The sequence below is a fragment of the Eschscholzia californica genome, unplaced genomic scaffold (assembly GCF_041429995.1).
Source record: "Eschscholzia californica isolate CP2 unplaced genomic scaffold, dmEscCali1.0.p SCAF_1, whole genome shotgun sequence".
Classification (NCBI taxonomy): domain Eukaryota; kingdom Viridiplantae; phylum Streptophyta; class Magnoliopsida; order Ranunculales; family Papaveraceae; genus Eschscholzia; species Eschscholzia californica.
In genome coordinates, this window is record NW_028238198.1 from 75,315,804 (window position 1) to 75,373,937 (window position 58,134).

A 58,134-nucleotide genomic window follows, 5' to 3' on the forward strand; every position below is an offset into this window, starting at 1 on the left:
TGCTTAAATGTGAGATTAGGTACACTTTGTCTCGGTGAAACTATTTTAATTAGCTTCCTTTTACGTGGTGTTCTTTTTAGTATAATTCACTGTAACATATATGTATCATATTGTAGCTAACATTGAACAAACCCAATCATTAATAGCATCACGTTTAAGGTTGTGTTCATCTAACTTGAAGCCAACTGGTATTACGTGAAGAAACCCGAAGTGTTATATTTTTAGAAAAGAAATTTTCTTTAATATGAGAACACTATTCCCACATTTTTCTTCGTTTGCTTTTGATCTTTCAGAGTTTGAAGCCTATAATATGTGGACCTGCATTGAACTCGTCTTTTTTTTTTTTAATTTCAATTTTGATGCCAAATTCAAAATTAACATTTTAGATTATTAATAATGCCTATACAAATAATGTCTTAGATTAGATAGAGTTGATTTTTGCTAAAAACTTGGCTTTTGTCCTTAATCTACTGTAGAGCTTGAAGGAGTGTTAAACATGACAACCATTTGTCATGTCAAAGAGATGGGATGATATCATGCTAGCTTGGTTGTCCATCTTGCTATCTCCTTCCTTCATCCCCCCTTCTCCCATGACTTTTGTTTTCCAAGAACTCCTATCTTCAACTTTGAATATGAAGTATTCTAACAATACGAGATTATACTCTTGCGTGATCCATACTTTTCATGTGAAAGGATTCGGTGCAGGTGCTTCTTGTTGTTAAGTGTTAATGTGTGTTAGTGTTTACATTTGTATTTTCTCTTATTGTCCAAGGACACTCTTGTAATTGCCTTTGGCATTCTCCTCTATATATACTATAGCTGCCCTAACTTTGAGGGCATCTTGACTCAACATTCTACATGGTATCAAGAGCCACAAAACTTTAAAGTTTTTTTTAGTGCCATCCTTCTTCTTCTTCTTCTTCTTGCTTTCAGTGCCATTCTTCTTCTTCTCTGTTATCATGGAGACTCCAGTCCAACAACAACCCACAGAGGCCACCATTTTCTCTTCTCCTCCTACTCCCAATACCTCCATTTCTACCCTCCCTACTCTCACAAACATTGCTAACCTCATATCCATTCGACTTGATAACTCTAACTACCTTCTTTGGAAAAGCCAACTTTTACCCATTCTTCACTCACAAGATCTCTTTAAGTTTGTTGATGGTTCTCTTCCTCCACCATCTCCAACTCTTCCTTCCTCATCTACTGACCCTTCTTCTTCAATCCCAAATCCAGATTATGTTTATTGGTACAGGGTGGATCAAATGTTGCTATCATGGCTTAATGCCACCTTAACTGAGCCTATTCTAGCTCAAGTTCTTGGCCTAACTTCATCAAGAGCTGTATGGGAATCTCTTGAAAGAACCTTTTCTTCTCTTAACTCAGCTAGACTAATGAATTTAAAACTACAGCTTCAAACCTCCAAGAAAGGCACACTCTCTGTCTCTGAGTATCTTCTTAGACTCAAAACACTATCTGATTCCTTGGCTGCTATTGGACATCCAGTTGCAGATGATGAACTGGTCCTCATTATTCTTGCTGGTCTTGGTCCTGAATATGAGAGTTTTGTTACCTCCATAACCACCAGAACCCTTCCTCCTACCTCTTCTGAACTTCATTCACTTCTCCTCACTCATGAGTTCAGGCTTCAATTTATTTCAACTTCCTCTTCCACTCCCACTGCTCTTCTTACTCAAACACCACCTCCTACCTCACCTCCATCAAACACCTTCACTCGTTCTTATAACCCAAATCAAAACTTTAATAGAGGTTCAAGAGGTAGATCCTACTACAGAGGTGGTGGTCGTGGTCGAAATTCCAATAGAGGTGGTTATCAAAGACAATCTGTTCTTGGACCACCTCCATCTCGACAACCAATCATCTGTCAATATTGTGGAAAATATGGGCACTCTGCTCGTCAATGCTACTCTCTTACTAGGAACTCTGACCTAACTCAGTCATTTGCTGCTCTAGGCATTGATTCAATTGCTGCTGATCCCAGTTGGTATATGGACTCTGGTGCAACATCTCACATTGCTTCTGATACAGCCTCTCTCATTTCTCGTTCAGATGCTCCTGTTGCTGAAAGTGTCATGGTTGGTAATGGCAATACTGCATCTGTTTCAGGAGTTGGTAATTTTCTTCTTCCTTTCTCTAATATCATTCTCAAAAATACATTAGTTGTTCCCTCTTTCAAGAAAAATTTAATCTCTCTTTCTCGACTTCTTCATGATCTTAACTGCATTGCTATCTTTTATCGAAATGGTTTTATGGTTCAGGATCTTCCCACAGGGAAGACACTTCTCGTAGGAACGATGTCTGATGGCTTATTTCGATTATCATCTTCTCCAATCAGCTCCACTCCTCTCAGCCTTTTTGCTCAGTCTCTGCCTCCTGGTTCTCGAACTTCTTCAGAAGTCTGGCATCGTCGCCTAGCTCATGTCAACAGTTCTAATTTCAAAGTTCTAGTTAACAAAAAGTTATTACCATTATCTAATGATGTAATGACAAAGTTTAAATGTATTAGTTGTGTTTTGGGTAAACATCATCAATTCCCTTTTCATTCTGTTAATCATCAATCAAAGAATCCTAATGAATTAATCCATTCTGATCTATGGGGTCCTTCCCCTGAATTATCCAATTTAGGATATCGATTTGTGCTTTTGTTTGTTGATGATTACACCCGATTTTCATGGATTTACTTTCTCAAAAACAAGTCTGAAGTCTTTAATCATTTCAAAATTTTCAAACTAATGGTTGAAAATCAATTCTCAAACCCAATAAAATTTCTTCAAACAGATGGCGGTGGTGAGTACATAAGTACTGAATTCTCTGAATTTCTTACCCAAAATGGAATTCACCATCGCATAACCTGTCCCCATACCCCTCAACAGAACGGCGTGGCTGAGCGTAAAATTCGCCACTTAGTAGAAACTGCACTCTGTCTCCTTCATCAATCCTCTGCACCACTAAAATTTTGGCCTGATGCTTTTCAGATTGCTATCTTCACAATTAATCGACTTCCTTCCTCTGTTCATAAAGGAATCTCACCATTTGAAAAGCTGTACCACAAAACCCCAAATTACAATTTCCTTCGCACTTTTGGGTGTCTCTGTTTCCCATTACTTACTCCCTATCGATCATCGAAGCTTGATTTCAAATCAAAACCTTGTATCTTTCTTGGATATAGTATCAATCACAAAGGCTATCGGTGTTTAGACATGAATTCATCTCGGATTTACATCTCTCGAACTGTAATTTTTGATGAATTGATATTCCCCTTTTCTTGTTCCTCTTCTTCTCAAAATTCCCAAATTCAAAACCCTAATTCTTCTATTCTCTCCCTAAAATGGACAGTCCCAGTCAGCGAACCAAGCTTAGTTGTCACTCCCACTCCACTTGTCCCATTTCAAATGAGCACCAGAAGTCCAGCAGTTCCTTCACGTCACCCTAACATAAGTGCACCTCACCCACCGATTCAGCCAACGGTCTCTAACAAGTGTAATCCTCACTCACCCGTACATGAATCCTCTTTTATACCCGACATAAACTCTAATTCTCCTGCTGCACACCTGGACCCTCTTTCTCCTACTGTGGTCCCTCCATCTGTCCACCCTACATCCACTAACGTGTCTTGTCTCCCACCCCCTTCTTCATCAAACCAACCAGTACAACAGTCATCAATTTCAGAACAGAGCATAAACCCTAATCCCTCTTCTCTACCACAACTCTCGTCCTCATCCATTTCCACTCATCCAATGATCACAAGAAGCAAAGATGGTACTCGCAAACCTAAAATTTTCCTCTCCTGTGACTCTTCTTCTATCTCTACTAATGCCATAAATTCGAAGCTTGTTGAACCAACTTCATTTCATCAAGCTTCGAAATATGAACATTGGCTAAAGGCAATGGAAGCAGAAATTAATGCTCTCCACAAAAATCAAACTTGGACTCTTGTCCCTAAAGATTCATCAATGAATGTGGTTGATTGTAAATGGATTTTTCGAATTAAACAACGAGCTGATGGTCAAATTGAGAGGTACAAAGCACGATTAGTTGCAAGAGGCTACTCACAACAACAAGGAATCGACTATGGCGAGACATTCAGTCCTGTGGTGCGTCCAGCAACAATTCGAGCTGTCCTATCACTTGCTATATCTGGTAACTGGAAAATTCGTCAACTAGATGTTAAGAATGCTTTTTTGAATGGTGACCTATCTGAGACAGTGTTTATGTCTCAACCCAAAGGATTCATTGATCCTAAGTTCCCTAATCATGTCTGTAAATTAAATAAGGCTTTGTATGGCCTAAAGCAGGCTCCAAGAGCCTGGCATTCTAAGTTCAGCTCCTTTCTCCTTGCCTTAGGATTTAAACAATCTATTTCGGATCCCTCCATGTTCTATCACAGCTCCTCTTTAGGTTTAACTATCCTATTGTTATATGTTGATGACATTTTAGTCACTGGCTCCTCTACCTCTGAATTACAAAGGTTGATTCATAATTTGAAACTCAAATTTGACATGTCTGATATGGGAAATCTTAGCTACTTTCTTGGCATGGAAGCCACTCGAGATTCAAATTCAATAGTATTAACCCAACAAAAATACATTAAAGATCTTTTACACAAATTTGGAATGTCAACCTCAAAGCCAGTTCCCACTCCAGTTCTCTCAGGCAAGAAATTATCAAAGGATGATGGGATTCCCTTGTCTGATTCACATATTTTTCGAAGTCTAGTAGGTGCCTTGCAATATTTAACCATGACACGTCCTGATATTTGCTATGCTGTGAACCAAGTCTCAAAATTCATGAATTCACCCTCTTCAATTCATCTCATAGCTGCTAAAAGAATCCTAAGATACCTCAAAGGCTCCATCACTGAAGGAATTTGTATTAGGAAAGCTCTCTCCTTACCAATCTTAGGTTTTTCTGATGCTGATTGGGCTGGATCACCAGATGACAAAAGATCAACATCAGGTTCATGTGTGTTCCTTGGTCCTAACTTAATCTTATGGTCTTCTAAAACTCAGCCAACTGTGGCTAGATCTTCAGCTGAGGCTGAATACAGGGCTGTTGCTCACACAAGTGCTGATGTGATTTGGTTAAAGAACTTGTTACAAGAATTGGGCATTCCTCTGTCAGCAACTCCCATTGTTCATTGTGACAATATCAGTGCAACCTATCTTGCCATCAATCCTATACTTCACTCCAAGACAAGGCATGCCTCCATTGACTTTCACTTTGTAAGAGAACAAGTAGCTGCAAGTAAATTACAAGTCAAGTTTCTTCCTGGCAGTGATCAAGTAGCTGATATATTCACTAAAGGGCTTTCAACATCAAGATTCAATGAGTTAAAGTACAAGCTCTCACTGGTTCACCATGCTCGGCTTGAGGGGGGATGTTAAGTGTTAATGTGTGTTAGTGTTTACATTTGTATTTTCTCTTATTGTCCAAGGACACTCTTGTAATTGCCTTTGGCATTCTCCTCTATATATACTATAGCTGCCCTAACTTTGAGGGCATCTTGACTCAACATTCTACACTTGTATTCTACTCCCTCGTACATATTTAAAGAAGAAATTGTTTCTCAACAAAATATAACTGTCTGAATATTAAGAGTCATGGGTTTCTAAAAGAATTCCTTGGTCCAAAAAATATGAGGCAAAATATGATAGCATAATAGTCGAGTTGATCGCCAATGGGGCAAATGGGAAACGATTTTTTTCTTATTAATCAATTTCTTTGTTAGGAGGTTGAGTGACAAAATCATTCTTAGATTTGTCAAATGACCACCAAATACAAAATCACATCTTTTCAAACTTCAACTCATTGCATTGTTGGACAAGTGAAGGACGCTTTTATCAAGATTATTTATCCAAATAAACAAATTTAGTTTTACTCATATAGTTTTGGTTATTATAGTCGGTAACTAGACATAGGTCTAGCTAAGAGTAATACTTGTATAGTTGTATGATTTATTTTGTGTAAAGAAACACTTATAGAAACTAAACATAGACCCAAAAGGTTTTTGATTATAAAGTTATTTGATTTATTCAATATGTATTTATATTGTGTAATTATAACGACTTTTGGAGCTAACATAAAAAAAAAAAAAAAAACTTTCTGTCACATACACACGAATATATTAGAACACCTACGAAAAATCATATAATATATTTTTTTTTACCTCGACTGGTATGACTTCATGTCCGGGGGCATTTTCACAGCCCTAACCATTATGATAGTAAAAGTGAATTAGATAGTGCTTCCAAATAATGTATTATGTAGCTGCTTAAAATATGACAAAGTATTCTTGTTAACGCCCCTCAATTTCTTGTAACAGTGGTTAAGTACTCTGTGTATAGTTTCTTGCGTCTTAATTATGTAAAGATGATGGTCTACCGGTTGTTGGTGGCCATGTCACGAGGAAAAAAGAGAAACCCTAATAACAGTTGGCTGAGTAGACATGATTTTCATGTCTATTTCACTTGGCTGATGGACCCACGTCAGATTTGACAGGTGTCTTCAATCTGACTCAGTATGACTTTGATTGTGACTGACACCTTGTTTAACTGACTATGGGCCACTTCGGAATTGACGTGTGTCGTCCATCCATCATACGTCATCACTCTCACTTTTCTTTTTTTTTTTTTTTTTTGAGTCCATGGATATATAGACCAAAATCATTTTCATAATAGGTATATAGACCAATCTTCCCAAAATATGGACATTTAGTCCTTTTACAATAAGGCCATAAATAACTCATACTTTATTGATAAATACCCTCCATGTCCCTCGTCTAAAAAATCCGGGGTTTTTAAATTTCTGAATGAATCCGGAAAGTTTCCCAAACCAGGAGGCGTGATTTGGGGAAGATATTTAGGTTACAAACTGAAAAGATTTACAGGAAATTGGGCCGGAGGCCCAATTTCTTGTATTTTTTTGTTAAAAAGACAACCCATCTTTTTAACTAGCTAGGCCCCAAGTAAGTTATAAAAATAAGCTTGAAGGACATTTTTAAAGGCACCAACTTTTTAAGAGTCAAAAATACCCTTCATTCAATTAGAAATACCTAGTAATTTTCTAACTAATAAATCAGGAACTTGAGTTTTCCCATGAACGAACCAAGTTGGATTGTCGACGCCGATTAAAATTTCTGGGGTTTGAATCGATTTTGGCTATAAGATAGGTTGATGTTTTTAGGTTTTGGTGATTTAATCTATTTGCTTGTTGTTTGAATAGGCTTTTAAGGGGTTTGATTTAGTTTTTGGTTCTAAATTCTAGAGAGAGAAAGTTTTATATACTTTCAATGGAAGGAGAATTTGATAGTGTTTCAAGGTATAATCCAACTTCTTCATTGCTTTAACATTGAGTTATGAATGATGGATGACAATTTGTTAGTTTTGATGTTTATGTTCAAACTTATTTGTTGGATTTATATGGAAGTTGTGAAACTATAGTTGATGCAAGCAATGTGTTTGATAAAATGCTTGAAAGAGATGTTGTTGCTTGGAATGCAACGTTAGTTGGTTATACAAGACGTAGGTTGGTTGAAATACCTATAAAGTTGTTAGTGAAATGCCTGTGAGAAATATTTTTTTCTTGGACAATCATGATTGGTATTTGTGTTCAAATTGAGAATTTCATGAAAGCTTTGGAAGTTTTTCGAAGAAAAGTAAAATGATGGTGCTAGAGCTTATAAAATGACTATTATGACTTTGTAGAGGTTTTAGCTAGTTTTTCGATACAACATTCTATCAGACAAAATATAATACTTTGTAACAAATTACATGTTAAATCAATTCAAAAACTAATTTGAAAACCATTTGCATGGCATTGCAAGGTGTTTGCAAGGCTCTGCAAGGTGTTTGCAAGGCTCTGCAAGGTATTTGCAAAGCTTTGCAAGGCTCTGCAAGGTGTTCGCAAGGTTGTGCAAGGTATTTGCAAAAGTCATGCAAGGTGTTGCAAAGTTTTTGCAAGGCTCTTAAGGTGTTCGCAAGGCTCTGCAATTTGTTTGCAAGGCTATCCAAGGTGTTTGCGAAAACCATGCAAGGTGTTTGCAAGGCTCTGCAAAGTGTTTGCAAGGCTTTGCAAGGCAGTGCAAAGTGTTTGCAAGGCAGTGGAAGGTGTTTGCAAGGTATTTTCTTAGACTAGGGTTAGGTTGGTCTTTTTACTGAAATTGAAAATTACATAATTGCCATCAGGGAGGTGAAGCCTAAAAAACTTTGATGAATCCTTTTTAACCAAAAACATAATTTCTTAGGGAGTTTTGGCCAAATTCCCCAAAGATTTAATAGGAAGTAACGGATCAAGGATATTTTCCAAAAAAGATTTTTCGAAACAGATTTGGAAAACGGATATTTTCCAAAATAGATTTTCTCTCTCATCCTTTCAGATTTGGAAACCAAATCTATATATCACTTTCTCTCACTTAATTTTCAGATTTGGAAAGAGTATATTTTCTGAGATCAATTAGCGTGATTTGGGGGTTAATATTCAAAACATATATATCAACTTTCTCTCACTTAACTTTCATTTTTTACTCATACATAAACACACATCGAATACAAATTATGAAACAAGTTCGTAAATTATGTGTTATTTATGACGAGGAAACCATCATTTGTCATGTATACAACGTAATTTATCATATGCGTGTGTGTCATCCATTATGTACCATTGAATACTTAGATTATTTTCTGACATAAATTACTTGTTTTTTATGTCATGTTAGGAAATGTACCATTGAATCCATTATGTACCATTGAATACTTAGATTATCCATTATGTACCATAAATTATAGTAACTTGTTAGGAAATGTAAATCTGAAATCGTGTTTTTTGTTATAAAGCATGTGATTTATCATAAATTATGTATACTGTATAGTAAATAACACAACCTTTGTACGACTGAAAGGAAATTTTATTGAACAATAATCTGTGTTTTATTGTAAATGAAAAGAACATAGTAGACTAGGTAACTTAAAAACAAACTCCGTCAAAATGTTGCCCGAGCTCTCGATCCTTACTGTCTTTGGTCTTCCAGGTTTACGGCGAATCAAACATGGTAGTGTTTTTGACTCTTCATTAAACGTACATGGTTCATCGAAGTTAGGGGCAGGGTTTATATGTTCCTTGTAAGTCTTCACGTAAGACTCCGTTGTCCAAACAGGATCATAGAAACAATCTTCTTCATCGTAATTTATACTTCTATAGTTTATGTGATGATTCTGTAAGAAATTCCATCAGTGCTGGTTTACTACATATGTATTAGTTAAAAAAAATTATAATCAAATTTACATACATTAATAATGAAACATCTATATAACAAAACACAAAAGTTGTGACTAGGACAAGCTGACTAGGATCAAAAAAAGAGAAAAATTGCCAACTAGATTGAAAGATGACACCTTGTACTTTCCCTTCAAACTTCACATTGTATTTAACCATCCATAGGTGCTTAGAACTAATGGTGCTCAGTAACCATCCCAACTAATGCCATTCCATAGCCCATTTAAGATAATGGAATTCCAACCACTTCTCTGTAAACCCCCATAAGTGAATTCTAATGGTTTTTAAACCTCCTCTACTCCTCCAATAGTTCAATTCATCTAATTCAATGAATCAAAAAGTTCATGCAACAACTATCCCCGATAACCTCCCTCTCCTACCTTTTTTTTTTCTCCATCCTCCTTAATGTTCATATATCAATGGATTGTTTTAGACTTTTGGCTGCTATACTTCTCTATAAAATCTTTATTCGATCTCAACTACAACACATGCAGTGTTTGATACATTGTATAAAAGAGTTGTTGAACAATAGCTAGGTGAGATTTTTTTTGCAGCAACCTCATTCAAAATAGGTGATCCGTGTTATTTAAATTTCCATATCTATAGTAGCTGTGTTTTTTTGCGAATAATAGAAAGTACTGGTATAGTTTCTATAATAGTTGTCAATATCAGGTTGATACACAACATGATCCTGGTACGAAGCAGAAGCTCAATTTGCCAGGAAGAAAAGTGAAGAAGGTATAAAATTGTTTCTAATTTGTTTTTCAGTTTCGAATTCATTTTCTTATGGGTTATGGAGATTGAGTTCTTGGTATAGTCTCATTTTTCTATTTGGATTTAGCATTTTATGAAAAAAGTTTTTTCAGATTGATGATGAATTAAGAAATACTGAACTTCTTAAAAAGTTGGAGCGAAACACAACTAATAGTTTAATTGTAACAAAGAGGAGCAAGGACTTCGATGAAATTTTTTTCTTTCATGCCTAGGATGCTTGCAGGATCGTGATGGTAATTTAAAAGTACTAACTTAATCTTCATGGTTATGATGAATAGAATTTTGAAATCAACTCTATTAATATGTCAATACATATGTAATTTAGAAGCTTATAATTGTGAATTATGTCGTTCTTTGCGTGGAAATGGTTTTCGTGTAAAATACTTTTAAAAAAATTGAGTGGCATTCCGATGTGTTTCTTGTAAAAGTTCCTTTAAAAATCGACTGGTGCATGAATTAGCAATCTCAACAACCACCGGATCAAAATAAAGACAACATCACTCTTTGAATCTTCATTATGATTTGCCAACATATGTAATTGATATTTCATTTCCTATGTTGTAAAATTATCTCAAATGTGTGGCCCCAAATGCTAAAGTTTCTCCAATGTTTATCATTTTGTCTTGCAGGTTAAAACATAATATGGCACCAGTATAAAACAACAAGTAGACATGATAGCACTCCGCCAAAAGAAATAAAACCAGTCAAACATTTTATTAAACACTACAAATTTAGAAATTCAGTTTTCAAGCACTATAATCGTTGTATCTCACAGAAATCAAACTACGACGGAAAATCAAATTGGTTCGTGCATAAAATGTTGATTTGCATGAATGTTTATATATCAATGAAAAAATGTAAAGTTTATACGATATTTTTTCCTTATAATTTGGTTAGTGGTGATACAAAAATCTGGAAGAATTGTAAAATTTTAGTTAGATTATAGTTGACATATATAATATTGAAAAAATAATGATAATACTTTGAAATAATCGAAAGTAGTTTAGAAAGAATTCAAATTCCTTTGTTACAAAAATATAATCGGATGCATTTTTTGATTTTTGATTAATTCTTTCTATTTTCTAAAAAATAAGAACCTGAATACGTTTGGCATAAACTATTAAGGTGGTTCAACATCCACCATGCAAACAGAGAATTACCAAGGTTAGGAATCTCCTTAGAATTAAAAATAGACTTAACAAATACCAAATCACTTTAAGAAATCTTAAATTATTATCTTCTTCTGCAATCATCCTATGCATAAAGTGTTTTACAAAATAGTTCGTGCCGGAGGCACGGGTCATGCCTAGTTTAATAAAAAACAAATGAGATGGATCATAAATAACAGGTACAGATCAATAAATTATGTATAATGTATGGAAAAGTACAATTGTTTATTAGGTTAAGAGAAGTTTTATATGCTTGTCATGGCCACTGTTCTGGTAAAAAAAGGACGTGCAATGTTGGATAAATTTTTCATACTTTACGAACCTTTGATCATTAATACTATCATCTTACGTGAAATGTATGCAAAATCAGAAAGTATGGTAATTTATCGTAACGTAACTGTAATTTTTATTCTGTTACAAGAATAAAAAAGGATAAACATCAAGATATTATTAGCAAATTTTATCAGAAAACATGGAAAGTTATCGTAAAGTACCTGTACTTTATATTCTGTTATAGGAATTAGTGTGGATAATCACAAAGATCAAGAACTGTACGGACAGATGATTCTAATCTGCAAAAAAAACAAAAAAAGAAGAGGATTTAACGTAGATCTGAAGAAATATACAATGAACATTGGAAGGAGAAATAACATACTAACATTGAACAAATCATTAAATAAGAAATAAACATCAAAGATCTTAAAGAATTATGAAAGTTTTAGAGAGAGAAAATATAAATCTTCCATTCGAAGGTAGTTAAGATTACAGCAAAACAGATTCAAAGTTATTGAAATGGAAAACAAGAAAAGAAAGACCTAAATCAAGATTTGATGTTTTCAACGATTCTATATGAATCTTTAACCTATAAAGCAATAAAGATAAGATTTTAAACCTGAATAACAATGGCTAGAATAAAGAGATAAACAGTATAAAACCTAAATAACAATGGAGGTTTTGATGAAAGCTCTTGATTGAATATTAAACAATGAAATTTTTAACAGCTGGTGGTGAGTTTAATTTATGTTTAATGAAGATTTCGGTTTTAGAGAGAGAGAGATGGAAAGTTACCGGATTTCAGTTACGGAATATTATCAACATAGTAGTTAGTTACAATTCAAACGTGATTGGAGAGAGAAAGTTGAGATAAAAATGGAAAAAATATCTTTAATAGTTTAGAATGTAAATCACGTTTTGATATTAAAGAAGGTTAATATAGACATTAAATATTTAATATGTATTATATGGATTTGTGTTTTCTCTCTAGATGAGACCAAAAGGACTAGATATCCATTTAAATTATTATTTAGGTTTTGAAATCCTTTTTAGGATTATAGAGGATTATATCTCCTATTAGGACCCTATTTTTGGTCTATAAACTCAAAAATTATTTTTTTTTCTTCATTTTTTTGTTGAGCAGTCATCACTCTTACTTGTACTAAATGGTTATCATACCGCCAAAAAAAATCTAATCTAGTAAATGTTAAACTCCCTTAGTAGGTTTATATTAGACTTTTTATTTTGGGAGTCTCTTTTTTTGAACAAAAACAGAATCATGGTGCAAATCAAGATTGTTAACCAACCAAGACCCCAACACAACTACAAGTTAAGGAAAATTACATTAGGCCTAAAGTTTGTTCAAGACATCCCAACTCTTAATATCAAGGCTAAATGGAGTTGTACTACTCCATTCTTAATCACAAACCCAATAATGTATAAAGCTTTTCACTCTGTGTGATTATATTCTCCATGGAAACTTCTTTATCATAATCTTTCTCCATTAATTGGTTGTTTCGCTCTAACTAAGTGGCCCATACAATGACAGGAGGTATCCACATACGGATGAAAGATTTCATATCCATTACTTTCTTCGAGTTTCACTCTGTCAAAACCTGAGAGACAGATTGATTGCTAGTAATTAGATGTTTAGAGGGATTAATCGACTCCCAAATTTTAGAAGGATTAGTCGGTTATTTAGGGATTCAAATGATAGACGGTTGTGTTGTTCAGTTTTTCACTAATGATCATCTGGCTATTTAGTCTTAATCAAAAGAGAACAAAAATTACGATTACAACTTCTTTTTTTGGGAATTAATGTCGATTAAAACTAAATGCATTTGTATTACTAGTAATTTTCTTTCTAGTATATACAATATAATTTTCTCCCTAGTTTATTAAGGGATCGAGAGGTTGTTACTTTTTTTTTTTTTTGATGAACACGAGAGGTTGTTACTTGGTGAAGCTTTCAACTACCAAGTAGCGAGACAAATATTAGTTTATCGTGTTTGTTTTTGCTTGACTTACCAATCAAATTTATTTATTTTTGTTGAAAATCTACCAACCACACTAACATATTGACTGATTTCACAATGAGAAATGTGATTGTTTTATCGATATAAAATGTTCAAATGAAGTTTTTTGTTGATAGTCTTGTGGATATCATATAAACAAAAAATCACATGTGTCATAAGAGATAAGCTAGTTTTAGTACGAAAATTTTAAAATCACAAAAGATTTTGACAAAATAAGTTACCCAGCTGATATGGCAGTCGTGGTTTGAAAGTTTGACTAAATCTGGACCGTTGAGAGATGAATATCACAACCACCACATCAGTTAGGTAACTTCTTTTGTCAAAATCTTTTGTGATTCTAGCACTTCTTTTTTTAATAATCACATTATACAGTCGTATGTAGATCAAAAGATGTATCCGACATGTAACTGCGGTGAAAAAATGTCTTCAGACCCATTAGTTTTAGAGTATAGCCCTAAACAAACAAGTATGCACATACAATATTATTTGGCACATATGTTTCATGTGGTGAGTTTGAAGGTTAATTATAGTTAATAACATTAAGAATATGTTTGTCAAGGAAGAAAAGTAATTTCTAGAAATTGTACACTGCTATCTCTGGTATATATAGCAATATCTTACCATATACTAATATTGTTTTGTCATGAATATAATTCGTACGTGAATATTAGTTTTCTATGCAAATTACTTTTTTTTTTCTTTTGAAGAATATATGCAAACTATTAATTACCAACAATAGTAGAAACACGTAGAATAAGAAATACATTACCCCATGAATTTTGATGTAATTTTGTACACCAAAAGCCATTATAGAATACAATATCCATACATGTTATCATGTACACAAGGGCCAAGGCTATGAACACAGAAATTATATTTAGTCAAAGATGGGTTAGAAGACCAACGCATGCGCCCCGCTCCAGTTTTAGGGTATTTTTGGGACAGTCAAGTATGTTAATTTACTATTTTAAGGTCTGATTGAAATCTTTCTGATTAGGGTTTTTATAATTTGTTGTTTGCTTGTTGGGGATTGTAATTTGTAGTAACTTGATTTTAAATGCATATGTTAATTGTGCAATACCTGCATCCATTTGGGTGCTTACACGTTGTCAACATAAGTATTTTTCACTTTAGAGTTTTCAGAGGACCCAAATGGATGGAGGACTAGTTTATTAAGGCAGATCCTTTCTCGAAGTCCTCCTTGGATAAATAACTTTAACTACTCACAATAATCTGGATTAGTTAGAGTCCTCCATTGTAAATAAGTTTAACTATTCATAATAATTTGGACTAGTTTAGATATACATAGACTGATTAGTATAAGGGATATTTAGTCAAGACTCTAAATAAATTTTTTATTTTGGTGGAAAAAAAATCAGTCAATTTTTTTAGTCTTCCGTTCACTGTCCTTTTTAAATTTGCAGCAACTTTCGACAGATTTACAAGATTTGTGAAAGCTTTGCAACACCTTGCGACAACTTTAAGATACCTTATAATAGTTTTGTAACATCTTACAGCAGCTTTGGAAAAAATACTAGATCTTTAATCGAACAAATTGTATTTATAAACTAGGGTTTTAACCAAAAGAGAATATAACTTCTCTTTTAAACTTACAAAGTTTAATTCTTCAAAAAAAAAACTTACGAAGTTTAAAATTAGGTATGTGGTCCAATTGCTTGTTAACATAATCTAAGACATTCATACAAAATTTCAATGATCACCCCTTAAAGGAAAGGTTTATCTGTGAAATGTGTTGATGGAACATAATTAAAATTAAATTATTTTCCATTTTAAAATTTGAAAATATATGATAAAGGAAGAGAGTTATAACTCTTTTTTTGTTGTTGACGAAAGGAAAATAAGAACAAAAAAAACACTACACACAGTACAATCACTGAAGGAAAGCAGGGTAGGTAGTCCACTTCCTGAATTTATTCTGCCGTTGTGTCCAGTTTGATATCTTGTCCGCTTTGGAATTGCCCTTACGTGGTATATGTGTGTAACGAATATCTTTAAATCTTGTTTCTTGTTGTCGGATCTTTGTTATGAGCATCATCAATTGCCATTGAACGTCCTTTTGATTATTTTGAAGATGATCGATAATATTTTTATTGTCATTTTCGATATTCAGATATTCTACTTTATTTGTCGTTGCCCATGTAATACTGCGAAGAATTGCTCTGGCCTCGCATTTTTCCGCATTCCTTCCTTGATTTGTTTCTGCTATTGCGATGAAAAATTGGCTTTCTGAGTTATATACGATAGTTCCAATGCCTGCGGTTTCCTCTACCTTTGTAAATGATGCGTCAGTGTTAATTTTGATGTAAGTATCTTGGGGCGCCCATTCTGTTGTACTTTTGTTTTGTCTGTCTTTGCTGCATTATTAAGGGCCCATTTGCATATTGTGTATGTTCGTATTGTTTGTTGTGGAGTCTGTATGGGGGATGAAAGTAGAGGTCGCACCTGGCTTTTCATATAAACCAAAGAATTTTAGCAAGGAGAGTTACCTGAGTTGATTCCAGTTCTTGCCAAGGTAACATCCATTCTTTCACTGTGTTAATTTGGTCTGTGCATACTGAAAAATAAAACCATACAAGTTTCACATAGGAGCAGTGAAATAAAGCATGTTATCATAGTTTCTATTTGATTGCAATAATCACAGTTATAATTTTGTCCGACATGTTTCTCAATTTTCATTTTTGACTGGTACGTTATTAGTGCAACATTTCCACAGAAATAGTTTTATTCGCGGTATAGTATGGATGCTCCATATATAGTGCCAGTATGTTTCAGGTCTAGAAGAATGTATATGATTTTCTCTGATATGTTCGTACATAGAGCTAATTGTGAATTTTCTCGATTTCGTTAACGACCATCTGATGGTGACATTTTTCTGTTCCTGCAATTCTAAAGCATGAATGATATTACATATATTAGGGTTGAAAATAGTAGTGATAGTTGTTTCCTCCCAACGGTTGTTATGAATGAATTGCTCGACCCAGGTGAGGTTAGAGTTGGTGTGGTTGTAGAGGGGTGGAGGATGCCCTGAGATCCAATATTCAGTCCAAATATGGATATGGGTTTCTTTATGTACCTCCCAGAAGATCAAATTATTAATGTTGTCTACGTTTTTGTGGATACTTTTGTAGATGTAGGAGTGGTTTTGTTTAGGAGGCGGGCATGGGCAAGTTCGGGAAGTATTTTGCTTTAAGAATTTTGACCCACATAACGTCACATTCAGTTAAGCAGGCGCCACGCTAGTTTAATTAAGAAAGCCTGGTTGTCAATCTCCGGAGGCGAAACCCAAGTCCCCCTAACTTCTTTGGGAAACAGATCGAAGAGCATTTAATGGTTTTGAATTTTCCCACAAAAAAAGACCGTTGAATTGTCTCAATGTGATTACTTACGTTTTTGGGGAGAGTGAAGCATTGCATTTGGTATCGGGGAACGACCGCAGCTATCGTAGCAAGAACAATAGGGCGGCAACTTGAGAGAGGAGGTTGGAATGCCATTTGACAAACTTGTTTTGGATTTGGTGACTACGGAAGAGAAGGATTGGATTTTACGAGCTCCATTAAAGAGTTATAACAACTCTCCACAAAAATAGAGAGTTATAACTCTAGTTTGTTGAAATCGAAAAGGGTTGAAAACTTATCATGTACTTTTAGGGCATATAGTAATAAGACCCTTAAACAATATGTCATTGTAATCCAACTGTGTCATCCTAACGCCGGGCGTACACTTAAGATGATAATACTTGAGTTCATTGCGAACTATTTTCAATAATTCATTAATTACATCATGAATGGAATGACAATGAAATGAAGTATTATTAAATATTGATAATGGCATAAATAAAAGAAAGAACTCTAAGACATGCGGTAGCGGTAACATATAACTCTAAATAGACAGTGGAGCTACAACTACATCTACCTTAGTCGTTTATAAATTTAGTCATATTAATCTTTTTTTTATGAACTATTAGTCATATTAATCTTGATGTTATTTTTAATTTAAAAGACAAAAAAGTCAAAAAAATGACAGGAATGAAGATAAGGGAGGGAGAAAAAGTATTGCATATTCCTCAGTATAGTTTTTTTTTTTTTTGTTGTTGAACTAGTATAATTTCTTATTTGGTATCAAACAAATCTCAGTTAACCTTTCAACAAAAAAAAAATCTCAGTTAATATTACGAAAATAAAGAGCCTCATATGATGAAACATAACTAAACCAATAGACCAATTGATCGTGGTTGTCTCCACGCCTTGAAAAATTTAGTTATTTTGTTTACCACAGATGCTCCACAGATTACAAAGCCCACCACCCTTTGGTGTAACGGTTGGACACCCCTATTAAGCCAATGAGGTCGTGGGATAGAGTTTCGATCGAAGCAGTTGTCATCAAGATTTATCCTATGTAATTTAGGGTATAAATAATGTAATAATTTGTCGGGTTTTAAGTTTCTTTGTTGTCGGACTTTGGGCCTCTTTCATTCTTAGTTTAAATTACGCGGTTATCGTGCTTATAACATCTTCATGATGCATCAATACCTTGTAACGACTAACGTAAATCTTAGTCGAATTCTCAAAAAAAAACAAAAACAAAAACAAAGAACAAAGTTTGAGACTGAAATACACGCATTTATCATGGCTCATCTATCTTCTTTGGTCATATAAACTAACAAAGTAGTAATTGATGATGAAAAAGATCTGAAGAACAACTATTTACATAGTGCCTTAAAAACTTTAGGTAAATTTGTGTTTTCAATTTCTTACCGGAAAATCTCATAACCTTTAAAACATACAAGGATTGGGGTATAGGCACATTAGATCATTGAACTCATTATACTTGTATAGTTGTATTATAATGAATAAGTAGAATATTTATGAACAAAAAGGTAATTAAGGAAATGTGTTTGAAATCAAGATTTTTTTAGTTTTCAAAATATGAAAGTCAATAGCAAAATTATACTAGTATCTCACAATTAGCTATCTCTCACTTCCTCTCTCAATCAATCTTTCTCTTGTCTCAAAATTCACTTGGGACACTGCACTACCGCCAAATATCTCAACTTCCCAAACATCCAATCTATCAAAAACCAATTAATACTACCCTCCTCTTACTAAATTCATTAAACACTGTTCTCTCTCTCTGTCTAGAAATGAATTCATCTATCTAGATCTTGTTCTCGACGTCCCGTATCCCCTACGCACCTCTCAAATTTATGTCTTCGTCAAACTCAAAATGAATTTATTCTCAAAATTATTATTAATTAATGTTAGTTTGAATGATTTGAGAATTATACGTGTTTTAGACCAACGCGATTCTTGAGATTTGCGCTAACATCCAACGATCTAAGTCACGGGTCAATGTTTAGGTAGTTAGTCCACGAGTGGTGAAGAATTATATGTTACCATTTTAATTTCCAGGGAAAGATGCTACTGGAGAATCATGAAGCGATTCAAGAGTCTCGAAAGTCATGAAACAATTCAACCCTAGCATTCATGGGCGGAGCTATTGGTGGGCTAACCCGGGTAAACCCACCGTTATTTAGAAGGAAGTCTACAACATAATCACCAAAGCCCGGGTTAGTCCACCATTATTTAGAAGGGAGCCTATAGCATAATCACTGAAATCTTCTAGCCCGAATGGTTAAGTGCTCTCCAACCACATGTTGTGGTCATGTGTTCGAACTTTGTTAAAAGCTTTCTCTTTTTTTTTCTCGTTTTCTAGCCAAAATACTCAAAACAAGGGTGTGTTTGGTTTTGAAATCCCATTTCTATAAAATCATCTTCTTAGCTAATTCTTCTTTTCATATAAATCAAACCTACAAAAGTGTTATTATACTAAAATTGAGTGTATTATATTAAAATAGAGATCGTTAAAAGCTTGATACATATTTGTTTTACTTCTTTTCTTGTATCAAAATTAAAAAAAGAAAATCTTTGTATTAAGGGGGTAAGCTCAAAAAAAATCTTTGGTTTACATAATGTGAAGGATTAGAAATGCTCACTTAGTACTGAGGGGGTAAACTAAAAAAAAAACTAAAATTTTTATTACAATTTTCAGCCCGGCCATACTACAATTCCTGGCTCCGCCTCTGCTAGCATTTCAATTTTTCCGTCGTGGGTCTTATAGTTATTCAAGAGTCTCCCACGTACGAATGATGTAAAATCAACCAACATTACTAAATTTTCTTAAAGGCATTTAAAATTAATTTTGATTAAGTTATAATGTATTACCAGTTCAACAAAAAAAAAGTTATAATGTATTACCCTTACTAAAATATGTATGGGCATTCTAAATTCGATCACCGGGGTATCTATTAGTATTAGTGTTATATGTATGTAATTACTAAATAGGTTGGTCCAAGGAGGAAAAATAATTTTGTCTTCTATTTGTAATCCGATAAAGATAAAGAGGGTCGGGGAGGGGAAAGAGAGCAACGATGCACACTTTAGACTAACTGATGGTAGGGGTGAGATTTTGGTCCATGACCTATGTTCGAAGGGTCTGTAGACGCCCGGTGACCGAGTCGGTCAAAATCCGCCGACCGATAGATGTTTAATGGACGAATGCTGGCAAGGGGGCCTAACCGGTGTACCTCCCGAGTCCGCTCGTTTAGGTTGTCCAATTTACCCGTTCGTAATACCCACCCATAATAAATATGAACCGTATAACCCTCGAAATCAAAAGAAGTCCAACACTTTTCTTTCATCTTCTCTCCGACTTTCTTCTACTCATGTCTCTTCTGGTTCTCAATGACGAAATTCTAACCCTTAATCATAATCGATGCTTCCCTCTCTTTTAATTTTTTCTTTGAGAAACTTCTTTCTAATTGACGATTCTTTATCTCGGTGTTAATTTTGTTGTTATTGTTCACTAAGTTAATGAATTTGGTGACTTTTATTTTTAACAAATTACGATGTAAACCCGGTGCCCGCCCAAACGATGTCTGGCTAAAAAAACAGACGCGGACGAACATTTTTACAGAGAAAAACCGAAATGCCCGTCCGTTTTGTTTAGTTGTCCGAATGGACAAGTTTGAGTTGCGTCCGTTCCGCCCGGACCGGATGAGTAGTTGTCCACGAACTGCCCGTCCAGACCCTTTCCCGTCTCTAATTGGTGGTCAATTCCACATTTCCATTCTCCCACAATTGTGGTGATCTCTCCCACTCTCAACGTTTTCATTCCACATTGCCATCTCTTTGAGGGGAAATCTCATTGGAATAAAAATTCATGGGCCGTGTTCATCTACGAGTTACTTTATAGAAAAGTATTTGTCTTATGCTGGAATTGTTCATTATGAGGATGAGAAGACATTCTTTAATAACCTAATTAGAAGCAAGAGCGAAAACTGTAAAGATTTTGGATACAACAAATAAGAAACCCTCCTACACGTACAAAAAAGATCACGGACAAAGGGAAAAGAAAAAGGGAAATGATAAAGTTACAAAAGATTTTGACAAAAAAAGGTTCCCAGCTGATGTGGCAGGTGTGATTTCAAACTTTGACCAAATCTAAGCCGTTGAGAGATGAAAATCACAACCGCCACATCAGCTGGGAACTTTTTTTTGTCAAAATTTTTTGTGATTCTAGCATCTCTCAAAGTAAAATGAGTGAAGAAGAAGATAAAGAAAGGAAAAGGGCGACTTGGCAGCATATCGTTGAGCAACCTCTGTCTGTCCACCAATCATTCTAAGATCAAATTTTGGAGAGGGAAAGGAAATGGGAGTCGAATTGTTGTGAAAGATAGGTAACGAACAGAGAAATTTAACAAAAACTCCCTGTAAATTTGGTCCAAAGTTGTTAATGGTCTTAGTTTAAGTGTTATTTGGGAAGCTAGTTATAATATTAGGGCTTTTCTTAAAACCAATCACAGTATGGAGGGGCCACAATCAAATTTTTTTTTTTTTTTGAACTAGGGCCACAATCAAACTAACCCGAAAAAGTATTTCCAATCCTCCAAATTTTGAGAGAAGCAACACAGGGGTTTCGATTCCCCAAACTCCTAAAACAAATAAAAAACCCCTAGTATCCCACACTTCCCAAAATCACATTGAGAAGAGGTTTCTAGATTCACATCAATAAAAACCCACCTTGAGAATTGAATTGACAAACTTGAAAGAAAGGGTAAGAGAGAGTGGAGTAAGCAAAGAACTTCCCATCCATCAATCCCAAGATTTAAATTCAAAACCCTAAATCATACACTAAAGAAAGAAAAACTAGTCCTCCTCACTTTCTCTCTCTCTCTAAAACACTTCCCATCATTCCCCACAACCCAATGCTCCTCCTACCATCATTTTCAGTTGGAAATGTTAATAAAAAGCAAGAAAGAAATACAAACAGACAAAACATTGTTATGAGTCTAACATAAGGGTAAAATAGTCTTCTTACAGTTAACACCGTTTGATTTCTCTTCATTAAAAAAATCAATTTTTACAGAACTGTTAAGGAAGATGTAATAATGGATCTAACTTCGAGGTAACAACAACACTTCCCAATTTAGAGTAAAAGAGAGAAACATGAGATGTTTGGTGCCTTACACACATTCCCATGCACATCTTTCTCTCTCTAGATATGGAGTCTTAACAGTCAAACTCCTATGATTTTACATCACTTCTCATAATCTGCAAGTTATTTATTATATTTCTAACTATATACCTCTGTACTTTTATTATATTTATTTATTAATTAACTAATGTTTTTTAAAGTTTGGGTATTTGAGATTTTTACCCTTTTAATAGGTTTCTTTTTTTTTTTGTTGAAGATTTTAATAGGTTTCTTTGAACCTTCACTTTTCACCCTCCAACAAACTCCACCATCTCTATCATCACCATTCTGTTTTCTTTGTTGGTTGACACAGTAATTTGAACCTGAAAGCACCCATCTTTTCCTGTCCATGGAAGACTTCTTATTTCTTTTCTAACTTAAAGCTTCTCTATCTCTCTAGCTTCTTTACAAAGGGAGGAGGGTTTTTGCATTGAAATTGATTTAAAGTTTGGGTAGTGGGAGAAAAGGAAAATGAGATTATTATGAAGTCATTGGGAGGTGAAGTTGTTATGATGAAGGCAATGTGGTTGTATCCAAAGGTTTTAGGGTTTAATCCTTCTGAAAGATGGGGTCATTCAGCTTGTTTCTCTAATGGAGTTGTTTATATTTTTGGGGTATGTATAAATGAAAACAAAACTCATCACTACTTTAAATTCATGCAGTTTTTGTTCTCATATTTGTTTATTATTTGCACAAGATTTTGTGTATAAAGGGTTAACTCACAATTTTTCTATTTCTTGACTTTATTTTTTCTTCCTTTTGCTACTTTCTTTAGTTTTAGCCTCTTTGAGATGTGTTATTATGTTTCCTGCAATTGATTTCTGTTTTTCATACATGATGAATAGTGATGAAATTAGTGGATTTGGTTTTAGGGTTACAAGTTATTGTCCTTTTAAATCTTCTCCCATCTTTTCTCTTTTATGGGCTGTTTTATGTTCCCTGCAATTATTTTCTGTTTTCAGTACTGTAGCTGTATTTTGTTTTCTCATAAACATGATGAAAAGTGATGGAATTAGTGAATTTGGTTTAGGGTTTACAACTTGGGTCCTGTTAACCATTTAATCTTCTCCCATTTTTCTCTTACATTGGCTGTTTTTTGTTTGGCCTTTGTAATAATACATCTTAAATCTAGTCAATACACAAAAATATGCAACTTCTTGTGATATAGCTCTGTTGAACTAGCTAGTTTATATCTCTCTTAAGCAGTTCATTAATGCTTCATTATTTCCTGTGTGTGTCTGTGAGAGAGAGACAAAGAGAGAGCATGTAGAAATCATATGTGACTTGCCGTGTTTCGTAGTTCCGTAAATCAAAATCATTGGAAACACGAATCACAACAAGCCACATAAGATTTCTGCTTGAAGTCTGCTAGTTTGTTACTGCTCAACCATAGTAAGCTTCACATTCTAATTATTGTATTTTACATCTTAGAGGTCTAGAGTCCCTTATGAATCATGCTTTCACAGTTGCAAAAACACTTAAAATATGTTCATTAAGATCTGAAGGTATATTTGAAGAAGAATAAATTTATTATGTGACCAAGTAAGGTATATATGACCTTCAACAAAAAAAAAAAAAGTAAGGTATATATGCATTTTCTAATTTTTTTTTGTTTGTTCTATTTTAGGGATGTTGCGGTGGGTTGCATTTCAGCGATGTCCTTACGCTGGATCTTGAAACAATGGTTTGGAACACACTTGCGACTACGGGTAAACGGCCGGGCACTAGAGACAGCCATAGTGCCGTTCTTGTAGGGCACAAGATGATAGTTTTTGGGGGTACAAATGGATCTAAAAAGGTAAACGATCTTCACATTTTGGATCTTAAAACAAAGGAATGGAGCATACCGAATTGTGAAGGGACTCCACCTTCACCGCGGGAAAGTCATACGGCCACTATTGTTGGCGAAGATAAACTAGTTATATTTGGGGGAAGTGGAGAAGGAGAGGCAAATTACTTGAATGACTTGCATATTTTAGACCTAAAAACCATGAGATGGAATTCATCGAAGGTGAAGGGCGAGCTTCCTGCCCCAAGGGATAGTCATATAGCTGTGGAAATCGATAACAAGGTTCTTGTTTACGGTGGCGATTGTGGTGATCGATATCATGGCGAGGTCGATGTTCTTGATATGAGTACCCTAACTTGGTCAAAGGTATGCAATATCCAGAACAAATTAAAGTTGTCAAATTCTAATTTAGGTTAATTTTTTTATGTTTGGTTTTGTTACAGTTAGCAATTCAAGGATCTTCTCCAGGCGTTAGAGCGGGTCATGCAGCGGTAACCATTGGCACCAAGGTAGATACAACACGATAATAAATTCAAAACCAACTAATGAAATAAGAAGGCTAACTAGTTTTCTCCATTCTTTGCAGATTTATGTCATCGGTGGTGTTGGCGATAAACATTATTATAATGACGTTTGGGTCCTTGATGTTAGTACCTGCTCATGGTCTCAACTTGAGATACGAGGCCAACAACCACAAGGTCGATTTTCTCATACAGCCGTTGTTACGAACTCGGACATTGCCATCTATGGCGGGTACGTTAGTATGCGGTTTTTCCTTTATGAAACATTTTCATAAGATTGGAGAACATTGATTATTAGTCAAGTTTCATTCCCTAACGAATTACCTTCTGGTTAAACTGCAGGTGTGGAGAAGATGAGCGCCCACTGAATGAGACACTCATCTTGCAGCTTGGAGATGAGCATCCGAATGGACGTTACAATATATCCTTGTGCAAAATTTTTGGTAGCCACTGGAACCAAGAAAAAAGAAAACTTTCCCGGGTAGAGGCTAATCAGGTATGTTTACTCGATCGAAGTTATAACATTTTTTATACCATTTTTTGTAAATAAATCAAAATTGAGATTTTGTTCATAATTGGGTTCTCAGAATTACGGGGAGACGAACAAGAAAGTTGTCAAACCAGAGCCTACACGGACTCTTTTACGCAGTTCAGGTTGATCAAACGTTCTATCTACAACGTTTCAGTATTCTCATTTGGACTCTAATTAGAGTATGTGAAATTTATCGTGTTTGGTTTAATTTTTCAGAGAACTTGCGTTCGAAAAAGAGAAGAACGACTGATGCAAAGGCATGTGAGGTTGAATCTGAACAAGAAGAACACTCTCTTTCTCTGTCACAACACTCGTCTCCTTCCCAATCTGATCAAGAACAGACCCCAATCAAAAAGACTTCAACCGCAATGGCTGAACAAACCGTCTCTCCTCATCCATCATTCTTGTTCAAGCAGCATTGTCGCTCTTCAAATGAGAGCAATTCGATCAATCTAGTAAATAACCACCCTGATCAAAATCCTAAAATCCGAAGAACTCCGCAAGATTTTCACTTCATGGGTGGAGAAAACCTGAGACAGGCAAAACCAGATCCGTATCTTCAAATTAATATGGCAAGGCAGGACGGACCGTTCTTAATGGCGGAGCAAAAGCCCATGGAAGCTTTACCAATTCAGTCTTTGGTAAAACATCACTTGTTAGATATTAGGCAGCTCATTATATTCACTTAAACGCCGTTATTACATATAATTTTCCATCATTAATGTTTCTTAAACGACTTTTGTGTATAGATCGGTGCTGAAGTCCGAGGTAAAGTCGATGGTGCATTTGATTCAGGGTTGTTGATGACAGCAAATGTCAACGGGAGAATCTTCAGAGGAATTCTATTCTCTCCTGTAAGTGATCATTTCAAAAACCTTAATTTTTGTGTTCTGAGTACTGTTATGAACGAAGTTCGTCTTTTAATCAGGGAAATGGGTTTTTACCAAGAGCATCCGTGCTTCCTCCAAATTCAGCGGCTCTTACAAGCTGCATTCCTATTCGACAACCATATTCAAATCCGGATCACATTTCTACTCATGCCAGACCAAGCCAACAAGCTATGCCACTGGTAATGCCGAATTCTAGACTTCATCAAGGAAGAACCCAACCATCTACAATGTTCAAAGGCACACCCTCTTTGGTCTGTTCTTCGGCAATAAGAAGTGATCTTAAGGACGTAGTCTTAACACTTGGAGGACCGGGAAGTAGCGACAGAAACGGAAAACCATAGAAGTACCAGTCTTCAATTCGTGGCAAACGAAGCATCTTAGTTTTGTAAATGTTGAATAGATTAAAAATATGAAAATTGAAAGAACAAGTGGAGTAAGTTTCATTTTCATGTTTGCTAGATTGTGTTTAGAGTTGGTTTCATAAGTATATGGGTGTGCTCTTGGCTAGTAATGAAGGGCTAGTTGGTTTACGGATGGGATATAATATGAGAAGTATTTGTTGTAGCTGGTTCCAATCTAGTTTCTTCTAGTTGGAATTCTACTATTCAATCTTGGGTTGTCCTGGTTAGAAAGGCTTCCCCTTGGATGTTAATTATAGTATTAGATTAAGAGATAGAAGCTGTAGAATGAATGTTGAATATCTTTGGAAAAGAAAGTAGCTAGTAGTTACTCTGTTTCTCTCTCTCTGATCTCTATCATCTTTCTCTCTCTATCAATCAATTCAATAGTACCTAGTCTACAGAAGGATTTGATACGGAAAGAAGATTATTTGGGTCAGTGTGTGGGGGGTGGGTGGGAAAGAAGGGACGTTGGTGGGTGCACGGAAAAAGCTCCCGCAGTTATCGCGCGGATGATTCCCATCACTCAATTCTGCCCTTCAGTTCTTACTCAACCCCCCTCTCTACCCACTGCCCGTCACTTCTCTCTCTCTTTCCGCCTTTACCCGTCAAAACTCAATCACGTCATCTATATACAGTTTTTAGCTATTCATTCATCCACCTACAATTCTACCAATAATATGGTCACATGCACTTTCCTAGTACTTCTGAATTTGGTGGTATTTTTTGGTTTGGGGCCAATTTTACTTGTTTAAATCGGAACCGTATGATTTCATTAAGATCAATTCCGACTTAGCTATTAAAACAAACCATCCAAATAATATGTGGGAATTTTACTACAGTTTATTTAAACATTTAATTAAATTTCTCCTATGATTCCATTTAATCAGAGTAATCGTCATTGTGCTTCTGCTTCTTCCCATCTTTCTTTGTTTTTCTTTCTCCTTTGTGTTTGCTCTTAGGGGCCGAAATCGCGGGTCAAAAAGTCAAGGAGACCGGGCTGCTGACCGAAAATCGGACCTTCACCTATCAATAATTTTATGCGTATCGACGACGTCTTTTGGCTCGACATGTGACAAGAAACGAAGCACACGTGACTTGGATGAGGTCTTTGGGGGACACCGGGATTGTGCCATTAACCGGAAGTAAGACCTTCACCCGGGTGTAAGATCGTAATAGTACTTGGATGAGAGGAAGAAAGCATGATTGTTTTAGAGATCGGAACTCTGTGAAAGAACAAGATTATATGAGAGAGAAAATAAGTTATCAGTTGGTGTCCGAGAATTAGATGTATTAGTCAATAACCAGATCTCCCGTATCATTCTTCGTTCAGTCATTTTATAGCGTGTTGGGTTGACTGTTACCTGGTGATGACCTATCTGTTGATTGCAGTAACGCATTGAGCTGAGACCATAAATGTGGATACCGTAACCTCCCTAACGGGTATATCTGGAATATTGTCATTTTGAATGAAGGTAACGTCTCCCCAACATATATATATACAAAGGGAGGTCTGCAGAGGAGGTGAGGACTAACCTCTTTATCCAGGACTGGATGCCGTTGTGTGTTTTAATGTTGCTTTGGGGTGCCCAAAGATAAATGGGTTGGACCAATTAATTCATGGACTTGGTAATTGTGTAGGCCCATTAATCGTCGATTTCTGAGGCACATCTGGTGACGTATTTTGGCCCCCATACATTCACTTTCATTCTTTTTTGGTTGTTTTGTTGTTGCTTGCTCACTCACCTAAGGGTTTTTGGTCGAAGAACGGCATATCCTACTAGACTTATCCGTGATATATATAATATACATGGCACAACCATTGCTACACTCACCTCCAATAAATAACTAACATCTTATCTTAACTAATGATTTGTTAAAGATCATTCAAAATGTACAAACAGTTTTCCTTGGCTTTAGATGAAAATTATATTGTTTGTCTTTTTTCCTTGGAAATGCTTGAATATTGGTTAATATCTTATACGAGTATTTTTTTTTTGTTGAACTGGTTAATATCTGATCTAGTTTGCGTACTAAATTCTTTAACTTGACATGAAATTTTGACTTATTTTATCCTAATCCCACTAGGGGTTGTCATCAATGAAAGAAATAAATCACATTTTCGAGTTTGCAACGAGAAGTCAAGGGGGTTGAGTGCTACAAATACTCACAGCGTTGAGAAAGCATTGTAATATTTTAGTGTGAAATTCATTACACCATCGTTGGTTGTGGAGCGTGTTATATCAACCAAACCACTTCAACATTTTGTTTACGTGTCTTTTTTTTACTTTCATTACTACTTTTATGAGTTTGCTTGTTCTTCGTCATACTAAGTGACATTTTGTTATGAGAGATGTGCAATATGAAATAAAATCAAATGTTTATGGATAGCAGATTGTACATTTTATGGTAACACACAGGAATATTTACATGGAGTATGATTTTGACAACGTTTAGCTGTAATAGCTTCCTATAAAATCATTGAGAATTCTTCTGTCCTAAAGTATGTACCATGTATGGAGAACCAACCAAAATGTAAAACGTAAAGAAAAAACTGTTGCTGCCCAGGTTCGAACTGGGGACCTTTAGTGTGTAAGACTAACGTGATAACCGACTACACCACAGCAACTTGTTCATTATAGGCGTTCTATATACTTATATATAGAGGTCCTGGGACATGGGCCCTTTCGTGGGCTTCTTCTTAGAGCCCAATGTTAACAGGTGAGTACGGTTGGATTTGGAAGGCTGAATTTTCCTATAGTTTCTTTTTTTTTTCTCCAATGTCTACCACCACAAAACCAGAAAACTTTCCCCTTTTCCTTCTTCATTTTTTATTGCAACGGTGATGGTAATGGCCGCTCAGTCTCCCAGCTGAATCCCGATCGAGTGATGTTTACTGGTTCAGATTTATAGAGAGTTTTTAACTCTCTTTAAAATTGACCCAACCACGTAACCGGTCGGGATTCAACTAGAAGACTGGCGTGACATTATTAGTAACTAAAAATGTAGAGATCACATTATTTAAGGAGAAAAATAAAAAAGATTGTAACACCTACACCAATCTAGGATAAGCATTGGCCATCTTTTCACAAATCTCGCACTCCGAAGAAGTTAATGCACCACTAAGTTTACCCAACTTTTCTTCTTATTAAGATGGGAAGATTCGGGGTCACACTTGATTCCAATCAAATATCAGTCTGCCTACTTTTGTCTGATTAAATGAGTGGGATTTTGTTTTGCTTGATATGATCCAGCCATTCACACTCAAGCGGATTCCCCAAATTCACTTATGTCATCACAAAGTATAAAGGAAATAATAGGTAAGAGCTGGACCCAACAACTATTTTCTCTATAAGCACCGTGCCAATCTATAAGCACCAGGCCAACTTGACTTAACGCTAACCGCTTGTCCATTTCCCTCTCACAAAATTAGCCGGACCAAATTTTCATTTTCTCTCTCTAAACTTCTTCACAAGAACCGAACCTCTCCTCACTTAGTCTCTCATAATACCTCTCTAAACTTCTTCCCAAGATCTGAGACCTAAGAGGTCCAAACGATCAGTTGGTCCGGGACCTAGGAGGCCCAAACGGATCAGCCGATCCGGGATCTAGGAGGCCCAAACGGATCAGCTGATGTGTTATGTTGTATTAAGTTCCAATACGCAGTCCAGATTCATAGATTTTTTTTTTGCACCAAACTACATATTACGTATTCAAATATTGAATAATGGGTTAGAGAATGCTTGTTTACATCATTGCAAACATCGAATATTAGATGGTGCCGGAGAATATCAGTGGTAGTTGACCTTTATTTAGGGTTTCCATTTAGGTAAACCAATCGGGCTTCCTTTTGTTTTGGAAGAAGAAGATGGAAGAAGCAAACAAAGGTGAACGTCACCCGCACACCCACATTAGTGTGCGGGTGCTTATAGATAACTCGAGTCAATAGTCATTAACCCGAGTCCATGACATGGCCGCCCGATTATAGCCATTTGGCCCGGTGCTCATATAGGCACCCAAACATTTTTGGTTCAAAGTTAATTCACGTCCACGTTCTCTTACTAACGAATCTAACTGTTTATGGCCTTTGAATCAACCATTTAGCCGGGCTCCAACAGATCGACACGTGGTAAAACTATCAGATACTGATGAAAGTGCGAAGCACAGTAGTATCATTCATGATGGTCAACCGGGTTGGTCTCCATGGCGGCTCCTGTTACGTTTGCGAAGATCTATATCTTCCTTAACCCCCAAATTGGAAGAAGACCCAAATAAGAAATCCAATCATTAAATCTTGTCAATCAATTTATTTCTAAATTTATGGTCTAAAAACCATGATTCGGCTACTGTTTTCTATCTTTGTTTTTGTTTCGATTGGAATTGTAAAATCCCACAATGAAGGTGGTGAATGGAGTTGTGAATCCGACTCTGAGATTCGAATTGAAGCTGATTTTAAACCTGGGATGATTACCCTTGATGGTCATCCAGATGATTGGAACGATATTGATGGGTCTGAATTCTCTCTCCTTCCTGCTCTTGATCCACATGAAGATGATGAGTACCAAGGTGGAAAATTGATTGTTAAGGTATTTTTATTGGATTTCAGTTTCACATTGGACTTCACAATTTGTTAAAGTTAAATTATTGATCTAGGGTTTTGTTATTTGTTTGAAATTTGTAATGGGTTTGTACTGTTTTAGGCTTTACATGATGGAAATGATGTGTTCTTCTTGTTGCAAGTTGATGGGAAGTATGCTTATTCTAAAGGGTAAGGGTTTATCTCATTTCTCTGAATTTCAATCTTAGAATACTTCAAAATCAGTCTTTGATTCCTAGAAGTAGCTTTGGTTATTAGGTTTATATAGTAAGAAACACCTAGAAGCTATTTGAAGTTAACTTGCCTTAGTAATCATAATCATGAAGTTGCTAGATTATTAATTTGAAATTTGGATTGAAGCTTAGTAGCTTACCGGATTTGGAAATCTGAAGGTGTTGTTGATACTAGACTTCGGTGAAGTACGTTATTAGCTCGGAAATGACATACTCCGTATTTTTGTTGATCTCGTTTTGTTTTTGTTGCTATATAGTGAAAATAACAAATGCCCGTCCGTTTCTCTTATGTTTCAAATTGGGGAGAATGCTACCTATCACAATGTAAGTCAGTTTATTGCTCCAACTGTAAATGTCATTTAGCGTTTTTTTTTTCCTAATACTATGTTCCGAATTAGAATTGAAATCTGTATCTTTCTTTGAACAAGATGGGTGGATGCAAGGAATCGCCAGATTCATGTTCCAGCAAGACATGCCGAGGACATGAAGTGGATATCATGCACTTCTCAATTGGTAATGCTATTCCAGGACGCCTCTATGGTGGAAACCCAATAGATAATAGAGAAGGAAATGGAGGAGACAGGTAATATCTGTCCCTAATTAGACTCTGGTAGATGGTAATCTCTGTGATTTATTGAGTCGCTTGGTGTTGATATAGTTGGTAATGTTGTTCTTTTAGGTTTGGTCATCTGGTTGATCTGTATACCTGGAATCCACATTGTCGACACCTTGATGGTATGAGTCCTTCAGGTGGGGATATCTTTCTTTTCTTTTAGCGGTAGCTTACCCCTAGATCTAGTTTTAGTTATAAAACGATGGTATCGCTGATTTTGTCTGTTACCCATCATGGGTATATAGCACGCTAAATTTCTAATAGGTCAAGCTTAACGTATATGTTTGTCAATAATGCCATAGTTATGTGTTCCAAATTCTTCCCTTTACTTTTTATGGTTGTACCATATCATAATCCTGATATCCAATCTGATTAATTTTTCTTTCCAATCTATTGTGCGGCATTTTGTTTACCTTTCAGTTGTCTAATCCTTTCCAGGAAATGATACTAGCGCCCAAAATGACTGGAGAGGAGCATGGTGGCACGACAGCCTCAATGTCCACTCAGGTAATCCCCTTACTGTCTGACTCATTCAAGACCAAATTTCTCTTAATCTACGAAAAATGAGAGGAAACAGGTGGTGTTTGTTGATAGGGTTTTGTTTCATTTAAACTATCTAATGAATTTATAATGATAATTAACTTAGTATTTTATCTATTATCCGGCAATATTCTTATGTGTAATCTTCATTATCCAAAATTTGGTTCCACCAGGTTTTATAGAGGCAGACAGTCCATACTCGTCTGAGGGTCAACCGGGTAAATACTATTTTGAGTTCTCGAGGCCATTGCGAACCATGGATCGTCTTCAACAGGTCAGTTTTCCGTAACTGCTGATTCAATACAAGCATCCATTGATAAACTTGTTAATTGAAGTAATCTGCAAACGTAGTTTGTTAGAGTATTAGCATTGGAGTCCATATGATGTTTAACTCCCATCAAGATTTTCTGCCCAACTAACCCTTTTTACGGCCTATTCATTGCCGTTCCTTTCTTCACTAATACTTGATACAGACCTCAGAAAGAGTTCACAACGGAATCTCTCTCGCAGCACTTGATACAGACCAGACCTGTTCCGACCATCCCAATAAGGTCTTGATGTAGATACCATACGATTATATTAGCAACAAATCCAATTCTAGATCGTAATCTCATTTATGTAGTGCTATTATGGGGTCATACCAAAGTTTATGTAGTGCTACTAAGGGGTCTTACTAATTCCAAAAATAAGTCGAAATAACAGGTATCTTGAAGAAGTTAGAAACATAAAATTTACTGCTAATATATATGCAGGACGTTCAATTTTCAATTGGCAAGTCAAGCAATATGGCTGTGGCCTTCTGGTACCCGGTCGATGGAAAACCATGGCATGGATCGGGACACTATTCAGGTAACTGCGATTGGATTGCGATGGATATAACCACAGGCAGTTCTTCACTTACGAAGGCAGTGTCGAAGAGCTCTGGTTGGAATGCTTCCAATGCATTCTCTCTCCTTTTATCTGTGGCTGCCTTCTGCTTATCCATTTATATTGTATATTTTGTCTCCAAAAACAAGTCTGTTCCGTTTACACCTATGGATACTCTTTAGGAAAGAAGTCGCATTCTTTTAGGGCTGGTTATCTGAGTTTTTTTGTTACGTTTATTGGACTTAATATTGTTTGTAAAAGTTTAACATTGATATGTTTGAAGTGTTGACCATTCAATTGATATCTCGGAAGGTTTTCTTATGCCAAGCAAGAAAAACAGGCATGAGCCTCCAAGGACTACAGTAGTCATTTTCCTTGTTACCGCATGAACAATGCGGCTACACTTGCTAGTTGCCGTCTCTTCGCACAATATGAATTTACTCTTGTCTGCAGTTTCATTTGGTAGAGATGTGTGCTATTCCACAGAGTGGAGTTTTGGCTTTCTTATTCTCTTTTCATTATTGGGACCCAATCAAAAATATATATGCGTTCTGATTATGTGAATAATTTGATTAGCAAATAATTTCAAATATTCTTGAGCTGACTTCTTTCACAGCTGTAAAATGCTGTGTTTTTCAAATTCTGATGTGACGACCTTTAAATACCGACAGCCGACTGTGTGAAGTTGGCGTTTTTCTCGCTAACTAAGGTTTGAAGTGGCCTTATACGAGCTTTATGTGCAAAGAGTTCTGTAATATATTAGAGAGCAGTGTCAGTGCCAAACATTAACTTAGGAGTTCAATTATCGGTCTCGTAGTTATAATTGTTTTTCCCTTTTTGGCCAAAAATTGAAAGTTATACAATTGTCACGCTTATACACGTAGTAAATAAGATGAAATTATAAGCGTAGTAAATAAGATGAAATCTTGTCATGGAAGTGCTATATTCGATAACAAAAGCGATGGTTTAACATAACAAATACTTATTGTGTCGGATGTAAGTAGTACCGTGGTAAATTGAGATTTTTATTTTGGATATTAACTACAATGGCCATTACAAAGACATTGGGAATTAAGAAGTAGACGTAGGACCAAATACCGATCAACTCTGGCCTGTAAGACAATCAGAGAGGTGGTACCTCACGACGTTTTTTTAGGGTTTAGGCAGAGAAGAAATTGGGGTTTAAGCAGAGGATGAACTTACAGAGATGGCTCAGTGGGGATACAACTTCCGTGTGAAATTTGTTCGACCACGTTCTCTCTATGTTTTTTTTTCTGAAAAAAAATTTGTGGCTCCTTTTCATCACTGCAATTTTGGGAAATCATCAATGACGTTAAGGAACAAAAATTTAGGTCGGAACCAATGAATCTGAACTTTATGAAACAAATCTTTTCAGATGAATTAGGTGCATGTTGCCTCCTTTCTCAGAATCAGATGCCTTTTTCATCTTTTACCTTTGTAAATCTTACATGTTTTTTAAAAATTGCTTCTTTTTCAATGTTTAATGATTCATTGCCGTTGATTACTACTTTACGCACATTATAAATAAGAATTAGGTTTTGGCTTTCATTCATAGTTATTGAATCAAATTTAAAGACTCTCTTTCAAATATTGAATCCTCTTTACAATGGAGAATCAGCCACAACAACCTAGTCGTCCCTGGTATCGTCTGGGGGCTCAGTTTCGAATGCAACCACCACCTCAAACTAAACCTACGCCTCAAATTGGATCCACATTTTTTCGGGCTCTTAGGCCTCCGATTGGCATACCTTCACAACCCCAAACTAATCCTCCTCCCTCGAATCAAAAGCCTGCTCCATCGGCCCAAAAGGCCGCATTGGTTCTATCTCCTCCTGCACCGACAATAGAGAGCCCGAAAGCCTCTTCTTTACCACCATCTCAAGAACGACAAAGTTTAGAACCGATTTCCTCAGTGTCATCTACTCCACTATCCAGAAGCCCGAATTCATTCTCGACGTCAGCTACTCCATTAGCTAAAGCGTTGAATTCATCGGGACCAGTATCCCCAATACGGAAAACTGAGGAGCCAGTATCGTCTACTGTCGCTACTGTGACAAAGACAGTAGTCTCCTCATCTAAAACAATGTCATCTTCATCACTAACATCTCCAATTGATACAGTCAAGAATCGTTTACCAATCCCACAAGAATCTCCCAAAATAAGTAAAGCTTCTTCAAAGACTATACTTGAGTTGCCCAAGATGAAACCTTCCGCTCTTCCTCCTTCCCAGCTAAAACCAGAACCTGAAAGTAAGAGTTTGGCGGTTGAACAAAAGAACGTGCTTGTCCAAGAGCACAGAGAAAGGTCTGAACAATTTCAATCGCAACATAACAAGGATTATAAAAAGCTAAATGATCATAATGGTGGTGTCATTAGGGTGATAACTATGGCAGGTGAGAACAATGGGGCTTATATGAAACTCGGTTCTTCCATTAAGAAGGATAAGAATAAGGACACTTCTCATACTTTTTCACGTAATACTCGTATAAGCACTTCCCAAGCAGAAAACGACGGTGACAAGTCTGACGGAAGCAGCATCCATAGTGATATTGGTAAATCGAAGAGGAAGGAAAAGACAAAACTACCGATGACTGCATTTGTGAACAGTAATGTACAGACTGTTAACAACTCTATTCTCTTCAATACTTCCTGCTCACTTAGTGATCCTGGGGTTCACTTTGTCTTCTCAAGCAAGCCTGTTCCGGGCCACGGAATCCACTCACATAACCAGGCAGATGCCTAAAACCGACATTAACAGAAGTGGAGCCAGAGCAACGTGCCTTTAGAAAGGCTTTCATCTTCTTAAAAGTTCAGAATAAGTCAATGCTATACCCCCACTTATGTTGTTGTGTCGTATTTAGGATCCTATGTAGTGATGCTATTAAACAACTTTGTGCTAGTACTTTATACAGTTATGCTATGTGGGACGACTTTGCCATAGTCATTTTCAGAGGTATATTCTAGGTTTGAGTGTTTCGTGTTAGCTGTTGAGGTTTTGTAGAAGAAGCGAAATGAATATAAAACTAATATGAATAAAAAATATTTTTCAGATGGCGATGCATTTTCTACTACTTTACGTGTAATATTTGGTTGTTTTGGTCCACACACTTAAAATCACATAGACCTGTATTACATGTATGGAGAGTAAAATTGAGTTGACGAATGCCAAGTGATCAAGTAGAATTGGTATCAATTGGGTTTTGAGCAAATGCATTCTTTCTTTTTACGTCGAGAGAAGTAAAGAAAGGTTTGGGTTGAGATACTTAGCTTTTTCCGATATTTCTGTACAATACCAAAGTAAAAAAGAAGTAACTTCATTTAAACGAATGAGGTAAATATGTAGATGGCAGAAGTGCAGTTACTCAAATTAGTCACGACGATATGCTTCAAGACCATATTTTTCATGAAAAGTTACCTACCAAGTACCAAGGGACTTATGAGAGATAGCTCCTAATTCTTAAATGTGCACTTACTGCAGCAGGAAGAAGCTTCTGGCCTCCCCCAATTTACAAGTCAAATAAGAATAAATCCCACAATGAAGATGCTGGGAAAGAGAATAAGAAAATCTTTGACATTCATGTATAGGCAAAGTAGGTTCTAGAAGTTCACAGTTTTAACTTTTTCCTGCTTTTCCACGAAGTTGTGGCGCTCTTGGCCCTGTTTTTTTGAAAATTTCTATTCATCCCTCCATTTTGGTCCTTCCCCCAGCCCTCCACTGATGTGGCGACATATCACTGAAGTATATTTTCTCACAATTATCTCTCCAATTGCTCCACACTCAAGTGATATGTCGCCACATCAGCGAAGGGCTGGGAGAGGGAACAAAATGGAGGGATGGATAGAATTTTTGTGTTTTTTTTGGTGAAACAGGGGCCTGATAATAAAAGAGAGCCTTCGTATGATTCAAACCGATACCAACGACCTCCAATTTTAATCACTTTAGACGGTTCTCGTTTGCAGGTAACAACCCATTTATGAAAGCTGGTGGAACTCCATATTGAATATCACTCACTACTTGCGTGATGGGCCATGCTTTGGCTTAAGTACCGTTTCGAACAATACGAAAAGTGTTCGCATTCAAAGTCGTTTATCAATAATATTTTAAACCAGGGAAAGAAACGAATCGAAGAAAAACAGAATTTGTACCTCCAATTCCCCTTTTCACATCAGCTTTTTGGACATACATAGACGGTATTTATTTATCATGTTTCTTTTGGCAATTTAACTTAAGATTCTGAAAAGCTGACTAGCTTTTGCTTGTACTTCATTTCTAACAGCGTAAGGATCATAAGATGCTATATTTTGGTATCAAATTACTCTAAAATACATGAACTAGAACATGATTATATGTTGTCAAATACTTAGAAAATAAGAAAACTTGTACTTTCTCTAATGACTGATTTGACATGTCAAATGAGTCTTTTAAACACGAGAACTAGGCAAATTAAGTATTTGCTAATTGCTATGAGTACTTATTGCCATCCGTTTACTCGTTAGTCGACATTTATACCCTGGAAGCTTAATTTTTTTTTCTTTTGTATTGTCAACGTGCCTCGAAGCCATGACTTAGAAGGTAAAAGATTAAACCTCCCACCACTCCAACCAAGGGTTGTTGGCATGGAAAGCTTAACTCGTTTTCTTTAACCGAAGAAACCGAAAAGTAGGCTCAATTTCACCTCCATAACGAGGAAAATAATTTTGATTTCCATTCGAAGTCAAAAGTTGTCATCTATGGTTTTTTTGAGTCAAGTTTGAGAGGGAAAGAGTTTACAATGATTCAACAAACATTTTCACCTTTCAAATTAAGTTTTCTCTTTTCCATTTGAATTCACCAAAAGTTCCAGTAGCAAGGCAAGGGTAAATTTCTAGAAACTATGTAACAAAAGCCCAAAATTTGGGCCCAAATGCGAAAAAAAACCACTCTCGAATAATAATGTAAAAAAAACTCAATTTTTAAAGAGTTAATTCCTATATGGCCCCCTACTTTGTGACCAGCTTCCTTTATGGCCCCCTTTTTTTCGTAAATTCAAATATGGTCCCCTATTTTCAGGTAAATGTCATTACTACCCTTCTTAATTCTAAATTTAAAACATTAAAAAAAAAATATTTCCACCTCACCCCTCTCTCTCTCCACCTCATCTCTCCCTACACCTCACCCCTCTCTCTCTCTCTCTAATTCACCTCTCTCTCTCTCTCCAACTCACCCCTTTCTTCTCCGGCAAGGTGGTCGGCCGAAAAAATTTCCGGCCGGCCACCTTCAAACCTAAAAAAAAAAAAAATTCTCTCTCTCTAATTTTTTTTTTTTAATCTCTCCACTCTCTCTCTAAAACTCCGGCGAAGGGGGGTTCCCTTCACCGGAGGATCTGTTCACGTGAACAGATCTACTGTTCACGAACAGAGAGCGGAATTTTTTTTTTAGAGAGAGAGAGAGAGAGTGGAGAGTGGAGAGTGGAGAGATTTAAAAAAAAATATTTAGAGAGAGAGAGGAGAGAGATTTTTTTTTTTAGGTTTAAAGGTGGCCGGCGGAAAATTTTTCGGCCGACCACCTTGCCAGAGAAGAAAGGGGTGAGTTGGAGAGAGAGAGAGGTGAGTTGGAGAGAGAGAGAGGTCAATTGGAGAGAGAGAAAGAGGAGTGAGGTGTAGGGAGAGATGAGGTGGAGAGAGAGAGGTGAGGTGGAAATAATTTTTTTTTTAATGTTTTAAATTTAGAATTAAGAAGGGCAGTAATGACATTTACCTGAAAATAGGGGGCCATATTTGAATTTACGAAAAAAAGGGGGTCATAAAGGAAGCTGGTCACAAAATAGGGGCCATATAGGAATTAACTCATTTTTAAACTGTTGGCAACACTTTTGAAACTGTTGGCAACACTTTTGAAACTGTTGACAACACTTTTGAAATTGTGACAACATATATAATTATGTGCGAACAAAAATAAATTTGTTCATACATTTACAAAATTGTTGAGAGCAAATACAAAATTGTTGAGAGCAAACTGTGTTTTGGTCCGAAATTTTCAAAAATGTTTTGTAATTTCAACTTTTGGGATTTTTTTTGCATTATTATTCCGGATTGGGCTTCATTTGATATTTTGACCCGAAATTTGGGCCTTATAATTTTCCTCCCAAATTTTTAAGTATAACAGAGGGAGGGAGGGGAGGAACTCAAATCACTTGGCGGGGTTTAAAGACTTCATGTCTTGGACTCTTGGTCAAGTTTGGGGTGACTTTTTGAGGCTTTTAGTATGGGTGTTCAATCTTGGACGATTGAACGGTCAAATTGTAGTGCCCCTAAACAAAGTTTGAGGTGCCTTTAGCGCCACTACCCAAATGCCTATTTAATAACCTACTTACCCACCGTTCTTTTCCTTTTCGTTTCTCTTTCAGCCGTGGGTTTTAGAGAGGGGGGAGGTATGAGGTTCTAGTGAGAGAAAGTTTGAAGGAGGGGAGAAAGTCAAGAAGGGGAAGGAGGAATCAAGGTGTTAGGGGATCTTTTGCTTGGTTGGTTCTTAGTGTGGGGGTTCTCTTCATTGTTTGGCTTTGGACTAAGGTAGATTTCTATCTCTCTAGGGCTTGAATAGCCATTTTTATAGATAAACCTAGACATACTAGATGAAACTACAAACCCTAGATTTTAGTATTACTTGAACATAGATTAGGGTTCTTGACACAAATATATATACTAGAAGTAGTAGATTTATATCCCTACAAACTTATTTTTAGGTCACTTTGAATCTCATCTATGTGTTAGATTTTGAGGATATTTGCTATAATGACCTACTTGATGAACCATACAATCTTCATTTACATTTTCATGCTAGATTCATGTATTACAATGATATTTAGGGCTAAACCTCCTTATTTGCCATGATTTTAGTATATAACTCTTATAATTAGATGCCTCTCATTATTGGACAATACACTTTATATAGATACATGAACATGTGCTAGAAGTCAACATGATATGCGAATTTTAGGCTATTATCATCATTGATTCATTACTTGCAAACATTATAAATATGAAACTCGTAGGTCATAATATACGAACGAATATGATTTTGATTTATGTATGTTGTGGTGTGATGCTATTTATGTGTGTGATGTGATGGAGTCGGTGGAGGGTTGTGAGAGTTTTGTGGTTGGTTCGACCCTCTCTACCGGATGTGATATTGGTATGGAGCGTATGGGGTCGGCGCTAACACAATGGATGACCTTGTGGACCATACTCTTACATAAGGTGGACACTAACTCGTCATGTCGTTTTTTGTTGTTTGTTACATATGTGGTACACTTTCTTTCAGGACAAGGAAATCGGAAAGTGCCACCTGCTTGAGTCATAGTTAGCCTTGGAGGAGTTTCTTTAGTGATTTTCTTTCATCTTTAGGTAGTTATTTGGAGTTGTATCTCCTAAACACTTGGTGTTATTTCTGTTTGATCTTGTCCGACATTTGTGTCGATGATTTAGAGACATCTTGTGGGTTTTGAGAAACTTGGTAAAGTTTCTTTAGTTGATTTATTGTTACTTTTTGAGCTTCATGTTCGATACTATTTGTCTCCTTGATGAGTATATCGTATATGTTTACTGTTCTGCGGAGAAATGCTTTAAGTTTAGGTTTCATGGCGGCCGATGGGAAATCTAGATTTGGGGTGTTACAACAAATTTAAGTTAAAATTTCAAAAGTACAACAGTAAGCTTACATGTCAGCTACTGATCAGAAAATCAGTAAGTACTCAAAGCACTTCCCATATTTTAATGGATCCTCTCACATCCCTTAATGTTTTTTTTGATGAATAACATCCCTTGTTGTTGTCAGAGATTATAATGTTTTAACACGTTTTTGCACCGTTTGGTTCCACTTAAAATAAACTAAAAACTAGTCTATTGAAAATTTACGCGTTTGATTAAAAAAAAATGGAAAAAGCTGCAACTTATTTTAAGCAAGATAAATCCATTTTCTCTAAAAAGCAATTTTATCCTCTAACCACCAACACCCCCTCAATTCTACCACCACTATCACTACCACAATTCCACCACTCTTAAGCACCACCACAACACGTTCACTACCTTTAAGTAACACCACCTGAAGGAGATGTCGTTCGACCAAAGTAGCAATACTAGCAATTTGTCGGATAGGACAATTGATGAAGAAGATCATCAAAGTCCGGACGATTTAGGGATCGTAATATGTTTAGCTAGAAACAACTACGATAGTCGAATCACTGGGCGATTCGCGGCTAACTTCGTCCGGATCCTACAGCGAGTTACACCAAAGAGTGTCGATTTAACCGAAAGATATGACTAGAGGGATGAGATGAGACATACAAATACGGATGAGATGAGACATACAAATATGGATGAGATCCATAAATATGTCCAAAAGGCCATAAGGCAAAGATAGCAAATACCCGAAGAAAATGGGTAACGGGCCGGACAAAAGGCCGTCCAAAGATGGGTCGGCCTAGGCATGACCGACATGCTATAGGGGCCGTCCAGGCCCAACCTAATAAGGGGCAGATCTTGCCGACCACCTTAATTAGGGTTTCCAAATGATTCATTCATATGGGAGTCCTATTTGAATGGGATTCAGATAATTATTTTTGTGGCAATTAAAGAATCCTTGGCCAAATGAGATTTTGACTCCTAGGATTCTATATAAGGGCCTCATTAGAACAGAAATAGGTGTGGGAAATTCTCAAAGAGATTTCTATCTTTACAACATTAAGTAAAGAGAGAATAGTTCCCAACCATGTATCTAGTCTAAAGAAGAAGGTGTTCTTCGTCAACTGTCGGGAAATTCTAGCTAACTTGAAGGCGGGAGATCAAGTTGATTGCTCGGGTGTCTCAAGTAGAGGAGCTACAAAGTGGATCTTTTGGTCTTCGAGAAAGCAACCATATTAGTCCGTCGACATTAGCGATTAAGGTAAATCTCTAAACCGCTTAGTTCATATTTAGCTTACGCATGAGATCCTGGGGATACTAGTGTTAGACATTAGATGTCTGAGATTCCGCTTAGAACACTAGGAGACACCATAACCCAACAATGGCATCAGAGTTTCTTGCGCGTAGCTAATTCTAAGTTTATGATTGATTCAGACTTGTTTATATATATAGATAAGTCTGAAATAGGTTTCAGACATCAATTTATTTTGTTTGAATTAGATTTAAAAGTTGTTCAACTTGATTTCAAAATTGAAGGTTGAAAAGAGTTTCAAAAGAATTCGATTTTGAAAAAGGTTTCAAGAGATATGGAGTTTTTCATGTTTACAAGTTTTTGAAAAACTCAAATTTGGTTTTGAAACAAGTTCAAAACAGTTGGTGGAACAACAACAAAAAGAAGAAAAATTCAGAGAAGTTCCTGTCTGGTCAGGACGCGTCTCAGACGCACGCGTCTTATGAAACCCGAGTTCGTCTCGAACTTCTCGAGACGCGTCTAGGACGTGACTGGGCTGTCATAGAGCGTCTCAAACTTGGAGCCTGAGACGTCCTAAGAGCTCGGCCCTGGCCAGTAGCCAGCGTCTTAGCCTCTAGGGTCGGAACGTGTCTGGCCCATACCATGGACGACTTGGCTCGGGCCAAAGCATGTTAGCCCATGGCCGAGTAGTGCTTGGCCCATGCCGAGGATCATCCTTGGCATTGGCCAAGACAAGCTCTTGGGCCTAGACCGAGAGGGATTTGGGTCTTGAGCGAAGCCTGTCCCGAGCCATTCCGAGATTGATCTCGAACAACAGGCTGAGATTTTTAAGCATTGACTCGAGTTGGAGTTTTTCAGTCTAAAAACCAGCCCACAATCAATGAGCTAGGCATTGTAGAACAAGGATCCCTAAGTTAATGAGACGCTGCAATATTGACATATCGACATGATTAAAGAAAAAATATATAATAGGGTTTCCTAAGAAAAAAAGAACTATTTTTATTAAAAATATTTTCCAATGTAATATTATTTATTTAATTCATAAGTTTTACAATGACAATTGCTTATATTATTCATTTTATTAACTTATTAAAAAAAATATCAAAAAGTTAACTTTCCACTTAAGACTTTTAAATAATTAAGATACATCAGAATGCGACGCTTGAATAGCCTGATGATGTAACACTACATCAGTCTAGTTTTACCAAGTCTCTGCCTACTACAACGTTCAGAAAACTGGTAGATGGCATTAGAATGCGACGCTTGAATAGCCTGATGATGTAAGACTACATCAGTCCAAGATATGATATTCATCAGGGGGAGTCTATTATCATGTGCAGGTTCATGTATCGTTATCTACGCTCTGTACTCTTTTTCCTTCGTCCAGTTTTTGTCCCAATGGGTTTTTCTGGCAAGGTTTTAACGAGGCAGTATTTAGCGTATCCAGCGTCACTCGGAATCTGTTATTTGTACTCCTTTTCCTTCATCAGATTTTGTCCCACAAGGTTTTTCTGACAAGGTTTTAATGAGGCAATTATTTCAAGTGATGGTCATCCAAGGGGGAGCGTTATAAGGAATGTGGCTGCCCATATAATCATTGGCTATGCAAGGGGCCTTGGGTGCCTTTAATACACCTTTTTCTTATCCAAACAAATACTATGGATGCCCACCATTCTCATATAACCACCTATATGTGGTGTCACTACATGGGAGCTCCATATGCAAAGTGTCATCTTGGTGGTGACAACACACCATGCAAGTGACAACACACCATGCAAGTGACAACACACCATGCAAGTGACAACACATAGGTTATGTGTCACCATTCTACAACTCCATATGCAAATTGTCATCTTGGTAGTGACAACAAACCGTGCAAGTGACAACACATAGGTTATGTGTCAACTTCCTATTACTTCTCCCACCCTATAAATAGGTGTAAATGGTGTAGTGTTGATATGAGTTTGTAAGAGATGAGAAAGTGTATGGAAAAGATTTGGAAAGAATTCTTCTAAATATAGTTTGGTTCAAGATCATCTCTTTGTTTTAGTATATCTTAATATTTGTATCTTTTTCTCTTCTCTTAATTCCATTAAGTTGCATGCAAATATCGATACACATTGTAGCAAATAGACCGACAATTTACAACAGTTAGTAGTAATTGTAACAAAATTTGTTTCTTCTCTATCTATCTCTATAACTAACATGATCAAGCTTATAAATAGATCAAGTGATCTGTAATTGGATGATGATTTTAAATAAAGAAATGACTTTTTCTCTCCAGAAGTCATAATTTCTAACAGAGAAAACAATGGATTGAGACTGGAGTTGATTCTCTAGCAGCTAGTGTGCACAAGAACCTTATTGAACTTTAATCAGCCCCAAATAGTAAGAACTCGATTGGATTTTCTCAGCATTCTCTCCCTCCCTCCCTAACCACAACAATCAAAACCAAAATCCAGCTAGGGTTAATTGGGATTTGATTACTCTCGCACCTCTTGCTTCTTCGATTCAGTACCAAGCTCATTGCCGAGAAGTGCTATGGCAGGTGCTTCTTCGATTCAGTGTCAAGGTCATACTTCAACCAAATGCGTTTGCCGAGAAGTGGTATGGCGGGACCTATTGATTGATCTCCATTGAGAGAGGGAGAGAGAGAGAGAGAGAGAGTTACCGTCTCAATTGCGTGAGAGAGAGATGGAGATCCAACAGAGAAAAAAGGGGTAGGTTTGAGCAAGTGCTTCACTATTTGTCTTGTAATAGTAACCACCCCCAAAGAAATTAACTATTTTTATTTTCTAATGAAAGTATGTAAAAGAATGCATACAAATAGTAAAAATTGTGGTCACAGTATCTCCCGACTTGAATTTGTATAACATAATTGTCTTACTGCATCGAGACCCACCACAAGAATACGCATCTCTTTATTTGCAAAGACCCGAGTGAAAAGCATCCCGAATGACAACGCCATCTTTGTTCCGTAGGATCAAGAAGTCGGAAGCGACATTAGATACGCACAACTATACGTTCGACACTTCACTTCGAAATCTTTGAAAGTTCAAACTAAAGCTTGCAAATTTTAATCTTCAATAATTCTTAACGATATACAAAATTTAACATTACATTACAAAATAAAGAAGGAACATTCAAGTAAATAGTACACGGTTGTCAAAAAACTTAAACCCCACTATAATTGCCATTCATCCAAAACAAACAAGTGCCCTAAGATTTTCTTCATGACGCAATGCATAAGGAAAAGAGGAAGATGCAAATAAATTTGCATAAGAAAATGTTCATTTTTCCAATATATTCACACAAATAAAATTTTCCAATATTGGAAATGTTCATTTTCCAATATATTTACACAAATAAATATGTGCAAAATATAGAAATATTCATTTTTCCAATAGAAAAGAGTAAAGAGAGTTAGAGACAGAAAGAGATGAAAGATGGAGAATTCTGAAAGAAAGACTGGTGATATCTTTACCCTTAATAAAATTCTCCATTAAAGAGAGATCAAGAGCTCCTAATGAAAAAGGAAATTCAAGGGTGAGTCAGTTTGGGAATTTAAAAAATCATATTAAATTTGAAATTCATTAGAGTATCCCAAGAGATGAGTTGTTTGGGTATTCAAAGAATCATATTAAATTTGATATTCATTAGGGATTCCAACGGAAGAGGTGTTTGGGAATTCAAAATCATACAGTATGAAATTTGATATATCTACGTGGTTGTCCAGTCAACATCTGGGTGCATTTATTTTGTCCTAGTCAACAAAACAAATTCTGTTTTAATATATAGATGATATATAATATATAATATATTAATTTTAGTGTTATTATTTATCAAGTATGATTTCTTTTTATGTTGTTATTATTTATCTAGTATGATTTCTTTCTGAGACCTCCATTAGAGACCTACAAAATTTAAAAAAACTCAATTTACTCACGTAGGAAAGATAGTTAATGTGTGGTGCCCTGAGAATCCAAGCTGGGCGCCTATAGATTTTTGTAACGGAACTAACAGAAAAGTCTGTTAGTGGTTAGTTGTAAGTTGTAACAAAATTTGTTTCTCTTCTTTCTATCTCTATAACTAACATGATCAAGCTTATAAATAGCTCAAGTGATCTGTAATTGGATGATGATTTTAAATAAAATGAGTTTTTCTCTCTAGAAGTCATAATTTCTAACAGAGAAAACAATGGATTGAGACTGGAGTTGATTCTCTAGCAGCTAGTGTGCACAAGAACCTTATTGAACTTTAATCAGCCTCAAATAGTAAGAACTCGATTGGATTTTCTCAGCATTCTCTCCCTCTCTCCCTAACCACAACAATCAAAACCAAAATCCAGCTAGGGTTAATTGGGATTTGATTACTCTTGCACCTCTTGCTTCTTCGATTCAGTACCAAGCTCATTGCCGAGAAGTGCTATGGCAGGTGCTTCTTCGATTCAGTGTCAAGGTCATACTTCAACCAAATGCGTTTGCCGAGAAGTGGTATGGCGGGACCTATTGATTGATCTCCATTGAGAGAGAGAGAGAGAGAGAGAGAGAGAGTTACCGTCCCAATTGCGTGAGAGAGAGATGGAGATCCAACCGAGAAAAAAGGGGTAGGTTTGAGCAAGTGCTTCAAACATTTAGGCCATGTTTCCTCACATAAGAATACAATGCTGAGTAGCAAGTCTATTTTTGAATCCATCAAACAATGTTGCCATCATCATAAATCACATTACAAAATTATTATTTTTAAATGTTTACCCCAAAATTCAATTTGACACAATTATACATACATGAAGCATGATGATGAATCTTTCTTCTCCTGTCACTGAACTTCGAACAATACCCTCTAGTTTATTGATAATGTTAGGTAGTTTTGTGATAATAGTCAGATAGTATTCCCATGTATAACTACGAACAATACCCTAGAGTAGTTTGGCACACAAGGTAACAAGAATTTTTCATTTCCTTTAGCAATAAAATAACATGAATTTACTGAGAATTAAAAGTATGAGTTCAATATAAGTAAGTTCCTTCTTACCAAGTTCTCATGCATAACAGTGAGCAGATTTTAACATCCTTGAGAAATTCCCCCAATTGGGCATTAACAATTCATGTTGATCTCTCTCACTATTCTCTATTCCTCATCAAAGCAATTCATGGTCGTTTTATAAGCTACGCTTACGCTTTTTTACTTATCAATCACTCAGAACAAACTCTTTCAAGCAACCCTTCAGTCTCTGAACTCGGGTCAACGCCATCTGCTTTCATCCGCTCACGAATCTCAGGTTCTGTTCTCCCAGCAGCAATATAAGTTCGAAGCAGAGAATCATAGTCTTCTGAACCAAGACTTTGAACCTTCTTCAAGCTCTTCAAGAACAACTCAGCATTCTCTATGTCCTTTTCTTCCTCAAAGTACTTCCTTAATGTAGAAATAATCTCTTCGGATGGCTTCCATTTGTTCTCGTTTGCTTTCGAAGCAGCATCATTGAAATACTTCAGTGCTGAATCCATTTGGTTTTTCTTCAGGTAAAAGCTCATGAATGCTTCGACTGTCCTAGGGTTAGGGCGAGCTCCTCTTTTGGTTGCAGTTTCACAAAGCAGCTGAGCCTCATCGATCATATCTCGATTAAGATAAGATACTATAAGATAGTTTGCTACCTTAATGTCATAGGCTAAGCAATTTTTTTCCCACTCCTTGAAATGTTTCTCAAGACCCTCAGTGTCACCCAATTTATGAAGAGCATGAAACAATGAAACATAGCTCATATTTGTTGTCTTTGGATAAGCATACTTCAGAGATCCCCATACCCGATATACCCCTGACTTATTTGAAGTGAGAGCATATAATCCTATAACAATATGATAATCACTTCGACCACGAAAAGTTTTAATCATCTTGTTCTCAACTTCTTCGAGTACTTTGTTGGCCTTGTCAATAAGACCTGCCTTGGCATAAATAGAAGCGAGAGTACCATATGTCCCCCAATCACAATTAAATCCTTCTTTCTTAATCTCTTCCATGACTTTCTCCACTCCTTCGATATCGTTCATCAAAGCATAACTGTTCATCAAGAATGTGTGTGTATGAGAATCTGGCTTGATATCTTTTTCCTTCATTTCTTGTACCAATGGAAGGACTTTCTCAGGTTCACCAACTTTCATGTACAAAGACATTAGATTATTATACGCTAAAGAAGTATATGTAAAATTTAAATCTCGCATTTCCTCGAAAAGGGATAAGGCCTTCTCTTTCATCTTTTCCTTGCAGTAACAATTCAAAAGGGCTCCATATGTTAGCTTGTTTCTTTCGGATTCGGGAAGCCCCTCGAAGTACTTCTCTGCTGTTTCTATCCCGTCTTTCTTCGCTAAAAGATCCAATCTTATAGCACGATCACTTGGAGACAAACTTATATCACTATTTTCCAACCATTCCATTACCTACAAACCCGAACTCAAAAACATTATGAAAAATAAAGTTTTATCACATAAAATACATTTTAAGTAAATCAAAATATCCTCCAAGAGGGTTTTCTATTTTTTCCAGATTTGGGTGACATTGGAAAAACCCTAGAAAGAAAGAAAGAGAGAAGAGTACCTGAGAAGCCTGGTTGTATTTCTTGTAGCTGCGAAAAAGAGAAGCAATGCGGATAACTTCAGCTTTTGGAACGTTTTTTCCCTCTTTAACCCATTCATTAAGAATATCATATAAGTTTGCATCGCTTCCACCAAGAACGTTTAACCGACGATATAGAGATTTCTCTCCATGTTGTAGCGTCGTCTTCCTCGGGGGCTTCGTCTTCGTTACCGTCGTCTCAGCAGCAGCGGTTAGGGTTGAGGTTGAAAGGCGTTTCAGTGATGCCCCGTATGAGATCAGGCGGCTAACGATCTTCGCCATTGGAATGATAGAGTAGTTTCTTAGTGGTTTTTGAGGGTTTTTAAGTTAGGTTTTTGGACTTTTAGTTTTGGGTGTTGGGGTGGTTCGTGGGAGGATACAGGCACATAGGTGAACATCCATAAACTATGTTAAGCATCAAATCTGTGACTAGCTCACTCTTTAGGCCATGTTTGGCGCGCGGGAATGGAATGTTATTCTCGGGAATCACATTTCCGTAATGTGATTTTCGGAAATCATATTATTTTGGTTTAATGTTTGGTTCGATCATGAATAGAAATTCTGTTCCCGATAGATTCCTGAATTGGTGTTTGATTTGTAAAGGAATATGAATGTAAATTTTTACAAAAGTCTTGTTATATCCTTTCTCTTAAACTACATAAATTATAGGTCAACTTTGTTAGTTAGATATATATATATATATATATATATATATATATATATATATATATATATATATATATATATATATATATATATATTTAATTAGTATTATTTATTCAAATTTATAGATATGAAATAGTAACGTAATGCACTAATATAATTTGTATTTGAAGATTTATTTAAAATAAATATGCCTCGACTACATTTTTTTTTTAAAACGTTATGAAATCATTTTTAATGAACAAAGAGCGAGAGAGAAGAGAAAAAAATTAAAGATGCGTAGGAGAGCGAGAGAGTGGGTGAGAGAGTGGGTGAGAGAGAGAGAGTGTGTGTGTTAGTGGTTGAAACCCTAGGTTTTTAATTTTTTTGTTAAAATATTATGACAACGCCAATTTTAATATTAGTCATTCTAATATTTTATAAAGGATTATTTTGTCCAGAAATATTAATTCAAATCATTCTCGGGAATGGAAATCACAAACCCCCCCCCCCCCCCCCCCCCCCCCCCTCCCATGGTTTGTTATTTCCCCATTTGGGGGGTAATCCCATTCCTCCAGGAATAGAATTCCCCCTGTATTCCCGCGAACCAAACAGTAGTCGGGAATGTAATTCACAGGAATCACATTACAATCCCACGCGTGCCAAACATGACCTTAGTGTTTTGGCTTATAAATATCTGAAAGTTTGTTTTGGCTCCCATGGACCAAATAATTTTCTAGAAAAATACCTCCGTGGGCAAAAAAAAAAATATTTCCCAAAAAATTAAGAACAATCTTTTTTTACGAAAACTATTAAATTCATTAATAGCTAAAGGCAAATGTCACATAAAATTGAAGTTAAAAGTGGAACAAAACAACCACACAAATTACTCTGTCCTAGAAAGTAATTGGTTGGGTGGGAGCAACACCGAGTGGGCTAACCCATGTGCAACTTCGTTAGCTTCTCTTGGAGAAAAGGTGAGTGCCCATAAAGGATGACCTGTCAGTCCAGTCCGAACTTCTAGAACGTAGGGTTTGATACGCCACGTGATAGAATCCTACTCGTTTGTCACTTCGTCTATAAGAACTTCACAATCCCCTTTAATAAGCAGACTCATTTACTTTCTCTCCTTTTTTCCATTTCATTACCTCTCTCCTCCACCTCATCTCTCAGTCTCGGCATCTCACCATCTTCTCCGATGAATGCCATCGTCCAGTCACTTTTTTTGATCAACATTAATCTTTAAAGAGAAAAGTTCTTTTATTATTTCTCTCTTCTTCTTCTTATTTTTGCTTTATTTGTCTCTCTTCTTCTTACTGCCTTTTCTCCTTTCTTTCTTCTCTCTCTTTCCAAACCTCTAGCAAAGGGGACCCCTCGCCAAAGGTCTAGTTCACCAGATCCGTTAAACGTACTAGACCTGTGGAGGTCTTGTTCGCTAGATCTGGTGAATGGACCAGACCTCCGTCGAAGGCTCTCCTTCGCCGGAGGTTTGGAGTGAGAGAAGATCTTGCTTTGGGAGTATATGTTGAATGAGGGGTTTCCCACTCTTTTAACCCGATTAAATAACAAAAAATTCACTTTCCATGAACGACTTTTTCCACCCTATTTTCTCATGTATCGAACGGGCCCTTATAGCAATGAGATAAACTAGTTATTTTGGGATTCAAAACGTTATGTTTGCCTCTTTGTGCAACTTTATGCCAATTGATAAAGTGATAATATTATTCTTGATTTCTTTTTTATTTGAAATCCCATGTAAAACCAATCTAAATCGTGATTTTTTTTATTGAAGAATATGAATCATGATATCTTTGCATTACTTTGAAATGTGGATTCAACAACTATCCATAGAAAGAGAAGGAGGGTGGATATGGAGGGATCATGCAATAGACTCATGAAGATGACTTCTCAAATGTCTTTTTTTTCCGAAGGCATTGGAATTGTGAATGGAAGTTTGGATTTTAAGCATTTTCTATTAGCTTCACATAGAGATTGAGTTTTTTCGAGCTATACTCGGTTTCGATATGGTCCCAGGCCTTCTTGGGTGCCAAGTGGTTGTCGGCCTCAAGAGCTATGGTTTTCCCTCACACTTATAAAGTGGGCACCATACCTCCCATGACTAATGTGGCATTACTCCCACAATATTTCACTTCGCACAGTGGGACCTGAAAAACTATCTTCCCCCTTTACACCAACACCTTTAAAGACTTTGGTAAATCTGTGATGAGGGTATATGTTGTTATTCTATCTATCGGAAGGAAATTCATTAGATCCATATTATGAGCTGCTCATTCCGCCCCTTAGCTAAATATAAAGTGTAATCTTGATGGTCTGAGTTTGTTATTGATTGGTTACATCCCTTCCCTGACTTACCGCAGTTCTTCTGACAGTGAGGCATCTAAGTACCCAAGGAAGCACATATACACTAACAAGGTGAAAAAATTGTTTGCGAAGGTTTGCCCGCTTTCAGAACATCAAAGTACCATCAAAATTCTGAAAGAATAGTCGTTGTATGCCGAACTGTTACAGGGGTGTAAAATGTCTTAAGGAGAGTGTTATTCTCGTCTTGACTAAAATTAGGGCTGTAAACGGACCGAACTATTTTCGGATACAGCACTATCCGAATTCGAAATCCGAAATTATTCGAACTATCCGATAAGGGTTCGATATCCGACGGATGGTAAAAAATGACATCCGAATCCGATATTCGAAATGCTATTCGAATATCGAATATTATCCGATCCGAAATTCTGAATTTTAAGCCATAACATTATAACACAATATTATCCGAAATTCGAATATTATCCGATCCGAAATTCAAATACAATATTATCTGATCCGAAATTCCGATAAGAGTTGAAGACTTGAAGTTGAACTTTGATTCTTTGAAGTCTGAAGACTTAGTCTTAGACTTTAAGTTGACTACTTGAGGATAAAGTTTTGTTTATTTTTTAATCCCTTGGGTGAATCTTAACCGTTGATTTCAAATGCGAATCGGATCGGATTTTTTCGAAGTCGGATATAGCTATATCCGAATCCGAAACCGATATCCGAAAATTATCCGACAAGACATCCGAAATTCGAATCCGAAATCCGAAATGTCGGATTATTTGAGTGCGGATGCGGATCGGATTCGGATTTTCGGACCACCGTTTACAGGCCTAACTAAAATATTCTTCTTCTTATTCTCCGATTTTATTTTATTTTGTCTAACTTGGTTAATTTGAAAGAAGGACTACTGATAAGTCAGTATTCACTTGTTCTCTATTTCTCTATAAATCAAAGAAAGTTTCCTACTTTAAACCGAGACTTTGTCTAAATCTAGACAAGATAGAGAGAGAACATAAACTCGACTCATAACCGGAAAAACACCAGTGGGTTGCTTCATTTTCGAACCACGTAAAGTTTGTAAGAAACGTCGCGAAAAAAACATAATCAGATATGAAGTTTAGAAACATTGTTTTAGGACCCAAATGCTTTTCCCCCCTTGAATTTTTTATCGTCCAAAACACACATTATTTATCTATCCTGGATCTTACTCCTCGGCTTTCCACTGGTTCTATGACATAGTTGATACTATTTAGTCTTCAATTGTAACCTGGTAACTGGATTCAATGGATGGCTGGCTGGTCTATATTTTTGGGTTTTTGTTGGGCAATGGAGCCCTGTGCAGCTTTCTAAGGTTTGTGTTTTACTTTGATAAAATTGTTTGTCTCATCCTTCAACATGTTAAACTGTTAACTACCATCTAACTTTTATTCAGTTCTTAAGATGTGACAAAGAAGATGGTCCACATCGAAGTGTTGTATCTGGTAAAAAGGTAAGGAATCGACCAATAGATGGATCGAGGAGAATTATGGTATATGAACTTATATTCTTTTGCCTTTCTCTTTGTAGTCAGATTATGTTGAAGATTGATAAATTGAAGGAAGATAAACTTGCAGAAATCGACCGAAACGAGTTGCTAAATTTTTTGAATGCTAGTAATGATTGAAATGATTGCGATTTTGTCCATAGAATGGTATCTACAGGTAGGCCTCGCCTTTGGAATATTTGATTATGCTACATATTTTCTTTCCTCGAGTTTGAAATGGAAATGGAACTGAATTGCGTTCTTATACGTTATGAAGTTGATCTTCTGTTCAATGTGCCTTTTACCATTGTTTGTATCTAAATCGTCAGTCGAATTAGACATAACGGAAGTGCTAAATGTACAAAGAATCTTTGACAAGATTCTTGACAAAATGTCATTTGAACGGTCCCGATCAAAGTTAAACTTTGAAAAGCTTTGATCAATTTTTGTTTTTTAGTGAAAAAGAGTCATTAAGTCACAAATTTTGTCAAGGGTCTTGTATATGTAGCACTCCCGTTAGACATAAAGAATATAAAAATAAGGGTTTTTTGAGCTTACCCCTTCAAAATTAATTGGTAATTGAGTTTACCCCCTTCAGGTAATTGAGCTTAACCCCTCAAATTTAGATTTTTTTGTCAAAATTACTAAAGATATGTTTGGTATGTGATAATAAAATCATAAAGTAAATAATATATAAACAAAATCAATCTTTACTAATCATATACCCAACCAAATTAAACAATAAAATGAGGTAGAATCTCTACTAGGAATCATATTGAAGAATAGTTGTTCTTGGTAGTCGCAATTATTTCATGTACGCCAAACATAACCTTTGTGTTTTTGTCACTAATAGTAAGTCTAAGGGGATAAGCTCAATTACCAATTACTGAAGGGGGTAACCTCAATTACCAATTAATTTTGAGGGAGTAAGCTCAAAAAACTCTAAAAATAAACATTATGAAATATGGAACAAAGTTAGAGAGAAAAGATTAATTCCAATTTGACCCCTAATTTGGAAGCATTTTGAAATTTTGGCCTCCATGTCTGTCAACGTCCTAAAATGGACCCCAAAACCTCATTATTATTAATCCAGGTTCTAAGATAGACCCGAAAACCACCTCTGAACACCATACTGAGGTTTCATAGAGATGGAGGTAATGGTCGTGGTAGAAGGAGATGAAAATAAAATTCAGATATGGAGGCAATATTTCTAGTTAGTGGCGAAGTAGGGGCTAAGTTGGGAAAAAAAAATCAAAAACCACTGCTGAAGCCTGAAGATCTGTGACAGGGGAAGAACCATTTTTTTTTTAAAAAAATTGTCTGCATTCCCCACGTGTTCGACGACCGTTATGAAGATTTTGTCGTTAAAACTAAAGTAATTAACACTCATAGTTAGGGGTAGTCTTGGAATTCACAAAACCCCCCAAAACTCGTTACCCGTGGGTGCGCATTGATACTTCCTTCCACTTCCCCGTGCCGTGGCTCTTTATTTTCATTCACACAGTCTAAAGCTTACTTTCCCTCTCTCCTCTTCTTCTTCTTCCTTGAGGCATTCCTCCCTTCCTTTCCAACACACAAAGTCACAAACAAGACAGAGAGAGAGAGAGAGAGAGAGAGAGAGAGAGAGAGAGAGAGAGAGAGAGAGAGAGAGAGAGAGAGAGAGAGAAAATGGGTACCAAATCTCCTGTATTCCCAATTCCTCAACACCCTCAGCATTTCAGTGATTATGGATTCGACCCACAGATGGATTATTTACAGGCCAGTTTCTCTCACTTACACCTTCTTCTCATTCTCTCTCTCTCTCTGTCTCTCTTTAACTTTCTCTCTTTCTATGTATCTATAGGTATTGGAAGAAGCAAAAAAGCATAAAAGAGAATCATCATCATCATCAAGATCTATTGAATCTCTACATTTCAAACTACAAAAACCCATTTCAAAAGATGATTCATCAAAGAAGAAGAAATGGTGGAAAAATGCTATTCATTATTGTAAGAAGAAATGGATCCAAACTGATGGTGGAACTACTACTACTACTACTCCCCAGCTGATTACCAATTACTACAGAGGTGGTGGTGGTGGTGGTGGTGGAGCTACAATATCTGGACCACTTTATATCACAGAAAGTAGAAGTGGGTCAACTACACCTTGCCGGATTAGTAGTAGTCGGCCGACGTCTGGACCACTTTCATGGACATTAACACCGAACAGATCAAAAAGACAAGCAGGGGGGACGACTCCTTATGTTTGTCTTCAAGATCATAATATGATGGATTTAGAAGAACAAGAACATGAAAACCGTCGGATCTCCACAACTGCCATGCCTATTTACTTAGTTACTTAAAATTAAGTACCTTTCTTCTTCTTCTTAGATTAAGAGTACCTTAGATCTAGGCTGGGGTAATTAATGGTTGGTGACTTTTTCTTAATTCTGTTTTTCCCTGTCTGGGTTCCTTACATTTTCCCTGTTTCTCTTGGTTCTGTTAGATTTAGGAGTAAATTTGGATGTGTGTTTTTTTAGGGTGCATTTTGGAATTCTACAACTCAGCTTGTTGTTTGATTTTGGGGGCTATAGCTTCAAAATGGAAATGGTGAAATTTATTTCTTGAGAAGTGAACCGTTTACTTTTAAGACATGCAGTTTTCTATCAGTTTTTTTTTTTGTTGAACAAGTTTTCTATCAGTTTTTTTTTTTTGTTGAACAAGTTTTCTATCAGTTGTGTTTAATCGTGTGTTTTTATTTTGAACTTGTTAATTGCATCTAATATAAGATAGATGTAAAGTATTTTGATAGATTCTCAGGGGTGTGATTAGTTGTTTTGAGTATCTTGTTCGACTTGGATTTTCTTTAACCTGTTTTGTTAATACTTGCAATAGTATAATCAGTTTTAATCTTCATGCTGGATCTTCTTTCTCTCACTGCTCTATTCTGCTAGATTAACCTGTTTGAGTAGATATATAACATCATTTGTGTTTCATTTCTCTTCTGTAGTTTAATTTAAGAGTAGCTAGTCTCACTTGATATAATAAGTTGTATCGGATAGTACTCATTATATTACCTCTAAGCCTGTTTCTAGGCTTTCGTATATAGTCCAGTCACATAGCTTCTTAACTAGATTCCAATTTAGAGGCAAAAGAGAGACTTTCTCTGGTTTCTTGTTCGGACCAGGGGAAGTGTTGGGCCTAGAGTGGGGGTGGTCGTTAGAGTCTTGCTTTGGTGGGCCAGTATGAATAGCGTCCCTACCCAATGCCCTACCATCCTTAGTTGGAACGTTAGGGGTTTAGCCCAAATACTTACCAAAAAACATCTCTTGAACCTAATCACTAAGCATAACCCGGATATTATCTTTCTTACGGAAACTAAGAATAGATCCAACATAATCAATAAACATTTAAGGATCCACAAGCATTACAGTAGTCACTTTATTGAGCCAAGCAATAAAGCTGGTGGATTAGTTTTATACTGGAAGCACACCATCAACATCCAAATCTTATTCTCTGATCAGAATATGATTCATGCCCATATCATCAACACTAATAATAACCTAGATTATATAGTCACAGGGTTTTATGGTTGTCCCTATCATAAAAATAAGTTGAAACCATGGAAAACTCTTAGCAATCTTCAGGTTGATAAGAACACGCCTTGGTTAGTGATTGGAGATTTTAATAATGTTTTAGATAAAGAGGAGAAAAGTGGGGGCTCATCCGCCACATCATCCCACTTAGCTAGTATTCTTTCCATCATTAGTCAGCTGGAACTCCTAGATATGGGTTTTAAAGGAAACCCATATACTTGGAGCAATAAACAATTTGGTGACAAATTGATCCAAGAGAGACTCGATAGAGCTCTCTCGAACTTTCAGTGGTTACAGAACTACTCCTTATCCTGTATAACACATCTAGAGTCTGTGGGATCGGATCACTTGCCCATTATCTTGGCGGATAACATTTCTAGTCATAGGAAGACCAAGCCTTTCAAATTCATCCGCACTTGGATGAATCACCCGGACTGCCATGATTTCATTGCTGAGAAATGGAGCGTCAATCAAGATATTCAAGGAAAACTTAAAAAGCTAAGTAAGCACTTAACACATTGGAACAAAACAGTCTTCGGGAATATAGAAAATAATATTAAAAGAATTACTGATAGTATTAGTAAATGTAGTAATAAAGAGGAATATAATAGGTTGAACGAGCAACTTGAACAACTATTCCTTCATCAAGAGAATATTTGGAAAGAAAAATCCAGAAACAACTTTATTACGGTGGGCGATAAGAACACTAAATTCTTTCATTCACAGGCCATCCAGCGTAATAGACATAATAGAATCAGGGCAATTAAAGATAGTAATGGGGATTGGCAGGAAAATACCGATAAGATTCAAGAGATTTTTACCGAACACCTTTCAGAGATTAATTCTACTGCCCATACAAGTACTGATCCGAACATCCTAAATTTATTTCAACCGAGTATATCTAGCCTGCAGAATAACAAGCTGACAGCTATCCCGGATGAACAAGAGATTAACCTTGCAATCAAGGGTCTTAAGAGAGAAGCGGCCCCGGGTCCGGATGGCTACCCGCCTTTCTTTTATCAAACTAACTGGGACACGGTTAGTCCTGATATCCATCAGCTGGTTCATAATTTCTTTCTTACCGCCTCGCTCCCGGCAGAAGCCAATCATACCCATATTTGCCTTATCCCGAAAACAGCTACTCCACAGTCCCCGGCGGACTTCAGGCCCATTAGTCTCCTCAATACCACCTATAAAATTATAACTCGTATTCTAGCGGATAGGTTTAAGGAGACTCTTTCGGACGTCATTTCTCCGGTCCAGGCGGCGTATCTCCCGGGTAGACAAATTTCAGATAATATTATCTTAGGGCAGGAAATTATTCATTCCATGAAAAAGATGAAAGGAACAGCGGGATATTTTGGATTGAAGTTGGATATGTCCAAAGCTTTTGATAGAATAGAATGGAATTTCCTATCAGATATTATGAGGAAGTTAGGTTACTCCGA

The 58,134-nt window shown here is 36.3% G+C and overlaps 5 protein-coding genes, 1 long non-coding RNA gene and 1 other non-coding gene across 7 annotated transcripts; 5 read left to right on the plus strand and 2 right to left on the minus strand.

Moving 5' to 3' along the window:
• The first annotated feature begins 9,892 nt into the window (after window positions 1-9,892).
• On the plus strand, window positions 9,893-10,811 carry LOC147569158 (uncharacterized). The gene is made up of 3 exons (XR_015238586.1): window positions 9,893-10,029; window positions 10,158-10,298; window positions 10,695-10,811. It is a non-coding gene; the product is annotated as an uncharacterized LOC147569158 (long non-coding RNA).
• A 10,773-nt stretch (window positions 10,812-21,584) lies between these two features.
• LOC147569159 (uncharacterized) lies at window positions 21,585-26,570 on the plus strand. Its single transcript, XM_086655600.1, has 9 exons — window positions 21,585-22,710; window positions 23,724-24,251; window positions 24,329-24,394; window positions 24,472-24,638; window positions 24,749-24,902; window positions 24,994-25,060; window positions 25,155-25,579; window positions 25,688-25,792; window positions 25,867-26,570. Exons 1-9 carry the CDS (start codon window positions 22,579-22,581, stop codon window positions 26,167-26,169), a joined length of 1,947 nt encoding a protein of 648 aa, XP_086511726.1. The 5' UTR covers window positions 21,585-22,578; the 3' UTR covers window positions 26,170-26,570.
• Window positions 26,571-28,781: 2,211 nt separating this feature from the next.
• TRNAV-UAC (transfer RNA valine (anticodon UAC)) lies at window positions 28,782-28,855 on the minus strand. Its single transcript has one exon. It is a non-coding gene; the product is annotated as a tRNA-Val (tRNA).
• A 1,477-nt stretch (window positions 28,856-30,332) lies between these two features.
• On the plus strand, window positions 30,333-33,397 carry LOC147569161 (heme binding protein). Its single transcript, XM_086655601.1, has 8 exons — window positions 30,333-30,812; window positions 30,927-30,994; window positions 31,314-31,380; window positions 31,485-31,639; window positions 31,736-31,806; window positions 32,108-32,176; window positions 32,383-32,483; window positions 32,962-33,397. The coding sequence occupies exons 1-8, from the start codon at window positions 30,561-30,563 to the stop codon at window positions 33,256-33,258; spliced, it is 1,080 nt and encodes a 359-aa protein (XP_086511727.1). The 5' UTR covers window positions 30,333-30,560; the 3' UTR covers window positions 33,259-33,397.
• A 1,138-nt stretch (window positions 33,398-34,535) lies between these two features.
• LOC147569162 (uncharacterized) lies at window positions 34,536-36,146 on the plus strand. The gene has a single exon (XM_086671747.1). The coding sequence runs from the start codon at window positions 34,704-34,706 to the stop codon at window positions 35,838-35,840; it is 1,137 nt and encodes a 378-aa protein (XP_086527873.1). The 5' UTR covers window positions 34,536-34,703; the 3' UTR covers window positions 35,841-36,146.
• Window positions 36,147-46,949: 10,803 nt separating this feature from the next.
• LOC147569163 (large ribosomal subunit protein mL101 (rPPR4)-like) lies at window positions 46,950-49,049 on the minus strand. Its single transcript, XM_086655602.1, has 2 exons — window positions 48,600-49,049; window positions 46,950-48,442 (listed from the first exon to the last, which is right to left on the minus strand). Exons 1-2 carry the CDS (start codon window positions 48,897-48,899, stop codon window positions 47,204-47,206), a joined length of 1,539 nt encoding a protein of 512 aa, XP_086511728.1. The 5' UTR covers window positions 48,900-49,049; the 3' UTR covers window positions 46,950-47,203.
• A 5,621-nt stretch (window positions 49,050-54,670) lies between these two features.
• LOC147569164 (uncharacterized) lies at window positions 54,671-55,721 on the plus strand. The gene is made up of 2 exons (XM_086671754.1): window positions 54,671-54,870; window positions 54,956-55,721. Exons 1-2 carry the CDS (start codon window positions 54,781-54,783, stop codon window positions 55,451-55,453), a joined length of 588 nt encoding a protein of 195 aa, XP_086527880.1. The 5' UTR covers window positions 54,671-54,780; the 3' UTR covers window positions 55,454-55,721.
• The last annotated feature ends 2,413 nt before the right edge of the window (window positions 55,722-58,134 follow it).

What these genes read in the sequence shown, in the direction of transcription:
- LOC147569159 (XM_086655600.1), top strand. Translation starts at nt 22,579, where the DNA reads ATGAAGTCATTGGGAGGTGAAGTTGTTATGATGAAGGCAATGTGGTTG. An exon ending in CGGTAACCATTGGCACCAAG is followed by an intron (nt 24,395 to 24,471) that starts GTAGATACAACA and finishes CATTCTTTGCAG; the next exon opens with ATTTATGTCATCGGTGGTGT. An exon ending in GACTCTTTTACGCAGTTCAG is followed by an intron (nt 25,061 to 25,154) that starts GTTGATCAAACG and finishes TTAATTTTTCAG; the next exon opens with AGAACTTGCGTTCGAAAAAG.
- LOC147569164 (XM_086671754.1), top strand. Translation starts at nt 54,781, where the DNA reads ATGGGTACCAAATCTCCTGTATTCCCAATTCCTCAACACCCTCAGCAT. An exon ending in CACAGATGGATTATTTACAG is followed by an intron (nt 54,871 to 54,955) that starts GCCAGTTTCTCT and finishes ATGTATCTATAG; the next exon opens with GTATTGGAAGAAGCAAAAAA.
- LOC147569162 (XM_086671747.1), top strand. Translation starts at nt 34,704, where the DNA reads ATGGAGAATCAGCCACAACAACCTAGTCGTCCCTGGTATCGTCTGGGG.
- LOC147569161 (XM_086655601.1), top strand. Translation starts at nt 30,561, where the DNA reads ATGATTCGGCTACTGTTTTCTATCTTTGTTTTTGTTTCGATTGGAATT. An exon ending in GTGGAAAATTGATTGTTAAG is followed by an intron (nt 30,813 to 30,926) that starts GTATTTTTATTG and finishes GTACTGTTTTAG; the next exon opens with GCTTTACATGATGGAAATGA. An exon ending in CCATGGATCGTCTTCAACAG is followed by an intron (nt 32,484 to 32,961) that starts GTCAGTTTTCCG and finishes ATATATATGCAG; the next exon opens with GACGTTCAATTTTCAATTGG.
- LOC147569163 (XM_086655602.1), bottom strand. Translation starts at nt 48,899, where the DNA reads ATGGCGAAGATCGTTAGCCGCCTGATCTCATACGGGGCATCACTGAAA. An exon ending in AATACAACCAGGCTTCTCAG is followed by an intron (nt 48,443 to 48,599) that starts GTACTCTTCTCT and finishes TCGGGTTTGTAG; the next exon opens with GTAATGGAATGGTTGGAAAA.